Consider the following 71,024-nt stretch of genomic DNA (forward strand, 5'->3'; position numbering starts at 1 on the left):
AGAGTGCACTGGCACCAGTGGGGATGCAGTGCAGTGGGTCCAGAGAGTGCACTGGCACCACTAGTTATGCAGTGCAGAGACTCTAGAGAGTGCACTGGCACCAGTGGGGATGCAGTGCAGTGAGTCCAGAGAGTGCACTGGCACCAGTGGAGATGCACTGCAGTGAGTCCAGAGAGTGCACTGGCACCACTGGGGATGCAGTGCAGTGAGTCCAGAGAGTGCACTGGCACCACTGGGGATGCAGAGCAGTGACTCCAGAGAGTGCACTGGCACCACTGGGGATGAAGTGAAGTGAGTCCAGAGAATGCACTGACACCAGTGGGGATGCAGTGCAGTGGGTAAAGAGAGTGCACTGGCACCACTGGGGATGCACTGCAGTGAGTCCAGAGAGTGCACTGGCCCCACTGGGGATGCAGTGCAGTGAGTCCAGAGAGTGCACTGGCCCCAGTGGGGATGCAGTGCAGTGAGTCCAGAGAGTGCACTGGCACCACTGGGGATGCAGTGCTGTGGGTCCAGAGAGTGCACTGGCACCACTTGGGATGCACTGCAGTGAGTCCAGAGAGTGCACTGGCACCACTGGGGATGCAGTGCAGTGACTCCAGAGAGTGCACTGGCACCACTGGGGATGCAGTGCAGTGAGTCCAGAGAGTGCACTGGCACCAGAGGGGATGCAGTGCAGTGAGTCCAGAGAGTGCACCGGCACCACTGGGGATGCAGTGCAGTGAGTCCAGAGAGTGCACTGGCACCACTGGTGATGCAGTGCAGTGAGTCCAGAGAGTGCACTGGCACCAGTGGTGATGCAGTGCAGTGAGTCCAGACAGTGCACTAGCACAACTGGGGATGCAGTGCAGTGAGTCCAGAGAGTGCACTGGCACCAGTGGGGATGCAGTGCAGTGAGTCCAGAGAGTGCACTGGCATCACTGGGGATGCAGTGCAGTGAGTCCAGAGAGAGCACTGGCAACAGAGAGGATACTGTGCAGTGAGTCCGGGGAGTGCACTGGCACCACTGGGGAAGCAGTGCAGTGAGTCCAGAGCGTTCACTGGAAGCACTGGGGAAGCAGTGCAGTGACTCCAAATTGTGCACTGGCACCACTGGGGATGCAGTGCAGTGAGTCCAGAGAGTGCACTGGCACCACTGGGGATGCACTGCAGTGAGTCCAGAGAGTGCACTGGCACCACTGGGGATGCAGTGCAGTGAGTCCAGAGAGTGCACTGGCACCACTGGGGATGCACTGCAGTGAGTCCAGAGAGTGCACTGGCACCAGTGGGGATGCAGTGCAGTGAGTCCAGAGAGTGCACTGGCACCAGTGGAGATGCACTGCAGTGAGTCCACAGAGTGCACTGGCACCACTGGTGATGCAGTGCAGTGAGTCCAGAGAGTGCACTGGCACCACTGGGGATGCAGTGCAGTGAGTCCAGAGAGTGCACTGGCACCACTGGGGATGCAGAGCAGTGACTCCAGAGAGTGCACTGGCACCACTGGGGATGCAGTGCTGTGAGTCCAGAGAGTGCACTGGCACCACTGGGGATGCAGTGCAGTGAGTCCAGAGAGTGCACTGGCACCATTGGTGATGCACTGCTGTGAGTCCACAGTGTGCACTGGCACCACTTGGGATGCAGTTCAGTGACTCCAGAGAGTGCACTGGCACCAGTGGTGATGCAGTGCAGTGGGTCCAGAGAGTGCACTGGCCCCAGTGGGGATGCAGTGCAGTGAGTCCAGAGAGTGCACTGGCACCACTGGGGATGCAGTGAAGTGACTCCAGAGAGTGCACTGGCCCCCTGGGGATGCAGTGCAGTGACTCCAGAGAGTGCACTGGCACCACTGGGGATGCAGTGCAGTGAGTCCAGAGAGTGCACTGGCACCACTGCGGATGCACTTCAGTGACTCCAGAGAGTGCACTGGCACCACTGGGGATGCAGTGCAGTGAGTCCAGAGAGTGCACTGGCACCACTGGGGATGCAGTGCAGTGAGTCCAGATTGTGCACTGGCACCACTGGTGATGCAGTGCAGTGAGTCCAGAGAGTGCACTGGCACCACTGTGGATGCACTTCAGTGACTCCAGAGAGTGCACTGGCCCCACTGGGGATGCAGTGCAGTGAGTCCAGAGAGTGCACTGGCACCACTGGGGATGCAGTGCAGTGAGTCCAGAGAGTGCACTGGCACCACTGGGGATGCAGTGCAGTGGGTCCAGAGAGTGCACTGGCACCACTGGGGATGCAGTACAGTGAGTCCAGAGAGTGCGCTGGCACCACTGGGGATGCACTGCAGTGAGTCCAGAGAGTGCACTGGCACCACTGGGGATGCAGTGCAGTGAGTCCAGAGAGTGCACTGGCATCACTGGGGATGCAGTGCAGTGAGTCCAGAGAGAGCACTGGCAACAGAGAGGATACAGTGCAGTGAGTCCGGGGAGTGCACTGGCACCACTGGGGAAGCAGTGCAGTGAGTCCAGAGCGTTCACTGGAAGCACTGGGGAAGCAGTGCAGTGACTCCAAATTGTGCACTGGCACCACTGGGGATGCAGTGCAGTGAGTCCAGAGAGTGCACTGGCACCACTGGGGATGCACTGCAGTGAGTCCAGAGAGTGCACTGGCACCACTGGGGATGCAGTGCAGTGAGTCCAGAGAGTGCACTGGCACCACTGGGGATGCACTGCAGTGAGTCCAGAGAGTGCACTGGCACCAGTTGGGATGCAGTGCAGTGAGTCCGGAGAGTGCACTGGCACCAGTGGAGATGCACTGCAGTGAGTCCACAGAGTGCACTGGCACCACTGGGGATGCAGTGCAGTGAGTCCAGAGAGTGCACTGGCACCACTGGGGATGCAGTGCAGTGAGTCCAGAGAGTGCACTGGCACCACTGGGGATGCAGAGCAGTGACTCCAGAGAGTGCACTGGCACCACTGGGGATGCAGTGCTGTGAGTCCAGAGAGTGCACTGGCACCACTGGGGATGCAGTGCAGTGAGTCCAGAGAGTGCACTGGCACCACTGGTGATGCACTGCTGTGAGTCCACAGTGTGCACTGGCACCACTTGGGATGCAGTTCAGTGACTCCAGAGAGTGCACTGGAACCAGTGGTGATGCAGTGCAGTGGGTCCAGAGAGTGCACTGGCTCCAGTGGGGATGCAGTGCAGTGAGTCCAGAGAGTGCACTGGCACCACTGGGGATGCAGTGAAGTGACTCCAGAGAGTGCACTGGCCCCCTGGGGATGCAGTGCAGTGACTCCAGAGAGTGCACTGGCACCACTGGGGATGCAGTGCAGTGAGTCCAGAGAGTGCACTGGCACCACTGCGGATGCACTTCAGTGACTCCAGAGAGTGCACTGGCCCCACTGGGGATGCAGTGCAGTGAGTCCAGAGAGTGCACTGGCACCACTGGGGATGCAGTGCAGTGAGTCCAGATTGTGCACTGGCACCACTGGTGATGCAGTGCAGTGAGTCCAGAGAGTGCACTGGCACCACTGTGGATGCACTTCAGTGACTCCAGAGAGTGCACTGGCCCCACTGGGGATGCAGTGCAGTGAGTCCAGAGAGTGCACTGGCACCACTGGGGATGCAGTGCAGTGAGTCCAGAGAGTGCACTGGCACCACTGGGGATGCAGTGCAGTGGGTCCAGAGAGTGCACTGGCACCACTGGGGATGCAGTACAGTGAGTCCAGAGAGTGCGCTGGCACCACTGGGGATGCACTGCAGTGAGTCCAGAGAGTGCACTGGCACCACTGGGGATGCAGTGCAGTGGGTCCAGAGAGTGCACTGGCCCCACAGGGGATGCAGTGCAGTGAGTCCAGAGAGTGCACTGGCACCAGTGGGGATGCACTGCAGTGAGTCCAGAGAGTGCACTGGCACCAGTGGGGATGCAGTGCAGTGGGTCCAGAGAGTGCACTGGCACCACTAGTTATGCAGTGCAGAGACTCTAGAGAGTGCACTGGCACCAGTGGGGATGCAGTGCAGTGAGTCCAGAGAGTGCACTGGCACCAGTGGAGATGCACTGCAGTGAGTCCACAGAGTGCACTGGCACCACTGGGGATGCAGTGCAGTGAGTCCAGAGAGTGCACTGGCACCACTGGGGATGCAGAGCAGTGAGTCCAGAGAGTGCACTGGCACCACTGGGGATGAAGTGAAGTGAGTCCAGAGAATGCACTGACACCAGTGGGGATGCACTGCAGTGAGTCCAGAGAGTGCACTGGCACCACTGGGGATGCAGTGCAGTGAGTCCAGAGAGTGCACTGGCAACACTGGGGATGCAGTGCAGTGAGTCCAGGGAGTGCACTGGCACCACTGGGGAAGCAGTGCAGTGAGTCCAGAGCGTTCACTGGCACCACTGGGGATGCAGTGCAGTGACTCCAGATTGTGCACTGGCACCACTGGTGATGCAGTGCAGTGAGTCCAGAGAGTGCACTGGCACCACTGCGGATGCACTTCAGTGACTCCAGAGAGTGCACTGGCCCCACTGGGGATGCAGTGCAGTGAGTCCAGAGAGTGCACTGGCACCACTGGGGATGCAGTGCAGTGAGTCCAGAGAGTGCACTGGCACCACTGGGGATGCAGTGCAGTGGGTCCAGAGAGTGCACTGGCACCACTGGGGATGCAGTACAGTGAGTCCAGAGAGTGCACTGGCACCACTGGGGATGCAGTGCAGTGAGTCCAGAGAGTGCACTGGCACCACTGGGGATTCACTGCAGTGAGTCCAGAGAGTGCACTGGCACTACTGGGGATGCAGTGCAGTGACAACAGAGAGTGCACTGGCACCACTGGGGATGCAGTGCAGTGAGTCCAGAGAGTGCACTGGCACCACTGGGGATGCAGTGCAGTGGGTCCAGAGAGTGCACTGGCACCACTGCGGATGCAGTGCAGTGAGTCCAGAGAGTGCACTGGCACCACTGGGGATGCAGTGCAGTGACTCTAGAGAGTGCACTGGCACCACTGGGGATGCAGTGCTGTGGGTCCAGAGAGTGCACTGGCACCACTGGGGATGCACTGCAGTGAGTCCAGAGAGTGCACTGGCACCACTGGGGATGCAGTGCAGTGGGTCCAGAGAGTGCACTGGCCCCACTGGGGATGCAGTGCATTGAGTCCAGAGAGTGCACTGGCACCAGTGGGTATGCAGTGCAGTGAGTCCAGAGAGTGCACTGGCACCAGTGGGGATGCAGTGCAGTGGGTCCAGAGAGTGCACTGGCACCACTAGTTATGCAGTGCAGAGACTCCAGAGAGTGCACTGGCACCAGTGGGGATGCAGTGCAGTGAGTCCGGAGAGTGCACTGGCACCAGTGGAGATGCACTGCAGTGAGTCCAGAGAGTGCACTGGCACCACTGGGGATGCAGTGCAGTGAGTCCAGAGAGTGCACTGGCACCACTGGGGATGCAGAGCAGTGAGTCCAGAGAGTGCACTGGCACCACTGGGGATGAAGTGCAGTGAGTCCAGAGAATGCACTGACACCAATGGGGATGCAGTGCAGTGGGTCCAGAGAGTGCACTGGCACCACTGGGGATGCACTGCAGTGAGTCCAGAGAGTGCACTGGCACCACTGGGGATGCAGTGCAGTGAGTCCAGAGAGTGCACTGGCACCAGTGGGGATGCAGTGCAGTGAGTCCAGAGAGTGCACTCGCACCAGTGGGGATGTAGTGCAGTGAGTCCAGACATTGCACTGGCACCAGTGAGGATGCAGTGCAGTGAGTCCAGAGAGTGCACTGGCACCACTGGAGATGCAGTGCAGTGAGTCCAGAGAGTGCACTGGCACCACTGGGGATGCAGTGCAGTGAGTCCAGAGAGTGCACTGGCACCACTGGGGATGCAGTGCAGTGAGTCCAGAGAGTGCACTGGCACCACTGGGGATGCAGTGCAGTGAGTCCAGAGAGTGCACTGGCACCACTGGGGATGCAGTGCAGTGGGTCCAGAGAGTGCACTGGCACCACTGGGGATGCACTGCAGTGAGTCCAGAGAGTGCACTGGCACTACTGGGGATGCAGTGCAGTGACACCAGAGAGTGCACTGGCACCACTGGGGATGCAGTGCAGTGAGTCCAGAGAGTGCACTGGCACCACTGGGGATGCAGTGCAGTGAGTCCAGAGAGTGCACTGGCACCACTGGGGATGCAGTGCAGTGAGTCCAGAGAGTGCACTGGCACCAGTGGGGATGCAGTGCAGTGAGTCCAGAGAGTGCACTGGCACCAGTGGGGATGCAGTGCAGTGAGTCCAGAGAGTGCACTGGCACCACTGGGGATGCAGTGCAGTGAGTCCAGAGAGTGCACTGGCACCACTGGGGATGCAGTGCAGTGAGTCCAGAGAGTGCACTGGCACCACTGGGGATGCAGTGCAGTGAGTCCAGAGAGTGCACTGGCACCACTGGGGATGCAGTGCAGTGAGTCCAGAGAGTGCACTGGCACCACTGGGGATGCAGTGCAGTGAGTCCAGAGAGTGCACTGGCACCACTGGGGATGCACTGCAGTGAGTCCAGAGAGTGCACTGGCACCACTGGGGATGCAGTGCAGTGACACCAGAGAGTGCACTGGCACCACTGGGGATGCAGTGCAGTGAGTCCAGAGAGTGCACTGGCACCACTGGGGATGCAGTGCAGTGAGTCCAGAGAGTGCACTGGCACCACTGGGGATGCAGAGCAGTGACTCCAGAGAGTGCACTGGCACCAGAGGGGATGCAGTGCAGTGAGTCCAGAGAGTGCACTGGCACCAGTGGGGATGCAGTGCAGTGAGTCCAGAGAGTGCACTGGCACCACTGGGGATGCACTGCAGTGAGTCCAGAGAGTGCACTGGCACCACTGGGGATGCAGTGCAGTGAGTCCAGAGAGTGCACTGGCACCACTGGGGATGCAGTGCAGTGAGTCCAGAGAGTGCACTGGCACCAGTCTGGGGATGCAGTGCAGTGAGTCCAGAGAGTGCACTGGCACCACTGGGGATGCAGTGCAGTGAGTCCAGAGAGTGCACTGGCACCACTGGGGATGCAGTGCAGTGAGTCCAGAGAGTGCACTGGCACCACTGGGGATGCAGTGCAGTGAGTCCAGAGAGTGCACTGGCACCACTGGGGATGCAGTGCAGTGAGTCCAGAGAGTGCACTGGCACCACTGGGGATGCAGTGCAGTGAGTCCAGAGAGTGCACTGGCAGCACTGGGGATGCAGTGCAGTGAGTCCAGAGAGTGCACTGGCACCACTGGGGATGCAGTGCAGTGAGTCCAGAGAGTGCACTGGCACCACTGGGGATGCAGTGCAGTGAGTCCAGAGAGTGCACTGGCACCACTGGGGATGCAGTGCAGTGAGTCCAGAGAGTGCACTGGCACCAGTGGGGATGCAGTGCAGTGAGTCCAGAGAGTGCACTGGCACCACTGGGGATGCAGTGCAGTGAGTCCAGAGAGTGCACTGGCACCAGTGGGGATGCAGTGCAGTGAGTCCAGAGAGTGCACTGGCACCAGTGGGGATGCACTGCAGTGAGTCCAGAGAGTGCACTGGCACCACTGGGGATGCAGTGCAGTGAGTCCAGAGAGTGCACTGGCACCACTGGGGATGCAGTGCAGTGAGTCCAGAGAGTGCACTGGCACCACTGGGGATGCAGTGCAGTGAGTCCAGAGAGTGCACTGGCACCACTGGGGATGCAGTGCAGTGAGTCCAGAGAGTGCACTGGCACCACTGGGGATGCAGTGCAGTGAGTCCAGAGAGTGCACTGGCACCACTGGGGATGCAGTGCAGTGAGTCCAGAGAGTGCACTGGCACCACTGGGGATGCAGTGCAGTGAGTCCAGAGAGTGCACTGGCACCACTGGGGATGCAGTGCAGTGAGTCCAGAGAGTGCACTGGCACCAGTGGGGATGCAGTGCAGTGAGTCCAGAGAGTGCACTGGCACCACTGGGGATGCAGTGCAGTGAGTCCAGAGAGTGCACTGGCACCACTGGGGATGCAGTGCAGTGAGTCCAGAGAGTGCACTGGCACCACTGGGGATGCAGTGCAGTGAGTCCAGAGAGTGCACTGGCACCACTGGGGATGCAGTGCAGTGAGTCCAGAGAGTGCACTGGCACCACTGGGGATGCAGTGCAGTGAGTCCAGAGAGTGCACTGGCACCACTGGGGATGCAGTGCAGTGAGTCCAGAGAGTGCACTGGCACCACTGGGGATGCAGTGCAGTGAGTCCAGAGAGTGCACTGGCACCACTGGGGATGCAGTGCAGTGAGTCCAGAGAGTGCACTGGCACCACTGGGGATGCAGTGCAGTGAGTCCAGAGAGTGCACTGGCACCACTGGGGATGCAGTGCAGTGAGTCCAGAGAGTGCACTGGCACCACTGGGGATGCAGTGCAGTGAGTCCAGAGAGTGCACTGGCACCACTGGGGATGCAGTGCAGTGAGTCCAGAGAGTGCACTGGCACCACTGGGGATGCAGTGCAGTGAGTCCAGAGAGTGCACTGGCACCAGTGGGGATGCAGTGCAGTGAGTCCAGAGAGTGCACTGGCACCACTGGGGATGCAGTGCAGTGAGTCCAGAGAGTGCACTGGCACCAGTGGGGATGCAGTGCAGTGAGTCCAGAGAGTGCACTGGCACCAGTGGGGATGCAGTGCAGTGAGTCCAGAGAGTGCACTGGCACCACTGGGGATGCAGTGCAGTGAGTCCAGAGAGTGCACTGGCACCACTGGGGATGCAGTGCAGTGAGTCCAGAGAGTGCACTGGCACCACTGGGGATGCAGTGCAGTGAGTCCAGAGAGTGCACTGGCACCAGTGGGGATGCAGTGCAGTGAGTCCAGAGAGTGCACTGGCACCACTGGGGATGCAGTGCAGTGAGTCCAGAGAGTGCACTGGCACCACTGGGGATGCAGTGCAGTGAGTCCAGAGAGTGCACTGGCACCACTGGGGATGCAGTGCAGTGAGTCCAGAGAGTGCACTGGCACCACTGGGGATGCAGTGCAGTGAGTCCAGAGAGTGCACTGGCACCACTGGGGATGCAGTGCAGTGAGTCCAGAGAGTGCACTGGCACCACTGGGGATGCAGTGCAGTGAGTCCAGAGAGTGCACTGGCACCACTGGGGATGCAGTGCAGTGAGTCCAGAGAGTGCACTGGCACCACTGGGGATGCAGTGCAGTGAGTCCAGAGAGTGCACTGGCACCACTGGGGATGCAGTGCAGTGAGTCCAGAGAGTGCACTGGCACCACTGGGGATGCAGTGCAGTGAGTCCAGAGAGTGCACTGGCACCACTGGGGATGCAGTGCAGTGAGTCCAGAGAGTGCACTGGCACCACTGGGGATGCAGTGCAGTGAGTCCAGAGAGTGCACTGGCACCACTGGGGATGCAGTGCAGTGAGTCCAGAGAGTGCACTGGCACCACTGGGGATGCAGTGCAGTGAGTCCAGAGAGTGCACTGGCACCAGAGGGGATGCAGTGCAGTGAGTCCAGAGAGTGCACTGGCACCACTGGGGATGCAGTGCAGTGAGTCCAGAGAGTGCACTGGCACCACTGGGGATGCAGTGCAGTGAGTCCAGAGAGTGCACTGGCACCACTGGGGATGCAGTGCAGTGAGTCCAGAGAGTGCACTGGCACCACTGGGGATGCAGTGCAGTGAGTCCAGAGAGTGCACTGGCACCACTGGGGATGCAGTGCAGTGAGTCCAGAGAGTGCACTGGCACCACTGGGGATGCAGTGCAGTGAGTCCAGAGAGTGCACTGGCACCAGTGGGGATGCAGTGCAGTGAGTCCAGAGAGTGCACTGGCACCAGTGGGGATGCAGTGCAGTGAGTCCAGAGAGTGCACTGGCACCACTGGGGATGCAGTGCAGTGAGTCCAGAGAGTGCACTGGCACCACTGGGGATGCAGTGCAGTGAGTCCAGAGAGTGCACTGGCACCACTGGGGATGCAGTGCAGTGAGTCCAGAGAGTGCACTGGCACCACTGGGGATGCAGTGCAGTGAGTCCAGAGAGTGCACTGGCACCACTGGGGATGCAGTGCAGTGAGTCCAGAGAGTGCACTGGCACCACTGGGGATGCACTGCAGTGAGTCCAGAGAGTGCACTGGCACCACTGGGGATGCAGTGCAGTGAGTCCAGAGAGTGCACTGGCACCACTGGGGATGCAGTGCAGTGAGTCCAGAGAGTGCACTGGCACCACTGGGGATGCAGTGCAGTGAGTCCAGAGAGTGCACTGGCACCACTGGGGATGCAGTGCAGTGAGTCCAGAGAGTGCACTGGCACCACTGGGGATGCAGTGCAGTGAGTCCAGAGAGTGCACTGGCACCAGTGGGGATGCAGTGCAGTGAGTCCAGAGAGTGCACTGGCACCACTGGGGATGCAGTGCAGTGAGTCCAGAGAGTGCACTGGCACCACTGGGGATGCAGTGCAGTGAGTCCAGAGAGTGCACTGGCACCACTGGGGATGCAGTGCAGTGAGTCCAGAGAGTGCACTGGCACCACTGGGGATGCAGTGCAGTGAGTCCAGAGAGTGCACTGGCACCACTGGGGATGCAGTGCAGTGAGTCCAGAGAGTGCACTGGCACCACTGGGGATGCAGTGCAGTGAGTCCAGAGAGTGCACTGGCACCACTGGGGATGCAGTGCAGTGAGTCCAGAGAGTGCACTGGCACCACTGGGGATGCAGTGCAGTGAGTCCAGAGAGTGCACTGGCACCACTGGGGATGCAGTGCAGTGAGTCCAGAGAGTGCACTGGCACCACTGGGGATGCAGTGCAGTGAGTCCAGAGAGTGCACTGGCACCACTGGGGATGCAGTGCAGTGAGTCCAGAGAGTGCACTGGCACCACTGGGGATGCAGTGCAGTGAGTCCAGAGAGTGCACTGGCACCACTGGGGATGCAGTGCAGTGAGTCCAGAGAGTGCACTGGCACCACTGGGGATGCAGTGCAGTGAGTCCAGAGAGTGCACTGGCACCACTGGGGATGCAGTGCAGTGAGTCCAGAGAGTGCACTGGCACCACTGGGGATGCAGTGCAGTGAGTCCAGAGAGTGCACTGGCACCACTGGGGATGCAGTGCAGTGAGTCCAGAGAGTGCACTGGCACCACTGGGGATGCAGTGCAGTGAGTCCAGAGAGTGCACTGGCACCACTGGGGATGCAGTGCAGTGAGTCCAGAGAGTGCACTGGCACCACTGGGGATGCAGTGCAGTGAGTCCAGAGAGTGCACTGGCACCACTGGGGATGCAGTGCAGTGAGTCCAGAGAGTGCACTGGCACCACTGGGGATGCAGTGCAGTGAGTCCAGAGAGTGCACTGGCACCACTGGGGATGCAGTGCAGTGAGTCCAGAGAGTGCACTGGCACCACTGGGGATGCAGTGCAGTGAGTCCAGAGAGTGCACTGGCACCACTGGGGATGCAGTGCAGTGAGTCCAGAGAGTGCACTGGCACCACTGGGGATGCAGTGCAGTGAGTCCAGAGAGTGCACTGGCACCACTGGGGATGCAGTGCAGTGAGTCCAGAGAGTGCACTGGCACCACTGGGGATGCAGTGCAGTGAGTCCAGAGAGTGCACTGGCACCACTGGGGATGCAGTGCAGTGAGTCCAGAGAGTGCACTGGCACCACTGGGGATGCAGTGCAGTGAGTCCAGAGAGTGCACTGGCACCACTGGGGATGCAGTGCAGTGAGTCCAGAGAGTGCACTGGCACCACTGGGGATGCAGTGCAGTGAGTCCAGAGAGTGCACTGGCACCACTGGGGATGCACTGCAGTGAGTCCAGAGAGTGCACTGGCACCACTGGGGATGCAGTGCAGTGAGTCCAGAGAGTGCACTGGCACCACTGGGGATGCAGTGCAGTGAGTCCAGAGAGTGCACTGGCACCACTGGGGATGCAGTGCAGTGAGTCCAGAGAGTGCACTGGCACCACTGGGGATGCAGTGCAGTGAGTCCAGAGAGTGCACTGGCACCACTGGGGATGCAGTGCAGTGAGTCCAGAGAGTGCACTGGCACCACTGGGGATGCAGTGCAGTGAGTCCAGAGAGTGCACTGGCACCACTGGGGATGCAGTGCAGTGAGTCCAGAGAGTGCACTGGCACCACTGGGGATGCAGTGCAGTGAGTCCAGAGAGTGCACTGGCACCACTGGGGATGCAGTGCAGTGAGTCCAGAGAGTGCACTGGCACCACTGGGGATGCAGTGCAGTGAGTCCAGAGAGTGCACTGGCACCACTGGGGATGCAGTGCAGTGAGTCCAGAGAGTGCACTGGCACCACTGGGGATGCAGTGCAGTGAGTCCAGAGAGTGCACTGGCACCACTGGGGATGCAGTGCAGTGAGTCCAGAGAGTGCACTGGCACCACTGGGGATGCAGTGCAGTGAGTCCAGAGAGTGCACTGGCACCACTGGGGATGCAGTGCAGTGAGTCCAGAGAGTGCACTGGCACCACTGGGGATGCAGTGCAGTGAGTCCAGAGAGTGCACTGGCACCACTGGGGATGCAGTGCAGTGAGTCCAGAGAGTGCACTGGCACCACTGGGGATGCAGTGCAGTGAGTCCAGAGAGTGCACTGGCACCACTGGGGATGCAGTGCAGTGAGTCCAGAGAGTGCACTGGCACCACTGGGGATGCAGTGCAGTGAGTCCAGAGAGTGCACTGGCACCACTGGGGATGCAGTGCAGTGAGTCCAGAGAGTGCACTGGCACCACTGGGGATGCAGTGCAGTGAGTCCAGAGAGTGCACTGGCACCACTGGGGATGCAGTGCAGTGAGTCCAGAGAGTGCACTGGCACCACTGGGGATGCAGTGCAGTGAGTCCAGAGAGTGCACTGGCACCACTGGGGATGCAGTGCAGTGAGTCCAGAGAGTGCACTGGCACCAGTGGGGATGCAGTGCAGTGAGTCCAGAGAGTGCACTGGCACCACTGGGGATGCAGTGCAGTGAGTCCAGAGAGTGCACTGGCACCACTGGGGATGCAGTGCAGTGAGTCCAGAGAGTGCACTGGCACCACTGGGGATGCAGTGCAGTGAGTCCAGAGAGTGCACTGGCACCACTGGGGATGCAGTGCAGTGAGTCCAGAGAGTGCACTGGCACCACTGGGGATGCAGTGCAGTGAGTCCAGAGAGTGCACTGGCACCACTGGGGATGCAGTGCAGTGAGTCCAGAGAGTGCACTGGCACCACTGGGGATGCAGTGCAGTGAGTCCAGAGAGTGCACTGGCACCACTGGGGATGCAGTGCAGTGAGTCCAGAGAGTGCACTGGCACCACTGGGGATGCAGTGCAGTGAGTCCAGAGAGTGCACTGGCACCACTGGGGATGCAGTGCAGTGAGTCCAGAGAGTGCACTGGCACCACTGGGGATGCAGTGCAGTGAGTCCAGAGAGTGCACTGGCACCACTGGGGATGCAGTGCAGTGAGTCCAGAGAGTGCACTGGCACCACTGGGGATGCAGTGCAGTGAGTCCAGAGAGTGCACTGGCACCACTGGGGATGCAGTGCAGTGAGTCCAGAGAGTGCACTGGCACCACTGGGGATGCAGTGCAGTGAGTCCAGAGAGTGCACTGGCACCACTGGGGATGCAGTGCAGTGAGTCCAGAGAGTGCACTGGCACCACTGGGGATGCAGTGCAGTGAGTCCAGAGAGTGCACTGGCACCACTGGGGATGCAGTGCAGTGAGTCCAGAGAGTGCACTGGCACCACTGGGGATGCAGTGCAGTGAGTCCAGAGAGTGCACTGGCACCACTGGGGATGCAGTGCAGTGAGTCCAGAGAGTGCACTGGCACCACTGGGGATGCAGTGCAGTGAGTCCAGAGAGTGCACTGGCACCACTGGGGATGCAGTGCAGTGAGTCCAGAGAGTGCACTGGCACCACTGGGGATGCAGTGCAGTGAGTCCAGAGAGTGCACTGGCACCACTGGGGATGCAGTGCAGTGAGTCCAGAGAGTGCACTGGCACCACTGGGGATGCAGTGCAGTGAGTCCAGAGAGTGCACTGGCACCACTGGGGATGCAGTGCAGTGAGTCCAGAGAGTGCACTGGCACCACTGGGGATGCAGTGCAGTGAGTCCAGAGAGTGCACTGGCACCACTGGGGATGCAGTGCAGTGAGTCCAGAGAGTGCACTGGCACCACTGGGGATGCAGTGCAGTGAGTCCAGAGAGTGCACTGGCACCACTGGGGATGCAGTGCAGTGAGTCCAGAGAGTGCACTGGCACCACTGGGGATGCAGTGCAGTGAGTCCAGAGAGTGCACTGGCACCACTGGGGATGCAGTGCAGTGAGTCCAGAGAGTGCACTGGCACCACTGGGGATGCAGTGCAGTGAGTCCAGAGAGTGCACTGGCACCACTGGGGATGCAGTGCAGTGAGTCCAGAGAGTGCACTGGCACCACTGGGGATGCAGTGCAGTGAGTCCAGAGAGTGCACTGGCACCACTGGGGATGCAGTGCAGTGAGTCCAGAGAGTGCACTGGCACCAGTGGGGATGCAGTGCAGTGAGTCCAGAGAGTGCACTGGCACCACTGGGGATGCAGTGCAGTGAGTCCAGAGAGTGCACTGGCACCACTGGGGATGCAGTGCAGTGAGTCCAGAGAGTGCACTGGCACCACTGGGGATGCAGTGCAGTGAGTCCAGAGAGTGCACTGGCACCACTGGGGATGCAGTGCAGTGAGTCCAGAGAGTGCACTGGCACCACTGGGGATGCAGTGCAGTGAGTCCAGAGAGTGCACTGGCACCACTGGGGATGCAGTGCAGTGAGTCCAGAGAGTGCACTGGCACCACTGGGGATGCAGTGCAGTGAGTCCAGAGAGTGCACTGGCACCACTGGGGATGCAGTGCAGTGAGTCCAGAGAGTGCACTGGCACCACTGGGGATGCAGTGCAGTGAGTCCAGAGAGTGCACTGGCACCACTGGGGATGCAGTGCAGTGAGTCCAGAGAGTGCACTGGCACCACTGGGGATGCAGTGCAGTGAGTCCAGAGAGTGCACTGGCACCACTGGGGATGCAGTGCAGTGAGTCCAGAGAGTGCACTGGCACCACTGGGGATGCAGTGCAGTGAGTCCAGAGAGTGCACTGGCACCACTGGGGATGCAGTGCAGTGAGTCCAGAGAGTGCACTGGCACCACTGGGGATGCAGTGCAGTGAGTCCAGAGAGTGCACTGGCACCACTGGGGATGCAGTGCAGTGAGTCCAGAGAGTGCACTGGCACCACTGGGGATGCAGTGCAGTGAGTCCAGAGAGTGCACTGGCACCACTGGGGATGCAGTGCAGTGAGTCCAGAGAGTGCACTGGCACCACTGGGGATGCAGTGCAGTGAGTCCAGAGAGTGCACTGGCACCACTGGGGATGCAGTGCAGTGAGTCCAGAGAGTGCACTGGCACCAGTGGGGATGCAGTGCAGTGAGTCCAGAGAGTGCACTGGCACCACTGGGGATGCAGTGCAGTGAGTCCAGAGAGTGCACTGGCACCACTGGGGATGCAGTGCAGTGAGTCCAGAGAGTGCACTGGCACCAGTGGGGATGCAGTGCAGTGAGTCCAGAGAGTGCACTGGCACCAGTGGGGATGCAGTGCAGTGAGTCCAGAGAGTGCACTGGCACCACTGGGGATGCAGTGCAGTGAGTCCAGAGAGTGCACTGGCACCACTGGGGATGCAGTGCAGTGAGTCCAGAGAGTGCACTGGCACCACTGGGGATGCAGTGCAGTGAGTCCAGAGAGTGCACTGGCACCACTGGGGATGCAGTGCAGTGAGTCCAGAGAGTGCACTGGCACCACTGGGGATGCAGTGCAGTGAGTCCAGAGAGTGCACTGGCACCACTGGGGATGCAGTGCAGTGAGTCCAGAGAGTGCACTGGCACCACTGGGGATGCAGTGCAGTGAGTCCAGAGAGTGCACTGGCACCACTGGGGATGCAGTGCAGTGAGTCCAGAGAGTGCACTGGCACCACTGGGGATGCAGTGCAGTGAGTCCAGAGAGTGCACTGGCACCACTGGGGATGCAGTGCAGTGAGTCCAGAGAGTGCACTGGCACCACTGGGGATGCAGTGCAGTGAGTCCAGAGAGTGCACTGGCACCACTGGGGATGCAGTGCAGTGAGTCCAGAGAGTGCACTGGCACCACTGGGGATGCAGTGCAGTGAGTCCAGAGAGTGCACTGGCACCACTGGGGATGCAGTGCAGTGAGTCCAGAGAGTGCACTGGCACCACTGGGGATGCAGTGCAGTGAGTCCAGAGAGTGCACTGGCACCACTGGGGATGCAGTGCAGTGAGTCCAGAGAGTGCACTGGCACCACTGGGGATGCAGTGCAGTGAGTCCAGAGAGTGCACTGGCACCACTGGGGATGCAGTGCAGTGAGTCCAGAGAGTGCACTGGCACCACTGGGGATGCAGTGCAGTGAGTCCAGAGAGTGCACTGGCACCACTGGGGATGCAGTGCAGTGAGTCCAGAGAGTGCACTGGCACCACTGGGGATGCAGTGCAGTGAGTCCAGAGAGTGCACTGGCACCACTGGGGATGCAGTGCAGTGAGTCCAGAGAGTGCACTGGCACCACTGGGGATGCAGTGCAGTGAGTCCAGAGAGTGCACTGGCACCACTGGGGATGCAGTGCAGTGAGTCCAGAGAGTGCACTGGCACCACTGGGGATGCAGTGCAGTGAGTCCAGAGAGTGCACTGGCACCACTGGGGATGCAGTGCAGTGAGTCCAGAGAGTGCACTGGCACCACTGGGGATGCAGTGCAGTGAGTCCAGAGAGTGCACTGGCACCACTGGGGATGCAGTGCAGTGAGTCCAGAGAGTGCACTGGCACCAGTGGGGATGCAGTGCAGTGAGTCCAGAGAGTGCACTGGCACCACTGGGGATGCAGTGCAGTGAGTCCAGAGAGTGCACTGGCACCACTGGGGATGCAGTGCAGTGAGTCCAGAGAGTGCACTGGCACCACTGGGGATGCAGTGCAGTGAGTCCAGAGAGTGCACTGGCACCACTGGGGATGCAGTGCAGTGAGTCCAGAGAGTGCACTGGCACCACTGGGGATGCAGTGCAGTGAGTCCAGAGAGTGCACTGGCACCACTGGGGATGCAGTGCAGTGAGTCCAGAGAGTGCACTGGCACCACTGGGGATGCAGTGCAGTGAGTCCAGAGAGTGCACTGGCACCACTGGGGATGCAGTGCAGTGAGTCCAGAGAGTGCACTGGCACCACTGGGGATGCAGTGCAGTGAGTCCAGAGAGTGCACTGGCACCACTGGGGATGCAGTGCAGTGAGTCCAGAGAGTGCACTGGCACCACTGGGGATGCAGTGCAGTGAGTCCAGAGAGTGCACTGGCACCACTGGGGATGCAGTGCAGTGAGTCCAGAGAGTGCACTGGCACCACTGGGGATGCAGTGCAGTGAGTCCAGAGAGTGCACTGGCACCACTGGGGATGCAGTGCAGTGAGTCCAGAGAGTGCACTGGCACCACTGGGGATGCAGTGCAGTGAGTCCAGAGAGTGCACTGGCACCACTGGGGATGCAGTGCAGTGAGTCCAGAGAGTGCACTGGCACCACTGGGGATGCAGTGCAGTGAGTCCAGAGAGTGCACTGGCACCACTGGGGATGCAGTGCAGTGAGTCCAGAGAGTGCACTGGCACCACTGGGGATGCAGTGCAGTGAGTCCAGAGAGTGCACTGGCACCACTGGGGATGCAGTGCAGTGAGTCCAGAGAGTGCACTGGCACCACTGGGGATGCAGTGCAGTGAGTCCAGAGAGTGCACTGGCACCACTGGGGATGCAGTGCAGTGAGTCCAGAGAGTGCACTGGCACCACTGGGGATGCAGTGCAGTGACTCCAGAGAGTGCACTGGCACCACTGGGGATGCAGTGCAGTGAGTCCAGAGAGTGCACTGGCACCACTGGGGATGCAGTGCAGTGAGTCCAGAGAGTGCACTGGCACCACTGGGGATGCAGTGCAGTGAGTCCAGAGAGTGCACTGGCACCACTGGGGATGCAGTGCAGTGAGTCCAGAGAGTGCACTGGCACCACTGGGGATGCAGTGCAGTGAGTCCAGAGAGTGCACTGGCACCAGTGGGGATGCAGTGCAGTGAGTCCAGAGAGTGCACTGGCACCACTGGGGATGCAGTGCAGTGAGTCCAGAGAGTGCACTGGCACCACTGGGGATGCAGTGCAGTGAGTCCAGAGAGTGCACTGGCACCACTGGGGATGCAGTGCAGTGAGTCCAGAGAGTGCACTGGCACCACTGGGGATGCAGTGCAGTGAGTCCAGAGAGTGCACTGGCACCACTGGGGATGCAGTGCAGTGAGTCCAGAGAGTGCACTGGCACCACTGGGGATGCAGTGCAGTGAGTCCAGAGAGTGCACTGGCACCACTGGGGATGCAGTGCAGTGAGTCCAGAGAGTGCACTGGCACCACTGGGGATGCAGTGCAGTGAGTCCAGAGAGTGCACTGGCACCACTGGGGATGCAGTGCAGTGAGTCCAGAGAGTGCACTGGCACCACTGGGGATGCAGTGCAGTGAGTCCAGAGAGTGCACTGGCACCACTGGGGATGCAGTGCAGTGAGTCCAGAGAGTGCACTGGCACCACTGGGGATGCAGTGCAGTGAGTCCAGAGAGTGCACTGGCACCACTGGGGATGCAGTGCAGTGAGTCCAGAGAGTGCACTGGCACCACTGGGGATGCAGTGCAGTGAGTCCAGAGAGTGCACTGGCACCACTGGGGATGCAGTGCAGTGAGTCCAGAGAGTGCACTGGCACCACTGGGGATGCAGTGCAGTGAGTCCAGAGAGTGCACTGGCACCACTGGGGATGCAGTGCAGTGAGTCCAGAGAGTGCACTGGCACCACTGGGGATGCAGTGCAGTGAGTCCAGAGAGTGCACTGGCACCACTGGGGATGCAGTGCAGTGAGTCCAGAGAGTGCACTGGCACCACTGGGGATGCAGTGCAGTGAGTCCAGAGAGTGCACTGGCACCAGTGGGGATGCAGTGCAGTGAGTCCAGAGAGTGCACTGGCACCAGTGGGGATGCAGTGCAGTGAGTCCAGAGAGTGCACTGGCACCACTGGGGATGCAGTGCAGTGAGTCCAGAGAGTGCACTGGCACCACTGGGGATGCAGTGCAGTGAGTCCAGAGAGTGCACTGGCACCACTGGGGATGCACTGCAGTGACTCCAGGGAGTGCTCTGGACAACTGGGGATGCACTGCAGTGAGTCCAGAGAGTGCACTGGCACCACTGGGGATGCAGTGCAGTGAGTCCAGAGAGTGCACTGGCACCACTGGGGATGCACTGCAGTGAGTCCAGAGAGTGCACTGGCACCACTGGGGATGCAGTGCAGTGAGTCCAGAGAGTGCACTGGCACCACTGGGGATGCAGTCCAGTGAATCCAGAGAGTGCACTGGCACCAGTGGGGATGCACTGCAGTGAGACCAGAGAGTGCACTGGCACCACTGGGGATGCAGTGCAGTGAGTCCAGAGAGTGCACTGGCACCACTGGGGATGCAGTGCAGTGAGTCCAGAGAGTGCACTGGCACCACTGGGGATGCAGTGCAGTGAGTCCAGAGAGTGCACTGGCACCACTGGGGATGCAGTGCAGTGAGTCCAGAGAGTGCACTGGCACCACTGGGGATGCAGTGCAGTGAGTCCAGAGAGTGCACTGGCACCACTGGGGATGCAGTGCAGTGAGTCCAGAGAGTGCACTGGCACCACTGGGGATGCAGTGCAGTGAGTCCAGAGAGTGCACTGGCACCACTGGGGATGCAGTGCAGTGAGTCCAGAGAGTGCACTGGCACCACTGGGGATGCAGTGCAGTGAGTCCAGAGAGTGCACTGGCACCACTGGGGATGCAGTGCAGTGAGTCCAGAGAGTGCACTGGCACCACTGGGGATGCAGTGCAGTGAGTCCAGAGAGTGCACTGGCACCAGTGGGGATGCAGTGCAGTGAGTCCAGAGAGTGCACTGGCACCAGTGGGGATGCAGTGCAGTGAGTCCAGAGAGTGCACTGGCACCACTGGGGATGCAGTGCAGTGAGTCCAGAGAGTGCACTGGCACCAGTGGGGATGCAGTGCAGTGGGTCCAGAGAGTGCACTGGCACCACTGGGGATGCAGTGCAGTGAGTCCAGAGAGTGCACTGGCACCACTGGGGATGCAGTGCAGTGACTCCAGGGAGTGCACTGGCACCAGAGGGGATGCAGTGCAGTGGGTCCAGAGAGTGCACTGGCACCAGTGGGGTGCAGTGCAGTGAGTCCAGAGAGTGCACTGGCACCACTGGGGATGCAGTGCTGTGAGTCCAGAGAGTGCACTGGCACCACTGGGGATGCAGTGCAGTGACTCCAGAGAGTGCACTGGCACCAGTGGGGATGCAGTGCAGTGAGTCCATAGAGTGCACTGGCACCAGTGGTGAAGCAGTGCAGTGAGTCCAGAGAGAGCACTGCCACCAGTGGGGATGCAGTGCAGTGAGTCCCGAGATTGCACTGGCACCACTGGGGAAGCAGTGCAGTGAGTCCAGAGCGTGCACTGGAAGCAGTGGGGAAGCAGTGCAGTGACTCCAGAGTGTGCACTGGCACCACTGGGGAAGCAGTGCAGTGAGTCCAGAGAGTGCACTGGCACCACTGGGGATGCAGTGCAGTGAGTCCAGAGAGTGCACTGGCACCACTGGGGATGCAGTGCAGTGAGTCCAGAGAGTGCACTGGCACCACTGGGGATGCAGTGCAGTGAGTCCAGAGAGTGCACTGGCACCAGTGGGGATGCAGTGCAGTGAGTCCAGAGAGTGCACTGGCACCACTGGGGATGCAGTGCAGTGAGTCCAGAGAGTGCACTGGCACCACTGGGGATGCAGTGCAGTGAGTCCAGAGAGTGCACTGGCACCACTGGGGATGCAGTGCAGTGAGTCCAGAGAGTGCACTGGCACCAGTGGGGATGCAGTGCAGTGAGTCCAGAGAGTGCACTGGCACCACTGGGGATGCAGTGCAGTGAGTCCAGAGAGTGCACTGGCACCACTGGGGATGCAGTGCAGTGAGTCCAGAGAGTGCACTGGCACCACTGGGGATGCAGTGCAGTGAGTCCAGAGAGTGCACTGGCACCACTGGGGATGCAGTGCAGTGAGTCCAGAGAGTGCACTGGCACCACTGGGGATGCAGTGCAGTGAGTCCAGAGAGTGCACTGGCACCACTGGGGATGCAGTGCAGTGAGTCCAGAGAGTGCACTGGCACCACTGGGGATGCAGTGCAGTGAGTCCAGAGAGTGCACTGGCACCACTGGGGATGCAGTGCAGTGAGTCCAGAGAGTGCACTGGCACCACTGGGGATGCAGTGCAGTGAGTCCAGAGAGTGCACTGGCACCACTGGGGATGCAGTGCAGTGAGTCCAGAGAGTGCACTGGCACCACTGGGGATGCAGTGCAGTGAGTCCAGAGAGTGCACTGGCACCACTGGGGATGCAGTGCAGTGAGTCCAGAGAGTGCACTGGCACCACTGGGGATGCAGTGCAGTGAGTCCAGAGAGTGCACTGGCACCACTGGGGATGCAGTGCAGTGAGTCCAGAGAGTGCACTGGCACCACTGGGGATGCAGTGCAGTGAGTCCAGAGAGTGCACTGGCACCACTGGGGATGCAGTGCAGTGAGTCCAGAGAGTGCACTGGCACCACTGGGGATGCAGTGCAGTGAGTCCAGAGAGTGCACTGGCACCACTGGGGATGCAGTGCAGTGAGTCCAGAGAGTGCACTGGCACCACTGGGGATGCAGTGCAGTGAGTCCAGAGAGTGCACTGGCACCACTGGGGATGCAGTGCAGTGAGTCCAGAGAGTGCACTGGCACCACTGGGGATGCAGTGCAGTGAGTCCAGAGAGTGCACTGGCACCACTGGGGATGCAGTGCAGTGAGTCCAGAGAGTGCACTGGCACCACTGGGGATGCAGTGCAGTGAGTCCAGAGAGTGCACTGGCACCACTGGGGATGCAGTGCAGTGAGTCCAGAGAGTGCACTGGCACCACTGGGGATGCAGTGCAGTGAGTCCAGAGAGTGCACTGGCACCACTGGGGATGCAGTGCAGTGAGTCCAGAGAGTGCACTGGCACCACTGGGGATGCAGTGCAGTGAGTCCAGAGAGTGCACTGGCACCACTGGGGATGCAGTGCAGTGAGTCCAGAGAGTGCACTGGCACCACTGGGGATGCAGTGCAGTGAGTCCAGAGAGTGCACTGGCACCACTGGGGATGCAGTGCAGTGAGTCCAGAGAGTGCACTGGCACCACTGGGGATGCAGTGCAGTGAGTCCAGAGAGTGCACTGGCACCACTGGGGATGCAGTGCAGTGAGTCCAGAGAGTGCACTGGCACCACTGGGGATGCAGTGCAGTGAGTCCAGAGAGTGCACTGGCACCACTGGGGATGCAGTGCAGTGAGTCCAGAGAGTGCACTGGCACCACTGGGGATGCTGGGGATGCAGTGCAGTGAGTCCAGAGAGTGCACTGGCACCACTGGGGATGCAGTGCAGTGAGTCCAGAGAGTGCACTGGCACCAGTGGGGATGCAGTGCAGTGAGTCCAGAGAGTGCACTGGCACCACTGGGGATGCAGTGCAGTGAGTCCAGAGAGTGCACTGGCACCACTGGGGATGCAGTGCAGTGAGTCCAGAGAGTGCACTGGCACCACTGGGGATGCAGTGCAGTGAGTCCAGAGAGTGCACTGGCACCACTGGGGATGCAGTGCAGTGAGTCCAGAGAGTGCACTGGCACCACTGGGGATGCAGTGCAGTGAGTCCAGAGAGTGCACTGGCACCACTGGGGATGCAGTGCAGTGAGTCCAGAGAGTGCACTGGCACCACTGGGGATGCAGTGCAGTGAGTCCAGAGAGTGCACTGGCACCACTGGGGATGCAGTGCAGTGAGTCCAGAGAGTGCACTGGCACCACTGGGGATGCAGTGCAGTGAGTCCAGAGAGTGCACTGGCACCACTGGGGATGCAGTGCAGTGAGTCCAGAGAGTGCACTGGCACCACTGGGGATGCAGTGCAGTGAGTCCAGAGAGTGCACTGGCACCACTGGGGATGCAGTGCAGTGAGTCCAGAGAGTGCACTGGCACCACTGGGGATGCAGTGCAGTGAGTCCAGAGAGTGCACTGGCACCACTGGGGATGCAGTGCAGTGAGTCCAGAGAGTGCACTGGCACCACTGGGGATGCAGTGCAGTGAGTCCAGAGAGTGCACTGGCACCACTGGGGATGCAGTGCAGTGAGTCCAGAGAGTGCACTGGCACCACTGGGGATGCAGTGCAGTGAGTCCAGAGAGTGCACTGGCACCACTGGGGATGCAGTGCAGTGAGTCCAGAGAGTGCACTGGCACCACTGGGGATGCAGTGCAGTGAGTCCAGAGAGTGCACTGGCACCACTGGGGATGCAGTGCAGTGAGTCCAGAGAGTGCACTGGCACCACTGGGGATGCAGTGCAGTGAGTCCAGAGAGTGCACTGGCACCACTGGGGATGCAGTGCAGTGAGTCCAGAGAGTGCACTGGCACCACTGGGGATGCAGTGCAGTGAGTCCAGAGAGTGCACTGGCACCACTGGGGATGCAGTGCAGTGAGTCCAGAGAGTGCACTGGCACCACTGGGGATGCAGTGCAGTGAGTCCAGAGAGTGCACTGGCACCACTGGGGATGCAGTGCAGTGAGTCCAGAGAGTGCACTGGCACCACTGGGGATGCAGTGCAGTGAGTCCAGAGAGTGCACTGGCACCACTGGGGATGCAGTGCAGTGAGTCCAGAGAGTGCACTGGCACCACTGGGGATGCAGTGCAGTGAGTCCAGAGAGTGCACTGGCACCACTGGGGATGCAGTGCAGTGACTCCAGAGAGTGCACTGGCACCACTGGGGATGCAGTGCAGTGAGTCCAGAGAGTGCACTGGCACCACTGGGGATGCAGTGCAGTGAGTCCAGAGAGTGCACTGGCACCACTGGGGATGCAGTGCAGTGAGTCCAGAGAGTGCACTGGCACCACTGGGGATGCAGTGCAGTGAGTCCAGAGAGTGCACTGGCACCACTGGGGATGCAGTGCAGTGAGTCCAGAGAGTGCACTGGCACCACTGGGGATGCAGTGCAGTGAGTCCAGAGAGTGCACTGGCACCACTGGGGATGCAGTGCAGTGAGTCCAGAGAGTGCACTGGCACCACTGGGGATGCAGTGCAGTGAGTCCAGAGAGTGCACTGGCACCACTGGGGATGCAGTGCAGTGAGTCCAGAGAGTGCACTGGCACCACTGGGGATGCAGTGCAGTGAGTCCAGAGAGTGCACTGGCACCACTGGGGATGCAGTGCAGTGAGTCCAGAGAGTGCACTGGCACCACTGGGGATGCAGTGCAGTGAGTCCAGAGAGTGCACTGGCACCACTGGGGATGCAGTGCAGTGAGTCCAGAGAGTGCACTGGCACCACTGGGGATGCAGTGCAGTGAGTCCAGAGAGTGCACTGGCACCACTGGGGATGCAGTGCAGTGAGTCCAGAGAGTGCACTGGCACCACTGGGGATGCAGTGCAGTGAGTCCAGAGAGTGCACTGGCACCACTGGGGATGCAGTGCAGTGAGTCCAGAGAGTGCACTGGCACCACTGGGGATGCAGTGCAGTGAGTCCAGAGAGTGCACTGGCACCACTGGGGATGCAGTGCAGTGAGTCCAGAGAGTGCACTGGCACCACTGGGGATGCAGTGCAGTGAGTCCAGAGAGTGCACTGGCACCACTGGGGATGCAGTGCAGTGAGTCCAGAGAGTGCACTGGCACCACTGGGGATGCAGTGCAGTGAGTCCAGAGAGTGCACTGGCACCACTGGGGATGCAGTGCAGTGAGTCCAGAGAGTGCACTGGCACCACTGGGGATGCAGTGCAGTGAGTCCAGAGAGTGCACTGGCACCACTGGGGATGCAGTGCAGTGAGTCCAGAGAGTGCACTGGCACCACTGGGGATGCAGTGCAGTGAGTCCAGAGAGTGCACTGGCACCACTGGGGATGCAGTGCAGTGAGTCCAGAGAGTGCACTGGCACCACTGGGGATGCAGTGCAGTGAGTCCAGAGAGTGCACTGGCACCACTGGGGATGCAGTGCAGTGAGTCCAGAGAGTGCACTGGCACCACTGGGGATGCAGTGCAGTGAGTCCAGAGAGTGCACTGGCACCACTGGGGATGCAGTGCAGTGAGTCCAGAGAGTGCACTGGCACCACTGGGGATGCAGTGCAGTGAGTCCAGAGAGTGCACTGGCACCACTGGGGATGCAGTGCAGTGAGTCCAGAGAGTGCACTGGCACCACTGGGGATGCAGTGCAGTGAGTCCAGAGAGTGCACTGGCACCACTGGGGATGCAGTGCAGTGAGTCCAGAGAGTGCACTGGCACCACTGGGGATGCAGTGCAGTGAGTCCAGAGAGTGCACTGGCACCACTGGGGATGCAGTGCAGTGAGTCCAGAGAGTGCACTGGCACCACTGGGGATGCAGTGCAGTGAGTCCAGAGAGTGCACTGGCACCACTGGGGATGCAGTGCAGTGAGTCCAGAGAGTGCACTGGCACCACTGGGGATGCAGTGCAGTGAGTCCAGAGAGTGCACTGGCACCACTGGGGATGCAGTGCAGTGAGTCCAGAGAGTGCACTGGCACCACTGGGGATGCAGTGCAGTGAGTCCAGAGAGTGCACTGGCACCACTGGGGATGCAGTGCAGTGAGTCCAGAGAGTGCACTGGCACCACTGGGGATGCAGTGCAGTGAGTCCAGAGAGTGCACTGGCACCACTGGGGATGCAGTGCAGTGAGTCCAGAGAGTGCACTGGCACCACTGGGGATGCAGTGCAGTGAGTCCAGAGAGTGCACTGGCACCACTGGGGATGCAGTGCAGTGAGTCCAGAGAGTGCACTGGCACCACTGGGGATGCAGTGCAGTGAGTCCAGAGAGTGCACTGGCACCACTGGGGATGCAGTGCAGTGAGTCCAGAGAGTGCACTGGCACCACTGGGGATGCAGTGCAGTGAGTCCAGAGAGTGCACTGGCACCACTGGGGATGCAGTGCAGTGAGTCCAGAGAGTGCACTGGCACCACTGGGGATGCAGTGCAGTGAGTCCAGAGAGTGCACTGGCACCACTGGGGATGCAGTGCAGTGAGTCCAGAGAGTGCACTGGCACCACTGGGGATGCAGTGCAGTGAGTCCAGAGAGTGCACTGGCACCACTGGGGATGCAGTGCAGTGAGTCCAGAGAGTGCACTGGCACCACTGGGGATGCAGTGCAGTGAGTCCAGAGAGTGCACTGGCACCACTGGGGATGCAGTGCAGTGAGTCCAGAGAGTGCACTGGCACCACTGGGGATGCAGTGCAGTGAGTCCAGAGAGTGCACTGGCACCACTGGGGATGCAGTGCAGTGAGTCCAGAGAGTGCACTGGCACCACTGGGGATGCAGTGCAGTGAGTCCAGAGAGTGCACTGGCACCACTGGGGATGCAGTGCAGTGAGTCCAGAGAGTGCACTGGCACCACTGGGGATGCAGTGCAGTGAGTCCAGAGAGTGCACTGGCACCACTGGGGATGCAGTGCAGTGAGTCCAGAGAGTGCACTGGCACCACTGGGGATGCAGTGCAGTGAGTCCAGAGAGTGCACTGGCACCACTGGGGATGCAGTGCAGTGAGTCCAGAGAGTGCACTGGCACCACTGGGGATGCAGTGCAGTGAGTCCAGAGAGTGCACTGGCACCACTGGGGATGCAGTGCAGTGAGTCCAGAGAGTGCACTGGCACCACTGGGGATGCAGTGCAGTGAGTCCAGAGAGTGCACTGGCACCACTGGGGATGCAGTGCAGTGAGTCCAGAGAGTGCACTGGCACCACTGGGGATGCAGTGCAGTGAGTCCAGAGAGTGCACTGGCACCACTGGGGATGCAGTGCAGTGAGTCCAGAGAGTGCACTGGCACCAGTGGGGATGCAGTGCAGTGAGTCCAGAGAGTGCACTGGCACCACTGGGGATGCAGTGCAGTGAGTCCAGAGAGTGCACTGGCACCACTGGGGATGCAGTGCAGTGAGTCCAGAGAGTGCACTGGCACCACTGGGGATGCAGTGCAGTGAGTCCAGAGAGTGCACTGGCACCACTGGGGATGCAGTGCAGTGAGTCCAGAGAGTGCACTGGCACCACTGGGGATGCAGTGCAGTGAGTCCAGAGAGTGCACTGGCACCACTGGGGATGCAGTGCAGTGAGTCCAGAGAGTGCACTGGCACCACTGGGGATGCAGTGCAGTGAGTCCAGAGAGTGCACTGGCACCACTGGGGATGCAGTGCAGTGAGTCCAGAGAGTGCACTGGCACCACTGGGGATGCAGTGCAGTGAGTCCAGAGAGTGCACTGGCACCACTGGGGATGCAGTGCAGTGAGTCCAGAGAGTGCACTGGCACCACTGGGGATGCAGTGCAGTGAGTCCAGAGAGTGCACTGGCACCACTGGGGATGCAGTGCAGTGAGTCCAGAGAGTGCACTGGCACCACTGGGGATGCAGTGCAGTGAGTCCAGAGAGTGCACTGGCACCACTGGGGATGCAGTGCAGTGAGTCCAGAGAGTGCACTGGCACCACTGGGGATGCAGTGCAGTGAGTCCAGAGAGTGCACTGGCACCACTGGGGATGCAGTGCAGTGAGTCCAGAGAGTGCACTGGCACCACTGGGGATGCAGTGCAGTGAGTCCAGAGAGTGCACTGGCACCACTGGGGATGCAGTGCAGTGAGTCCAGAGAGTGCACTGGCACCACTGGGGATGCAGTGCAGTGAGTCCAGAGAGTGCACTGGCACCACTGGGGATGCAGTGCAGTGAGTCCAGAGAGTGCACTGGCACCACTGGGGATGCAGTGCAGTGAGTCCAGAGAGTGCACTGGCACCACTGGGGATGCAGTGCAGTGAGTCCAGAGAGTGCACTGGCACCACTGGGGATGCAGTGCAGTGAGTCCAGAGAGTGCACTGGCACCACTGGGGATGCAGTGCAGTGAGTCCAGAGAGTGCACTGGCACCACTGGGGATGCAGTGCAGTGAGTCCAGAGAGTGCACTGGCACCACTGGGGATGCAGTGCAGTGAGTCCAGAGAGTGCACTGGCACCACTGGGGATGCAGTGCAGTGAGTCCAGAGAGTGCACTGGCACCACTGGGGATGCAGTGCAGTGAGTCCAGAGAGTGCACTGGCACCACTGGGGATGCAGTGCAGTGAGTCCAGAGAGTGCACTGGCACCACTGGGGATGCAGTGCAGTGAGTCCAGAGAGTGCACTGGCACCACTGGGGATGCAGTGCAGTGAGTCCAGAGAGTGCACTGGCACCACTGGGGATGCAGTGCAGTGAGTCCAGAGAGTGCACTGGCACCACTGGGGATGCAGTGCAGTGAGTCCAGAGAGTGCACTGGCACCACTGGGGATGCAGTGCAGTGAGTCCAGAGAGTGCACTGGCACCACTGGGGATGCAGTGCAGTGAGTCCAGAGAGTGCACTGGCACCACTGGGGATGCAGTGCAGTGAGTCCAGAGAGTGCACTGGCACCACTGGGGATGCAGTGCAGTGAGTCCAGAGAGTGCACTGGCACCACTGGGGATGCAGTGCAGTGAGTCCAGAGAGTGCACTGGCACCACTGGGGATGCAGTGCAGTGAGTCCAGAGAGTGCACTGGCACCACTGGGGATGCAGTGCAGTGAGTCCAGAGAGTGCACTGGCACCACTGGGGATGCAGTGCAGTGAGTCCAGAGAGTGCACTGGCACCACTGGGGATGCAGTGCAGTGAGTCCAGAGAGTGCACTGGCACCACTGGGGATGCAGTGCAGTGAGTCCAGAGAGTGCACTGGCACCACTGGGGATGCAGTGCAGTGAGTCCAGAGAGTGCACTGGCACCACTGGGGATGCAGTGCAGTGAGTCCAGAGAGTGCACTGGCACCACTGGGGATGCAGTGCAGTGAGTCCAGAGAGTGCACTGGCACCACTGGGGATGCAGTGCAGTGAGTCCAGAGAGTGCACTGGCACCACTGGGGATGCAGTGCAGTGAGTCCAGAGAGTGCACTGGCACCACTGGGGATGCAGTGCAGTGAGTCCAGAGAGTGCACTGGCACCACTGGGGATGCAGTGCAGTGAGTCCAGAGAGTGCACTGGCACCACTGGGGATGCAGTGCAGTGAGTCCAGAGAGTGCACTGGCACCACTGGGGATGCAGTGCAGTGAGTCCAGAGAGTGCACTGGCACCACTGGGGATGCAGTGCAGTGAGTCCAGAGAGTGCACTGGCACCACTGGGGATGCAGTGCAGTGAGTCCAGAGAGTGCACTGGCACCACTGGGGATGCAGTGCAGTGAGTCCAGAGAGTGCACTGGCACCACTGGGGATGCAGTGCAGTGAGTCCAGAGAGTGCACTGGCACCACTGGGGATGCAGTGCAGTGAGTCCAGAGAGTGCACTGGCACCACTGGGGATGCAGTGCAGTGAGTCCAGAGAGTGCACTGGCACCACTGGGGATGCAGTGCAGTGAGTCCAGAGAGTGCACTGGCACCACTGGGGATGCAGTGCAGTGAGTCCAGAGAGTGCACTGGCACCACTGGGGATGCAGTGCAGTGAGTCCAGAGAGTGCACTGGCACCACTGGGGATGCAGTGCAGTGAGTCCAGAGAGTGCACTGGCACCACTGGGGATGCAGTGCAGTGAGTCCAGAGAGTGCACTGGCACCACTGGGGATGCAGTGCAGTGAGTCCAGAGAGTGCACTGGCACCAGTGGGGATGCAGTGCAGTGAGTCCAGAGAGTGCACTGGCACCACTGGGGATGCAGTGCAGTGAGTCCAGAGAGTGCACTGGCACCACTGGGGATGCAGTGCAGTGAGTCCAGAGAGTGCACTGGCACCAGTGGGGATGCAGTGCAGTGAGTCCAGAGAGTGCACTGGCACCACTGGGGATGCAGTGCAGTGAGTCCAGAGAGTGCACTGGCACCACTGGGGATGCAGTGCAGTGACTCCAGAGAGTGCACTGGCACCAGAGGGGATGCAGTGCAGTGGGTCCAGAGAGTGCACTGGCACCAGTGGGGTGCAGTGCAGTGAGTCCAGAGAGTGCACTGGCACCACTGGGGATGCAGTGCAGTGAGTCCAGAGAGTGCACTGGCACCACTGGGGATGCAGTGCAGTGACTCCAGAGAGTGCACTGGCACCAGTGGAGATGCAGTGCAGTGAGTCCATAGAGTGCACTGGCACCAGTGGGGATGCAGTGCAGTGAGTCCAGAGAGTGCACTGCCACCAGTGGGGATGCAGTGCAGTGAGTCCCGAGATTGCACTGGCACCACTGGGGAAGCAGTGCAGTGAGTCCAGAGAGTGCACTGGAAGCAGTGGGGATGCAGTGCAGTGACTCCAGAGAGTGCACTGGCACCACTGGGGATGCAGTGCAGTGAGTCCAGAGAGTGCACTGGCACCACTGGGGATGCAGTGCAGTGAGTCCAGAGAGTGCACTGGCACCACTGGGGATGCAGTGCAGTGAGTCCAGAGAGTGCACTGGCACCACTGGGGATGCAGTGCAGTGAGTCCAGAGAGTGCACTGGCACCAGTGGGGATGCAGTGCAGTGAGTCCAGAGAGTGCACTGGCACCACTGGGGATGCAGTGCAGTGAGGTCCAGAGAGTGCACTGGCACCACTGGGGATGCAGTGCAGTGAGTCCAGAGAGTGCACTGGCACCACTGGGGATGCAGTGCAGTGAGTCCAGAGAGTGCACTGGCACCAGTGGGGATGCAGTGCAGTGAGTCCAGAGAGTGCACTGGCACCACTGGGGATGCAGTGCAGTGAGTCCAGAGAGTGCACTGGCACCACTGGGGATGCAGTGCAGTGAGTCCAGAGAGTGCACTGGCACCACTGGGGATGCAGTGCAGTGAGTCCAGAGAGTGCACTGGCACCACTGGGGATGCAGTGCAGTGAGTCCAGAGAGTGCACTGGCACCACTGGGGATGCAGTGCAGTGAGTCCAGAGAGTGCACTGGCACCACTGGGGATGCAGTGCAGTGAGTCCAGAGAGTGCACTGGCACCACTGGGGATGCAGTGCAGTGAGTCCAGAGAGTGCACTGGCACCACTGGGGATGCAGTGCAGTGAGTCCAGAGAGTGCACTGGCACCACTGGGGATGCAGTGCAGTGAGTCCAGAGAGTGCACTGGCACCACTGGGGATGCAGTGCAGTGAGTCCAGAGAGTGCACTGGCACCACTGGGGATGCAGTGCAGTGAGTCCAGAGAGTGCACTGGCACCACTGGGGATGCAGTGCAGTGAGTCCAGAGAGTGCACTGGCACCACTGGGGATGCAGTGCAGTGAGTCCAGAGAGTGCACTGGCACCACTGGGGATGCAGTGCAGTGAGTCCAGAGAGTGCACTGGCACCACTGGGGATGCAGTGCAGTGAGTCCAGAGAGTGCACTGGCACCACTGGGGATGCAGTGCAGTGAGTCCAGAGAGTGCACTGGCACCACTGGGGATGCAGTGCAGTGAGTCCAGAGAGTGCACTGGCACCACTGGGGATGCAGTGCAGTGAGTCCAGAGAGTGCACTGGCACCAGAGGGGATGCAGTGCAGTGAGTCCAGAGAGTGCACTGGCACCACTGGGGATGCAGTGCAGTGAGTCCAGAGAGTGCACTGGCACCACTGGGGATGCAGTGCAGTGAGTCCAGAGAGTGCACTGGCACCAGTGGGGATGCAGTGCAGTGAGTCCAGAGAGTGCACTGGCACCACTGGGGATGCAGTGCAGTGAGTCCAGAGAGTGCACTGGCACCAGTGGGGATGCAGTGCAGTGAGTCCAGAGAGTGCACTGGCACCAGTGGGGATGCAGTGCAGTGAGTCCAGAGAGTGCACTGGCACCACTGGGGATGCAGTGCAGTGAGTCCAGAGAGTGCACTGGCACCAGTGGGGATGCAGTGCAGTGAGTCCAGAGAGTGCACTGGCACCACTGGGGATGCAGTGCAGTGAGTCCAGAGAGTGCACTGGCACCACTGGGGATGCAGTGCAGTGAGTCCAGAGAGTGCACTGGCACCACTGGGGATGCAGTGCAGTGGGTCCAGAGAGTGCACTGGCACCACTGGGGATGCACTGCAGTGAGTCCAGAGAGTGCACTGGCACTACTGGGGATGCAGTGCAGTGAGTCCAGAGAGTGCACTGGCACCACTGGGGATGCAGTGCAGTGAGTCCAGAGAGTGCACTGGCACCACTGGGGATGCAGTGCAGTGAGTCCAGAGAGTGCACTGGCACCACTGGGGATGCAGTGCAGTGACTCCAGAGAGTGCACTGGCACCAGAGGGGATGCAGTGCAGTGAGTCCAGAGAGTGCACTGGCACCAGTGGGGATGCAGTGCAGTGAGTCCAGAGAGTGCACTGGCACCACTGGGGATGCAGTGCAGTGAGTCCAGAGAGTGCACTGGCACCACTGGGGATGCAGTGCAGTGAGTCCAGAGAGTGCACTGGCACCAGTGGGGATGCACTGCAGTGAGTCCAGAGAGTGCACTGGCACCAGTGGGGATGCAGTGCAGTGAGTCCAGAGAGTGCACTGGCACCACTGGGGATGCAGTGCAGTGGGTCCAGAGAGTGCACTGGCACCACTGGGGATGCAGTGCAGTGAGTCCAGAGAGTGCACTGGCACCAGTGGGGATGCAGTGCAGTGAGTCCAGAGAGTGCACTGGCACCACTGGGGATGCAGTGCAGTGAGTCCAGAGAGTGCACTGGCACCACTGGGGATGCAGTGCAGTGAGTCCAGAGAGTGCACTGGCACCACTGGGGATGCAGTGCAGTGAGTCCAGAGAGTGCACTGGCACCACTGGGGATGCAGTGCAGTGAGTCCAGAGAGTGCACTGGCACCACTGGGGATGCAGTGCAGTGAGTCCAGAGAGTGCACTGGCACCACTGGGGATGCAGTGCAGTGAGTCCAGAGAGTGCACTGGCACCACTGGGGATGCAGTGCAGTGAGTCCAGAGAGTGCACTGGCACCACTGGGGATGCAGTGCAGTGAGTCCAGAGAGTGCACTGGCACCACTGGGGATGCAGTGCAGTGAGTCCAGAGAGTGCACTGGCACCACTGGGGATGCAGTGCAGTGAGTCCAGAGAGTGCACTGGCACCACTGGGGATGCAGTGCAGTGAGTCCAGAGAGTGCACTGGCACCACTGGGGATGCAGTGCAGTGAGTCCAGAGAGTGCACTGGCACCACTGGGGATGCAGTGCAGTGAGTCCAGAGAGTGCACTGGCACCACTGGGGATGCAGTGCAGTGAGTCCAGAGAGTGCACTGGCACCAGTGGGGATGCAGTGCAGTGAGTCCAGAGAGTGCACTGGCACCACTGGGGATGCAGTGCAGTGAGTCCAGAGAGTGCACTGGCACCACTGGGGATGCAGTGCAGTGAGTCCAGAGAGTGCACTGGCACCACTGGGGATGCAGTGCAGTGAGTCCAGAGAGTGCACTGGCACCACTGGGGATGCAGTGCAGTGAGTCCAGAGAGTGCACTGGCACCACTGGGGATGCAGTGCAGTGAGTCCAGAGAGTGCACTGGCACCACTGGGGATGCAGTGCAGTGAGTCCAGAGAGTGCACTGGCACCACTGGGGATGCAGTGCAGTGAGTCCAGAGAGTGCACTGGCACCACTGGGGATGCAGTGCAGTGAGTCCAGAGAGTGCACTGGCACCACTGGGGATGCAGTGCAGTGAGTCCAGAGAGTGCACTGGCACCACTGGGGATGCAGTGCAGTGAGTCCAGAGAGTGCACTGGCACCACTGGGGATGCAGTGCAGTGAGTCCAGAGAGTGCACTGGCACCAGTGGGGATGCAGTGCAGTGAGTCCAGAGAGTGCACTGGCACCACTGGGGATGCAGTGCAGTGAGTCCAGAGAGTGCACTGGCACCACTGGGGATGCAGTGCAGTGAGTCCAGAGAGTGCACTGGCACCACTGGGGATGCAGTGCAGTGAGTCCAGAGAGTGCACTGGCACCACTGGGGATGCAGTGCAGTGAGTCCAGAGAGTGCACTGGCACCACTGGGGATGCAGTGCAGTGAGTCCAGAGAGTGCACTGGCACCACTGGGGATGCAGTGCAGTGAGTCCAGAGAGTGCACTGGCACCACTGGGGATGCAGTGCAGTGAGTCCAGAGAGTGCACTGGCACCACTGGGGATGCAGTGCAGTGAGTCCAGAGAGTGCACTGGCACCACTGGGGATGCAGTGCAGTGAGTCCAGAGAGTGCACTGGCACCACTGGGGATGCAGTGCAGTGAGTCCAGAGAGTGCACTGGCACCACTGGGGATGCAGTGCAGTGAGTCCAGAGAGTGCACTGGCACCACTGGGGATGCAGTGCAGTGAGTCCAGAGAGTGCACTGGCACCACTGGGGATGCAGTGCAGTGAGTCCAGAGAGTGCACTGGCACCAGTGGGGATGCAGTGCAGTGAGTCCAGAGAGTGCACTGGCACCACTGGGGATGCAGTGCAGTGAGTCCAGAGAGTGCACTGGCACCACTGGGGATGCAGTGCAGTGAGTCCAGAGAGTGCACTGGCACCACTGGGGATGCAGTGCAGTGAGTCCAGAGAGTGCACTGGCACCACTGGGGATGCAGTGCAGTGAGTCCAGAGAGTGCACTGGCACCACTGGGGATGCAGTGCAGTGAGTCCAGAGAGTGCACTGGCACCACTGGGGATGCAGTGCAGTGAGTCCAGAGAGTGCACTGGCACCACTGGGGATGCAGTGCAGTGAGTCCAGAGAGTGCACTGGCACCACTGGGGATGCAGTGCAGTGAGTCCAGAGAGTGCACTGGCACCACTGGGGATGCAGTGCAGTGAGTCCAGAGAGTGCACTGGCACCACTGGGGATGCAGTGCAGTGAGTCCAGAGAGTGCACTGGCACCACTGGGGATGCAGTGCAGTGAGTCCAGAGAGTGCACTGGCACCACTGGGGATGCAGTGCAGTGAGTCCAGAGAGTGCACTGGCACCACTGGGGATGCAGTGCAGTGAGTCCAGAGAGTGCACTGGCACCACTGGGGATGCAGTGCAGTGAGTCCAGAGAGTGCACTGGCACCACTGGGGATGCAGTGCAGTGAGTCCAGAGAGTGCACTGGCACCACTGGGGATGCAGTGCAGTGAGTCCAGAGAGTGCACTGGCACCACTGGGGATGCAGTGCAGTGAGTCCAGAGAGTGCACTGGCACCACTGGGGATGCAGTGCAGTGAGTCCAGAGAGTGCACTGGCACCACTGGGGATGCAGTGCAGTGAGTCCAGAGAGTGCACTGGCACCACTGGGGATGCAGTGCAGTGAGTCCAGAGAGTGCACTGGCACCACTGGGGATGCAGTGCAGTGAGTCCAGAGAGTGCACTGGCACCACTGGGGATGCAGTGCAGTGAGTCCAGAGAGTGCACTGGCACCACTGGGGATGCAGTGCAGTGAGTCCAGAGAGTGCACTGGCACCACTGGGGATGCAGTGCAGTGAGTCCAGAGAGTGCACTGGCACCACTGGGGATGCAGTGCAGTGAGTCCAGAGAGTGCACTGGCACCACTGGGGATGCAGTGCAGTGAGTCCAGAGAGTGCACTGGCACCACTGGGGATGCAGTGCAGTGAGTCCAGAGAGTGCACTGGCACCACTGGGGATGCAGTGCAGTGAGTCCAGAGAGTGCACTGGCACCACTGGGGATGCAGTGCAGTGAGTCCAGAGAGTGCACTGGCACCACTGGGGATGCAGTGCAGTGAGTCCAGAGAGTGCACTGGCACCACTGGGGATGCAGTGCAGTGAGTCCAGAGAGTGCACTGGCACCACTGGGGATGCAGTGCAGTGAGTCCAGAGAGTGCACTGGCACCACTGGGGATGCAGTGCAGTGAGTCCAGAGAGTGCACTGGCACCACTGGGGATGCAGTGCAGTGAGTCCAGAGAGTGCACTGGCACCACTGGGGATGCAGTGCAGTGAGTCCAGAGAGTGCACTGGCACCACTGGGGATGCAGTGCAGTGAGTCCAGAGAGTGCACTGGCACCACTGGGGATGCAGTGCAGTGAGTCCAGAGAGTGCACTGGCACCACTGGGGATGCAGTGCAGTGAGTCCAGAGAGTGCACTGGCACCACTGGGGATGCAGTGCAGTGAGTCCAGAGAGTGCACTGGCACCACTGGGGATGCAGTGCAGTGAGTCCAGAGAGTGCACTGGCACCACTGGGGATGCAGTGCAGTGAGTCCAGAGAGTGCACTGGCACCACTGGGGATGCAGTGCAGTGAGTCCAGAGAGTGCACTGGCACCACTGGGGATGCAGTGCAGTGAGTCCAGAGAGTGCACTGGCACCACTGGGGATGCAGTGCAGTGAGTCCAGAGAGTGCACTGGCACCACTGGGGATGCAGTGCAGTGAGTCCAGAGAGTGCACTGGCACCACTGGGGATGCAGTGCAGTGAGTCCAGAGAGTGCACTGGCACCACTGGGGATGCAGTGCAGTGAGTCCAGAGAGTGCACTGGCACCACTGGGGATGCAGTGCAGTGAGTCCAGAGAGTGCACTGGCACCACTGGGGATGCAGTGCAGTGAGTCCAGAGAGTGCACTGGCACCACTGGGGATGCAGTGCAGTGAGTCCAGAGAGTGCACTGGCACCACTGGGGATGCAGTGCAGTGAGTCCAGAGAGTGCACTGGCACCACTGGGGATGCAGTGCAGTGAGTCCAGAGAGTGCACTGGCACCACTGGGGATGCAGTGCAGTGAGTCCAGAGAGTGCACTGGCACCACTGGGGATGCAGTGCAGTGAGTCCAGAGAGTGCACTGGCACCACTGGGGATGCAGTGCAGTGAGTCCAGAGAGTGCACTGGCACCACTGGGGATGCAGTGCAGTGAGTCCAGAGAGTGCACTGGCACCACTGGGGATGCAGTGCAGTGAGTCCAGAGAGTGCACTGGCACCACTGGGGATGCAGTGCAGTGAGTCCAGAGAGTGCACTGGCACCACTGGGGATGCAGTGCAGTGAGTCCAGAGAGTGCACTGGCACCAGTGGGGATGCAGTGCAGTGAGTCCAGAGAGTGCACTGGCACCACTGGGGATGCAGTGCAGTGAGTCCAGAGAGTGCACTGGCACCACTGGGGATGCAGTGCAGTGAGTCCAGAGAGTGCACTGGCACCACTGGGGATGCAGTGCAGTGAGTCCAGAGAGTGCACTGGCACCACTGGGGATGCAGTGCAGTGAGTCCAGAGAGTGCACTGGCACCACTGGGGATGCAGTGCAGTGAGTCCAGAGAGTGCACTGGCACCAGAGGGGATGCAGTGCAGTGAGTCCAGAGAGTGCACTGGCACCACTGGGGATGCAGTGCAGTGAGTCCAGAGAGTGCACTGGCACCACTGGGGATGCAGTGCAGTGAGTCCAGAGAGTGCACTGGCACCACTGGGGATGCAGTGCAGTGAGTCCAGAGAGTGCACTGGCACCACTGGGGATGCAGTGCAGTGAGTCCAGAGAGTGCACTGGCACCACTGGGGATGCAGTGCAGTGAGTCCAGAGAGTGCACTGGCACCACTGGGGATGCAGTGCAGTGAGTCCAGAGAGTGCACTGGCACCACTGGGGATGCAGTGCAGTGAGTCCAGAGAGTGCACTGGCACCACTGGGGATGCAGTGCAGTGAGTCCAGAGAGTGCACTGGCACCACTGGGGATGCAGTGCAGTGAGTCCAGAGAGTGCACTGGCACCACTGGGGATGCAGTGCAGTGAGTCCAGAGAGTGCACTGGCACCACTGGGGATGCAGTGCAGTGAGTCCAGAGAGTGCACTGGCACCACTGGGGATGCAGTGCAGTGAGTCCAGAGAGTGCACTGGCACCACTGGGGATGCAGTGCAGTGAGTCCAGAGAGTGCACTGGCACCACTGGGGATGCAGTGCAGTGAGTCCAGAGAGTGCACTGGCACCACTGGGGATGCAGTGCAGTGAGTCCAGAGAGTGCACTGGCACCACTGGGGATGCAGTGCAGTGAGTCCAGAGAGTGCACTGGCACCACTGGGGATGCAGTGCAGTGAGTCCAGAGAGTGCACTGGCACCACTGGGGATGCAGTGCAGTGAGTCCAGAGAGTGCACTGGCACCACTGGGGATGCAGTGCAGTGAGTCCAGAGAGTGCACTGGCACCACTGGGGATGCAGTGCAGTGAGTCCAGAGAGTGCACTGGCACCACTGGGGATGCAGTGCAGTGAGTCCAGAGAGTGCACTGGCACCACTGGGGATGCAGTGCAGTGAGTCCAGAGAGTGCACTGGCACCACTGGGGATGCAGTGCAGTGAGTCCAGAGAGTGCACTGGCACCACTGGGGATGCAGTGCAGTGAGTCCAGAGAGTGCACTGGCACCACTGGGGATGCAGTGCAGTGAGTCCAGAGAGTGCACTGGCACCACTGGGGATGCAGTGCAGTGAGTCCAGAGAGTGCACTGGCACCACTGGGGATGCAGTGCAGTGAGTCCAGAGAGTGCACTGGCACCACTGGGGATGCAGTGCAGTGAGTCCAGAGAGTGCACTGGCACCACTGGGGATGCAGTGCAGTGAGTCCAGAGAGTGCACTGGCACCACTGGGGATGCAGTGCAGTGAGTCCAGAGAGTGCACTGGCACCACTGGGGATGCAGTGCAGTGAGTCCAGAGAGTGCACTGGCACCACTGGGGATGCAGTGCAGTGAGTCCAGAGAGTGCACTGGCACCACTGGGGATGCAGTGCAGTGAGTCCAGAGAGTGCACTGGCACCACTGGGGATGCAGTGCAGTGAGTCCAGAGAGTGCACTGGCACCACTGGGGATGCAGTGCAGTGAGTCCAGAGAGTGCACTGGCACCACTGGGGATGCAGTGCAGTGAGTCCAGAGAGTGCACTGGCACCACTGGGGATGCAGTGCAGTGAGTCCAGAGAGTGCACTGGCACCACTGGGGATGCAGTGCAGTGAGTCCAGAGAGTGCACTGGCACCACTGGGGATGCAGTGCAGTGAGTCCAGAGAGTGCACTGGCACCACTGGGGATGCAGTGCAGTGAGTCCAGAGAGTGCACTGGCACCACTGGGGATGCAGTGCAGTGAGTCCAGAGAGTGCACTGGCACCACTGGGGATGCAGTGCAGTGAGTCCAGAGAGTGCACTGGCACCACTGGGGATGCAGTGCAGTGAGTCCAGAGAGTGCACTGGCACCACTGGGGATGCAGTGCAGTGAGTCCAGAGAGTGCACTGGCACCACTGGGGATGCAGTGCAGTGAGTCCAGAGAGTGCACTGGCACCAGTGGGGATGCAGTGCAGTGAGTCCAGAGAGTGCACTGGCACCACTGGGGATGCAGTGCAGTGAGTCCAGAGAGTGCACTGGCACCACTGGGGATGCAGTGCAGTGAGTCCAGAGAGTGCACTGGCACCACTGGGGATGCAGTGCAGTGAGTCCAGAGAGTGCACTGGCACCACTGGGGATGCAGTGCAGTGAGTCCAGAGAGTGCACTGGCACCACTGGGGATGCAGTGCAGTGAGTCCAGAGAGTGCACTGGCACCACTGGGGATGCAGTGCAGTGAGTCCAGAGAGTGCACTGGCACCACTGGGGATGCAGTGCAGTGAGTCCAGAGAGTGCACTGGCACCACTGGGGATGCAGTGCAGTGAGTCCAGAGAGTGCACTGGCACCACTGGGGATGCAGTGCAGTGAGTCCAGAGAGTGCACTGGCACCACTGGGGATGCAGTGCAGTGAGTCCAGAGAGTGCACTGGCACCACTGGGGATGCAGTGCAGTGAGTCCAGAGAGTGCACTGGCACCACTGGGGATGCAGTGCAGTGAGTCCAGAGAGTGCACTGGCACCACTGGGGATGCAGTGCAGTGAGTCCAGAGAGTGCACTGGCACCACTGGGGATGCAGTGCAGTGAGTCCAGAGAGTGCACTGGCACCACTGGGGATGCAGTGCAGTGAGTCCAGAGAGTGCACTGGCACCACTGGGGATGCAGTGCAGTGAGTCCAGAGAGTGCACTGGCACCACTGGGGATGCAGTGCAGTGAGTCCAGAGAGTGCACTGGCACCACTGGGGATGCAGTGCAGTGAGTCCAGAGAGTGCACTGGCACCACTGGGGATGCAGTGCAGTGAGTCCAGAGAGTGCACTGGCACCACTGGGGATGCAGTGCAGTGAGTCCAGAGAGTGCACTGGCACCACTGGGGATGCAGTGCAGTGAGTCCAGAGAGTGCACTGGCACCACTGGGGATGCAGTGCAGTGAGTCCAGAGAGTGCACTGGCACCACTGGGGATGCAGTGCAGTGAGTCCAGAGAGTGCACTGGCACCACTGGGGATGCAGTGCAGTGAGTCCAGAGAGTGCACTGGCACCACTGGGGATGCAGTGCAGTGAGTCCAGAGAGTGCACTGGCACCACTGGGGATGCAGTGCAGTGAGTCCAGAGAGTGCACTGGCACCACTGGGGATGCAGTGCAGTGAGTCCAGAGAGTGCACTGGCACCACTGGGGATGCAGTGCAGTGAGTCCAGAGAGTGCACTGGCACCACTGGGGATGCAGTGCAGTGAGTCCAGAGAGTGCACTGGCACCACTGGGGATGCAGTGCAGTGAGTCCAGAGAGTGCACTGGCACCACTGGGGATGCAGTGCAGTGAGTCCAGAGAGTGCACTGGCACCACTGGGGATGCAGTGCAGTGAGTCCAGAGAGTGCACTGGCACCACTGGGGATGCAGTGCAGTGAGTCCAGAGAGTGCACTGGCACCACTGGGGATGCAGTGCAGTGAGTCCAGAGAGTGCACTGGCACCACTGGGGATGCAGTGCAGTGAGTCCAGAGAGTGCACTGGCACCACTGGGGATGCAGTGCAGTGAGTCCAGAGAGTGCACTGGCACCACTGGGGATGCAGTGCAGTGAGTCCAGAGAGTGCACTGGCACCACTGGGGATGCAGTGCAGTGAGTCCAGAGAGTGCACTGGCACCACTGGGGATGCAGTGCAGTGAGTCCAGAGAGTGCACTGGCACCACTGGGGATGCAGTGCAGTGAGTCCAGAGAGTGCACTGGCACCACTGGGGATGCAGTGCAGTGAGTCCAGAGAGTGCACTGGCACCACTGGGGATGCAGTGCAGTGAGTCCAGAGAGTGCACTGGCACCACTGGGGATGCAGTGCAGTGAGTCCAGAGAGTGCACTGGCACCACTGGGGATGCAGTGCAGTGAGTCCAGAGAGTGCACTGGCACCACTGGGGATGCAGTGCAGTGAGTCCAGAGAGTGCACTGGCACCACTGGGGATGCAGTGCAGTGAGTCCAGAGAGTGCACTGGCACCACTGGGGATGCAGTGCAGTGAGTCCAGAGAGTGCACTGGCACCACTGGGGATGCAGTGCAGTGAGTCCAGAGAGTGCACTGGCACCACTGGGGATGCAGTGCAGTGAGTCCAGAGAGTGCACTGGCACCACTGGGGATGCAGTGCAGTGAGTCCAGAGAGTGCACTGGCACCACTGGGGATGCAGTGCAGTGAGTCCAGAGAGTGCACTGGCACCACTGGGGATGCAGTGCAGTGAGTCCAGAGAGTGCACTGGCACCACTGGGGATGCAGTGCAGTGAGTCCAGAGAGTGCACTGGCACCACTGGGGATGCAGTGCAGTGAGTCCAGAGAGTGCACTGGCACCACTGGGGATGCAGTGCAGTGAGTCCAGAGAGTGCACTGGCACCACTGGGGATGCAGTGCAGTGAGTCCAGAGAGTGCACTGGCACCACTGGGGATGCAGTGCAGTGAGTCCAGAGAGTGCACTGGCACCACTGGGGATGCAGTGCAGTGAGTCCAGAGAGTGCACTGGCACCACTGGGGATGCAGTGCAGTGAGTCCAGAGAGTGCACTGGCACCACTGGGGATGCAGTGCAGTGAGTCCAGAGAGTGCACTGGCACCACTGGGGATGCAGTGCAGTGAGTCCAGAGAGTGCACTGGCACCACTGGGGATGCAGTGCAGTGAGTCCAGAGAGTGCACTGGCACCACTGGGGATGCAGTGCAGTGAGTCCAGAGAGTGCACTGGCACCACTGGGGATGCAGTGCAGTGAGTCCAGAGAGTGCACTGGCACCACTGGGGATGCAGTGCAGTGAGTCCAGAGAGTGCACTGGCACCACTGGGGATGCAGTGCAGTGAGTCCAGAGAGTGCACTGGCACCACTGGGGATGCAGTGCAGTGAGTCCAGAGAGTGCACTGGCACCACTGGGGATGCAGTGCAGTGAGTCCAGAGAGTGCACTGGCACCACTGGGGATGCAGTGCAGTGAGTCCAGAGAGTGCACTGGCACCACTGGGGATGCAGTGCAGTGAGTCCAGAGAGTGCACTGGCACCACTGGGGATGCAGTGCAGTGAGTCCAGAGAGTGCACTGGCACCACTGGGGATGCAGTGCAGTGAGTCCAGAGAGTGCACTGGCACCACTGGGGATGCAGTGCAGTGAGTCCAGAGAGTGCACTGGCACCACTGGGGATGCAGTGCAGTGAGTCCAGAGAGTGCACTGGCACCACTGGGGATGCAGTGCAGTGAGTCCAGAGAGTGCACTGGCACCACTGGGGATGCAGTGCAGTGAGTCCAGAGAGTGCACTGGCACCACTGGGGATGCAGTGCAGTGAGTCCAGAGAGTGCACTGGCACCACTGGGGATGCAGTGCAGTGAGTCCAGAGAGTGCACTGGCACCACTGGGGATGCAGTGCAGTGAGTCCAGAGAGTGCACTGGCACCACTGGGGATGCAGTGCAGTGAGTCCAGAGAGTGCACTGGCACCACTGGGGATGCAGTGCAGTGAGTCCAGAGAGTGCACTGGCACCACTGGGGATGCAGTGCAGTGAGTCCAGAGAGTGCACTGGCACCACTGGGGATGCAGTGCAGTGAGTCCAGAGAGTGCACTGGCACCACTGGGGATGCAGTGCAGTGAGTCCAGAGAGTGCACTGGCACCACTGGGGATGCAGTGCAGTGAGTCCAGAGAGTGCACTGGCACCACTGGGGATGCAGTGCAGTGAGTCCAGAGAGTGCACTGGCACCACTGGGGATGCAGTGCAGTGAGTCCAGAGAGTGCACTGGCACCACTGGGGATGCAGTGCAGTGAGTCCAGAGAGTGCACTGGCACCACTGGGGATGCAGTGCAGTGAGTCCAGAGAGTGCACTGGCACCACTGGGGATGCAGTGCAGTGAGTCCAGAGAGTGCACTGGCACCACTGGGGATGCAGTGCAGTGAGTCCAGAGAGTGCACTGGCACCACTGGGGATGCAGTGCAGTGAGTCCAGAGAGTGCACTGGCACCACTGGGGATGCAGTGCAGTGAGTCCAGAGAGTGCACTGGCACCACTGGGGATGCAGTGCAGTGAGTCCAGAGAGTGCACTGGCACCACTGGGGATGCAGTGCAGTGAGTCCAGAGAGTGCACTGGCACCACTGGGGATGCAGTGCAGTGAGTCCAGAGAGTGCACTGGCACCACTGGGGATGCAGTGCAGTGAGTCCAGAGAGTGCACTGGCACCACTGGGGATGCAGTGCAGTGAGTCCAGAGAGTGCACTGGCACCACTGGGGATGCAGTGCAGTGAGTCCAGAGAGTGCACTGGCACCACTGGGGATGCAGTGCAGTGAGTCCAGAGAGTGCACTGGCACCACTGGGGATGCAGTGCAGTGAGTCCAGAGAGTGCACTGGCACCACTGGGGATGCAGTGCAGTGAGTCCAGAGAGTGCACTGGCACCACTGGGGATGCAGTGCAGTGAGTCCAGAGAGTGCACTGGCACCACTGGGGATGCAGTGCAGTGAGTCCAGAGAGTGCACTGGCACCACTGGGGATGCAGTGCAGTGAGTCCAGAGAGTGCACTGGCACCACTGGGGATGCAGTGCAGTGAGTCCAGAGAGTGCACTGGCACCACTGGGGATGCAGTGCAGTGAGTCCAGAGAGTGCACTGGCACCACTGGGGATGCAGTGCAGTGAGTCCAGAGAGTGCACTGGCACCACTGGGGATGCAGTGCAGTGAGTCCAGAGAGTGCACTGGCACCACTGGGGATGCAGTGCAGTGAGTCCAGAGAGTGCACTGGCACCACTGGGGATGCAGTGCAGTGAGTCCAGAGAGTGCACTGGCACCACTGGGGATGCAGTGCAGTGAGTCCAGAGAGTGCACTGGCACCACTGGGGATGCAGTGCAGTGAGTCCAGAGAGTGCACTGGCACCACTGGGGATGCAGTGCAGTGAGTCCAGAGAGTGCACTGGCACCACTGGGGATGCAGTGCAGTGAGTCCAGAGAGTGCACTGGCACCACTGGGGATGCAGTGCAGTGAGTCCAGAGAGTGCACTGGCACCACTGGGGATGCAGTGCAGTGAGTCCAGAGAGTGCACTGGCACCACTGGGGATGCAGTGCAGTGAGTCCAGAGAGTGCACTGGCACCACTGGGGATGCAGTGCAGTGAGTCCAGAGAGTGCACTGGCACCACTGGGGATGCAGTGCAGTGAGTCCAGAGAGTGCACTGGCACCACTGGGGATGCAGTGCAGTGAGTCCAGAGAGTGCACTGGCACCACTGGGGATGCAGTGCAGTGAGTCCAGAGAGTGCACTGGCACCACTGGGGATGCAGTGCAGTGAGTCCAGAGAGTGCACTGGCACCACTGGGGATGCAGTGCAGTGAGTCCAGAGAGTGCACTGGCACCACTGGGGATGCAGTGCAGTGAGTCCAGAGAGTGCACTGGCACCACTGGGGATGCAGTGCAGTGAGTCCAGAGAGTGCACTGGCACCACTGGGGATGCAGTGCAGTGAGTCCAGAGAGTGCACTGGCACCACTGGGGATGCAGTGCAGTGAGTCCAGAGAGTGCACTGGCACCACTGGGGATGCAGTGCAGTGAGTCCAGAGAGTGCACTGGCACCACTGGGGATGCAGTGCAGTGAGTCCAGAGAGTGCACTGGCACCACTGGGGATGCAGTGCAGTGAGTCCAGAGAGTGCACTGGCACCACTGGGGATGCAGTGCAGTGAGTCCAGAGAGTGCACTGGCACCACTGGGGATGCAGTGCAGTGAGTCCAGAGAGTGCACTGGCACCACTGGGGATGCAGTGCAGTGAGTCCAGAGAGTGCACTGGCACCACTGGGGATGCAGTGCAGTGAGTCCAGAGAGTGCACTGGCACCACTGGGGATGCAGTGCAGTGAGTCCAGAGAGTGCACTGGCACCACTGGGGATGCAGTGCAGTGAGTCCAGAGAGTGCACTGGCACCACTGGGGATGCAGTGCAGTGAGTCCAGAGAGTGCACTGGCACCACTGGGGATGCAGTGCAGTGAGTCCAGAGAGTGCACTGGCACCACTGGGGATGCAGTGCAGTGAGTCCAGAGAGTGCACTGGCACCACTGGGGATGCAGTGCAGTGAGTCCAGAGAGTGCACTGGCACCACTGGGGATGCAGTGCAGTGAGTCCAGAGAGTGCACTGGCACCACTGGGGATGCAGTGCAGTGAGTCCAGAGAGTGCACTGGCACCACTGGGGATGCAGTGCAGTGACTCCAGAGAGTGCACTGGCACCACTGGGGATGCAGTGCAGTGAGTCCAGAGAGTGCACTGGCACCACTGGGGATGCAGTGCAGTGAGTCCAGAGAGTGCACTGGCACCACTGGGGATGCAGTGCAGTGAGTCCAGAGAGTGCACTGGCACCACTGGGGATGCAGTGCAGTGAGTCCAGAGAGTGCACTGGCACCACTGGGGATGCAGTGCAGTGAGTCCAGAGAGTGCACTGGCACCACTGGGGATGCAGTGCAGTGAGTCCAGAGAGTGCACTGGCACCACTGGGGATGCAGTGCAGTGAGTCCAGAGAGTGCACTGGCACCACTGGGGATGCAGTGCAGTGAGTCCAGAGAGTGCACTGGCACCACTGGGGATGCAGTGCAGTGAGTCCAGAGAGTGCACTGGCACCACTGGGGATGCAGTGCAGTGAGTCCAGAGAGTGCACTGGCACCACTGGGGATGCAGTGCAGTGAGTCCAGAGAGTGCACTGGCACCACTGGGGATGCAGTGCAGTGAGTCCAGAGAGTGCACTGGCACCACTGGGGATGCAGTGCAGTGAGTCCAGAGAGTGCACTGGCACCACTGGGGATGCAGTGCAGTGAGTCCAGAGAGTGCACTGGCACCACTGGGGATGCAGTGCAGTGAGTCCAGAGAGTGCACTGGCACCACTGGGGATGCAGTGCAGTGAGTCCAGAGAGTGCACTGGCACCACTGGGGATGCAGTGCAGTGAGTCCAGAGAGTGCACTGGCACCACTGGGGATGCAGTGCAGTGAGTCCAGAGAGTGCACTGGCACCACTGGGGATGCAGTGCAGTGAGTCCAGAGAGTGCACTGGCACCACTGGGGATGCAGTGCAGTGAGTCCAGAGAGTGCACTGGCACCACTGGGGATGCAGTGCAGTGAGTCCAGAGAGTGCACTGGCACCACTGGGGATGCAGTGCAGTGAGTCCAGAGAGTGCACTGGCACCACTGGGGATGCAGTGCAGTGAGTCCAGAGAGTGCACTGGCACCACTGGGGATGCAGTGCAGTGAGTCCAGAGAGTGCACTGGCACCACTGGGGATGCAGTGCAGTGAGTCCAGAGAGTGCACTGGCACCACTGGGGATGCAGTGCAGTGAGTCCAGAGAGTGCACTGGCACCACTGGGGATGCAGTGCAGTGAGTCCAGAGAGTGCACTGGCACCACTGGGGATGCAGTGCAGTGAGTCCAGAGAGTGCACTGGCACCACTGGGGATGCAGTGCAGTGAGTCCAGAGAGTGCACTGGCACCACTGGGGATGCAGTGCAGTGAGTCCAGAGAGTGCACTGGCACCACTGGGGATGCAGTGCAGTGAGTCCAGAGAGTGCACTGGCACCACTGGGGATGCAGTGCAGTGAGTCCAGAGAGTGCACTGGCACCACTGGGGATGCAGTGCAGTGAGTCCAGAGAGTGCACTGGCACCACTGGGGATGCAGTGCAGTGAGTCCAGAGAGTGCACTGGCACCACTGGGGATGCAGTGCAGTGAGTCCAGAGAGTGCACTGGCACCACTGGGGATGCAGTGCAGTGAGTCCAGAGAGTGCACTGGCACCACTGGGGATGCAGTGCAGTGAGTCCAGAGAGTGCACTGGCACCACTGGGGATGCAGTGCAGTGAGTCCAGAGAGTGCACTGGCACCACTGGGGATGCAGTGCAGTGAGTCCAGAGAGTGCACTGGCACCACTGGGGATGCAGTGCAGTGAGTCCAGAGAGTGCACTGGCACCACTGGGGATGCAGTGCAGTGAGTCCAGAGAGTGCACTGGCACCACTGGGGATGCAGTGCAGTGAGTCCAGAGAGTGCACTGGCACCACTGGGGATGCAGTGCAGTGAGTCCAGAGAGTGCACTGGCACCACTGGGGATGCAGTGCAGTGAGTCCAGAGAGTGCACTGGCACCACTGGGGATGCAGTGCAGTGAGTCCAGAGAGTGCACTGGCACCACTGGGGATGCAGTGCAGTGAGTCCAGAGAGTGCACTGGCACCACTGGGGATGCAGTGCAGTGAGTCCAGAGAGTGCACTGGCACCACTGGGGATGCAGTGCAGTGAGTCCAGAGAGTGCACTGGCACCACTGGGGATGCAGTGCAGTGAGTCCAGAGAGTGCACTGGCACCACTGGGGATGCAGTGCAGTGAGTCCAGAGAGTGCACTGGCACCACTGGGGATGCAGTGCAGTGAGTCCAGAGAGTGCACTGGCACCACTGGGGATGCAGTGCAGTGAGTCCAGAGAGTGCACTGGCACCACTGGGGATGCAGTGCAGTGAGTCCAGAGAGTGCACTGGCACCACTGGGGATGCAGTGCAGTGAGTCCAGAGAGTGCACTGGCACCACTGGGGATGCAGTGCAGTGAGTCCAGAGAGTGCACTGGCACCACTGGGGATGCAGTGCAGTGAGTCCAGAGAGTGCACTGGCACCACTGGGGATGCAGTGCAGTGAGTCCAGAGAGTGCACTGGCACCACTGGGGATGCAGTGCAGTGAGTCCAGAGAGTGCACTGGCACCACTGGGGATGCAGTGCAGTGAGTCCAGAGAGTGCACTGGCACCACTGGGGATGCAGTGCAGTGAGTCCAGAGAGTGCACTGGCACCACTGGGGATGCAGTGCAGTGAGTCCAGAGAGTGCACTGGCACCACTGGGGATGCAGTGCAGTGAGTCCAGAGAGTGCACTGGCACCACTGGGGATGCAGTGCAGTGAGTCCAGAGAGTGCACTGGCACCACTGGGGATGCAGTGCAGTGAGTCCAGAGAGTGCACTGGCACCACTGGGGATGCAGTGCAGTGAGTCCAGAGAGTGCACTGGCACCAGTGGGGATGCAGTGCAGTGAGTCCAGAGAGTGCACTGGCACCACTGGGGATGCAGTGCAGTGAGTCCAGAGAGTGCACTGGCACCACTGGGGATGCAGTGCAGTGAGTCCAGAGAGTGCACTGGCACCACTGGGGATGCAGTGCAGTGAGTCCAGAGAGTGCACTGGCACCACTGGGGATGCAGTGCAGTGAGTCCAGAGAGTGCACTGGCACCACTGGGGATGCAGTGCAGTGAGTCCAGAGAGTGCACTGGCACCACTGGGGATGCAGTGCAGTGAGTCCAGAGAGTGCACTGGCACCACTGGGGATGCAGTGCAGTGAGTCCAGAGAGTGCACTGGCACCACTGGGGATGCAGTGCAGTGAGTCCAGAGAGTGCACTGGCACCACTGGGGATGCAGTGCAGTGAGTCCAGAGAGTGCACTGGCACCACTGGGGATGCAGTGCAGTGAGTCCAGAGAGTGCACTGGCACCACTGGGGATGCAGTGCAGTGAGTCCAGAGAGTGCACTGGCACCACTGGGGATGCAGTGCAGTGAGTCCAGAGAGTGCACTGGCACCACTGGGGATGCAGTGCAGTGAGTCCAGAGAGTGCACTGGCACCACTGGGGATGCAGTGCAGTGAGTCCAGAGAGTGCACTGGCACCACTGGGGATGCAGTGCAGTGAGTCCAGAGAGTGCACTGGCACCACTGGGGATGCAGTGCAGTGAGTCCAGAGAGTGCACTGGCACCAGTGGGGATGCAGTGCAGTGAGTCCAGAGAGTGCACTGGCACCACTGGGGATGCAGTGCAGTGAGTCCAGAGAGTGCACTGGCACCACTGGGGATGCAGTGCAGTGAGTCCAGAGAGTGCACTGGCACCACTGGGGATGCAGTGCAGTGAGTCCAGAGAGTGCACTGGCACCACTGGGGATGCAGTGCAGTGAGTCCAGAGAGTGCACTGGCACCACTGGGGATGCAGTGCAGTGAGTCCAGAGAGTGCACTGGCACCACTGGGGATGCAGTGCAGTGAGTCCAGAGAGTGCACTGGCACCACTGGGGATGCAGTGCAGTGAGTCCAGAGAGTGCACTGGCACCACTGGGGATGCAGTGCAGTGAGTCCAGAGAGTGCACTGGCACCACTGGGGATGCAGTGCAGTGAGTCCAGAGAGTGCACTGGCACCACTGGGGATGCAGTGCAGTGAGTGCCTGCACTGGCACCACTGGGGATGCAGTGCAGTGAGTCCAGAGAGTGCACTGGCACCACTGGGGATGCAGTGCAGTGAGTCCAGAGAGTGCACTGGCACCACTGGGGATGCAGTGCAGTGAGTCCAGAGAGTGCACTGGCACCACTGGGGATGCAGTGCAGTGAGTCCAGAGAGTGCACTGGCACCACTGGGGATGCAGTGCAGTGAGTCCAGAGAGTGCACTGGCACCACTGGGGATGCAGTGCAGTGAGTCCAGAGAGTGCACTGGCACCACTGGGGATGCAGTGCAGTGAGTCCAGAGAGTGCACTGGCACCACTGGGGATGCAGTGCAGTGAGTCCAGAGAGTGCACTGGCACCACTGGGGATGCAGTGCAGTGAGTCCAGAGAGTGCACTGGCACCACTGGGGATGCAGTGCAGTGAGTCCAGAGAGTGCACTGGCACCACTGGGGATGCAGTGCAGTGAGTCCAGAGAGTGCACTGGCACCACTGGGGATGCAGTGCAGTGAGTCCAGAGAGTGCACTGGCACCACTGGGGATGCAGTGCAGTGAGTCCAGAGAGTGCACTGGCACCACTGGGGATGCTGGGGATGCAGTGCAGTGAGTCCAGAGAGTGCACTGGCACCACTGGGGATGCAGTGCAGTGAGTCCAGAGAGTGCACTGGCACCACTGGGGATGCAGTGCAGTGAGTCCAGAGAGTGCACTGGCACCACTGGGGATGCAGTGCAGTGAGTCCAGAGAGTGCACTGGCACCACTGGGGATGCAGTGCAGTGAGTCCAGAGAGTGCACTGGCACCACTGGGGATGCAGTGCAGTGAGTCCAGAGAGTGCACTGGCACCACTGGGGATGCAGTGCAGTGAGTCCAGAGAGTGCACTGGCACCACTGGGGATGCAGTGCAGTGAGTCCAGAGAGTGCACTGGCACCACTGGGGATGCAGTGCAGTGAGTCCAGAGAGTGCACTGGCACCACTGGGGATGCAGTGCAGTGAGTCCAGAGAGTGCACTGGCACCACTGGGGATGCAGTGCAGTGAGTCCAGAGAGTGCACTGGCACCACTGGGGATGCAGTGCAGTGAGTCCAGAGAGTGCACTGGCACCACTGGGGATGCAGTGCAGTGAGTCCAGAGAGTGCACTGGCACCACTGGGGATGCAGTGCAGTGAGTCCAGAGAGTGCACTGGCACCACTGGGGATGCAGTGCAGTGAGTCCAGAGAGTGCACTGGCACCACTGGGGATGCAGTGCAGTGAGTCCAGAGAGTGCACTGGCACCACTGGGGATGCAGTGCAGTGAGTCCAGAGAGTGCACTGGCACCACTGGGGATGCAGTGCAGTGAGTCCAGAGAGTGCACTGGCACCACTGGGGATGCAGTGCAGTGAGTCCAGAGAGTGCACTGGCACCACTGGGGATGCAGTGCAGTGAGTCCAGAGAGTGCACTGGCACCACTGGGGATGCAGTGCAGTGAGTCCAGAGAGTGCACTGGCACCACTGGGGATGCAGTGCAGTGAGTCCAGAGAGTGCACTGGCAGCACTGGGGATGCAGTGCAGTGAGTCCAGAGAGTGCACTGGCACCACTGGGGATGCAGTGCAGTGAGTCCAGAGAGTGCACTGGCACCACTGGGGATGCAGTGCAGTGAGTCCAGAGAGTGCACTGGCACCACTGGGGATGCAGTGCAGTGAGTCCAGAGAGTGCACTGGCACCACTGGGGATGCAGTGCAGTGAGTCCAGAGAGTGCACTGGCACCACTGGGGATGCAGTGCAGTGAGTCCAGAGAGTGCACTGGCACCACTGGGGATGCAGTGCAGTGAGTCCAGAGAGTGCACTGGCACCACTGGGGATGCAGTGCAGTGAGTCCAGAGAGTGCACTGGCACCACTGGGGATGCAGTGCAGTGAGTCCAGAGAGTGCACTGGCACCACTGGGGATGCAGTGCAGTGAGTCCAGAGAGTGCACTGGCACCACTGGGGATGCAGTGCAGTGAGTCCAGAGAGTGCACTGGCACCACTGGGGATGCAGTGCAGTGAGTCCAGAGAGTGCACTGGCACCACTGGGGATGCAGTGCAGTGAGTCCAGAGAGTGCACTGGCACCACTGGGGATGCAGTGCAGTGAGTCCAGAGAGTGCACTGGCACCACTGGGGATGCAGTGCAGTGAGTCCAGAGAGTGCACTGGCACCACTGGGGATGCAGTGCAGTGAGTCCAGAGAGTGCACTGGCACCACTGGGGGGATGCAGTGCAGTGAGTCCAGAGAGTGCACTGGCACCAGTGGGGATGCAGTGCAGTGAGTCCAGAGAGTGCACTGGCACCACTGGGGATGCAGTGCAGTGAGTCCAGAGAGTGCACTGGCACCACTGGGGATGCAGTGCAGTGAGTCCAGAGAGTGCACTGGCACCAGTGGGATGCAGTGCAGTGAGTCCAGAGAGTGCACTGGCACCACTGGGGATGCAGTGCAGTGAGTCCAGAGAGTGCACTGGCACCACTGGGGATGCAGTGCAGTGAGTCCAGAGAGTGCACTGGCACCACTGGGGATGCAGTGCAGTGAGTCCAGAGAGTGCACTGGCACCAGTGGGGATGCAGTGCAGTGAGTCCAGAGAGTGCACTGGCACCACTGGGGATGCAGTGCAGTGAGTCCAGAGAGTGCACTGGCACCACTGGGGATGCAGTGCAGTGAGTCCAGAGAGTGCACTGGCACCACTGGGGATGCAGTGCAGTGAGTCCAGAGAGTGCACTGGCACCACTGGGGATGCAGTGCAGTGAGTCCAGAGAGTGCACTGGCACCACTGGGGATGCAGTGCAGTGAGTCCAGAGAGTGCACTGGCACCACTGGGGATGCAGTGCAGTGAGTCCAGAGAGTGCACTGGCACCACTGGGGATGCAGTGCAGTGAGTCCAGAGAGTGCACTGGCACCACTGGGGATGCAGTGCAGTGAGTCCAGAGAGTGCACTGGCACCACTGGGGATGCAGTGCAGTGAGTCCAGAGAGTGCACTGGCACCACTGGGGATGCAGTGCAGTGAGTCCAGAGAGTGCACTGGCACCACTGGGGATGCAGTGCAGTGAGTCCAGAGAGTGCACTGGCACCACTGGGGATGCAGTGCAGTGAGTCCAGAGAGTGCACTGGCACCACTGGGGATGCAGTGCAGTGAGTCCAGAGAGTGCACTGGCACCACTGGGGATGCAGTGCAGTGAGTCCAGAGAGTGCACTGGCACCACTGGGGATGCAGTGCAGTGAGTCCAGAGAGTGCACTGGCACCACTGGGGATGCAGTGCAGTGAGTCCAGAGAGTGCACTGGCACCACTGGGGATGCAGTGCAGTGAGTCCAGAGAGTGCACTGGCACCACTGGGGATGCAGTGCAGTGAGTCCAGAGAGTGCACTGGCACCACTGGGGATGCAGTGCAGTGAGTCCAGAGAGTGCACTGGCACCACTGGGGATGCAGTGCAGTGAGTCCAGAGAGTGCACTGGCACCACTGGGGATGCAGTGCAGTGAGTCCAGAGAGTGCACTGGCACCACTGGGGATGCAGTGCAGTGAGTCCAGAGAGTGCACTGGCACCACTGGGGATGCAGTGCAGTGAGTCCAGAGAGTGCACTGGCACCACTGGGGATGCAGTGCAGTGAGTCCAGAGAGTGCACTGGCACCACTGGGGATGCAGTGCAGTGAGTCCAGAGAGTGCACTGGCACCACTGGGGATGCAGTGCAGTGAGTCCAGAGAGTGCACTGGCACCACTGGGGATGCAGTGCAGTGAGTCCAGAGAGTGCACTGGCACCACTGGGGATGCAGTGCAGTGAGTCCAGAGAGTGCACTGGCACCACTGGGGATGCAGTGCAGTGAGTCCAGAGAGTGCACTGGCACCACTGGGGATGCAGTGCAGTGAGTCCAGAGAGTGCACTGGCACCACTGGGGATGCAGTGCAGTGAGTCCAGAGAGTGCACTGGCACCACTGGGGATGCAGTGCAGTGAGTCCAGAGAGTGCACTGGCACCACTGGGGATGCAGTGCAGTGAGTCCAGAGAGTGCACTGGCACCAGTGGGGATGCAGTGCAGTGAGTCCAGAGAGTGCACTGGCACCAGTGGGGATGCAGTGCAGTGAGTCCAGAGAGTGCACTGGCACCACTGGGGATGCAGTGCAGTGAGTCCAGAGAGTGCACTGGCACCACTGGGGATGCAGTGCAGTGAGTCCAGAGAGTGCACTGGCACCAGTGGGGATGCAGTGCAGTGAGTCCAGAGAGTGCACTGGCACCACTGGGGATGCAGTGCAGTGAGTCCAGAGAGTGCACTGGCACCACTGGGGATGCAGTGCAGTGAGTCCAGAGAGTGCACTGGCACCACTGGGGATGCAGTGCAGTGAGTCCAGAGAGTGCACTGGCACCAGTGGGGATGCAGTGCAGTGAGTCCAGAGAGTGCACTGGCACCAGTGGGGATGCAGTGCAGTGAGTCCAGAGAGTGCACTGGCACCACTGGGGATGCAGTGCAGTGAGTCCAGAGAGTGCACTGGCACCACTGGGGATGCAGTGCAGTGAGTCCAGAGAGTGCACTGGCACCACTGGGGATGCAGTGCAGTGAGTCCAGAGAGTGCACTGGCACCACTGGGGATGCAGTGCAGTGAGTCCAGAGAGTGCACTGGCACCACTGGGGATGCAGTGCAGTGAGTCCAGAGAGTGCACTGGCACCACTGGGGATGCAGTGCAGTGAGTCCAGAGAGTGCACTGGCACCACTGGGGATGCAGTGCAGTGAGTCCAGAGAGTGCACTGGCACCACTGGGGATGCAGTGCAGTGAGTCCAGAGAGTGCACTGGCACCACTGGGGATGCAGTGCAGTGAGTCCAGAGAGTGCACTGGCACCACTGGGGATGCAGTGCAGTGAGTCCAGAGAGTGCACTGGCACCACTGGGGATGCAGTGCAGTGAGTCCAGAGAGTGCACTGGCACCACTGGGGATGCAGTGCAGTGAGTCCAGAGAGTGCACTGGCACCACTGGGGATGCAGTGCAGTGAGTCCAGAGAGTGCACTGGCACCACTGGGGATGCAGTGCAGTGAGTCCAGAGAGTGCACTGGCACCACTGGGGATGCAGTGCAGTGAGTCCAGAGAGTGCACTGGCACCACTGGGGATGCAGTGCAGTGAGTCCAGAGAGTGCACTGGCACCACTGGGGATGCAGTGCAGTGAGTCCAGAGAGTGCACTGGCACCACTGGGGATGCAGTGCAGTGAGTCCAGAGAGTGCACTGGCACCACTGGGGATGCAGTGCAGTGAGTCCAGAGAGTGCACTGGCACCACTGGGGATGCAGTGCAGTGAGTCCAGAGAGTGCACTGGCACCACTGGGGATGCAGTGCAGTGAGTCCAGAGAGTGCACTGGCACCACTGGGGATGCAGTGCAGTGAGTCCAGAGAGTGCACTGGCACCACTGGGGATGCAGTGCAGTGAGTCCAGAGAGTGCACTGGCACCACTGGGGATGCAGTGCAGTGAGTCCAGAGAGTGCACTGGCACCACTGGGGATGCAGTGCAGTGAGTCCAGAGAGTGCACTGGCACCAGTGGGGATGCAGTGCAGTGAGTCCAGAGAGTGCACTGGCACCACTGGGGATGCAGTGCAGTGAGTCCAGAGAGTGCACTGGCACCAGAGGGGATGCAGTGCAGTGAGTCCAGAGAGTGCACTGGCACCACTGGGGATGCAGTGCAGTGAGTCCAGAGAGTGCACTGGCACCACTGGGGATGCAGTGCAGTGAGTCCAGAGAGTGCACTGGCACCACTGGGGATGCAGTGCAGTGAGTCCAGAGAGTGCACTGGCAGCACTGGGGATGCAGTGCAGTGAGTCCAGACAGTGCACTGGCACCACTGGGGATGCAGTGCAGCGAGTCCAGAGAGTGCACTAGCACCACTGGAGATGCAGTGCAGTGAGTCCAGAGAGTGCACTGGCACCAGTGGGGATGCAGTGCAGTGAGTCCAGAGAGTGCACTGGCACCACTGGGGATGCAGTGCAGTGAGTCCAGAGAGTGCACTGGCAGCACTGGGGATGCAGTGCATTGAGTCCAGAGCGTGCACTGGCACCACTGGGGAAGCAGTGCAGTGACTCCAGAGTGTGCACTGGCACCACTGGGGATGCAGTGCAGTGAGTCCAGAGAGTGCACTGGCACCACTGGGATGCAGTGCAGTGAGTCCAGAGAGTGCACTGGCACCACTGGTGATGCAGTGCAGTGAGTCCAGAGAGTGCACTGGCACCACTGGGGATGCAGTGCAGTGAGTCCAGAGAGTGCACTGGCACCACTGGGGATGCAGTGCAGTGAGTCCAGAGAGTGCACTGGCACCACTGGGGATGCAGTGCAGTGGGTCCAGAGAGTGCACTGGCACCAGTGGGGATGCAGTGCAGTGAGTCCAGAGAGTGCACTGGCACCAGCGGGGATGCAGTGCAGTGAGTCCAGAGAGTGCACTGGCACCAGTCGGGATGCAGTGCAGTGAATCCAGAGAGTGCACTGGCACCACTGGGGATGCAGTGCAGTGAGTCCAGAGAGTGCACTGGCACCACTGGGGATGCAGTGCAGTGAGTCCAGAGAGTGCACTGGCACCAGTGGGGATGCAGTGCAGTGAGTCCAGAGAGTGCACTGGCACCACTGGGGATGCAGTGCAGTGAGTCCAGAGAGTGCACTGGCACCACTGGGGATGCAGAGCAGTGACTCCAGAGAGTGCACTGGCACCACTGGGGATGCACTGCAGTGAGTCCAGAGAGTGCACTGGCAGCAGTGGGGATGCAGTGCAGTGAGTCCAGAGAGTGCACTGGCACCACTGGGAATGCAGTGCAGTGAGTCCAGAGAGTGCACTGGCACCAGTGGGATGCAGTGCAGTGACTCCAGAGAGTGCACTGGCACCACTGGGGATGCAGTGCAGTGACTCCAGAGAGTGCACTGGCACCACTGGGGATGCAGTGCAGTGAGTCCAGAGAGTGCACTGGCACCACTGGGGATGCAGTGCAGTGAGTCCAGAGAGTGCACTGGCACCAGTGGGGATGCAGTGCAGTGAGTCCAGAGAGTGCACTGGCACCAGAGGGGATGCAGTGCAGTGGGTCCAGAGAGTGCACTGGCACCAGAGGGGATGCAGTGCAGTGAGTCCAGAGAGTGCACCGGCACCAGTAGGGATGCAGTGCAGTGAGTCCAGAGAGTGCACTGGCACCAGTGGGGATGCAGTGCAGTGAGTCCATAGAGTGCACAGGCACCAGTGGGGATGCAGTGCAGTGAGTCCAGAGAGTGCACTGGCAGCACTGGGGATGCAGTGCAGTGAGTCCAGAGAGTGCACTGGCACCAGTGGTGATGCAGTGCAGTGAGTCCAGAGAGTGCACCGGCACCACTGGGGATGCAGTGCAGTGAGTCCAGAGAGTGCACTGGCACCACTGGGGATGCAGTGCAGTGAGTCCAGAGAGTGCACTGGCACCACTGGGGATGCAGTGCAGTGAGTCCAGAGAGTGCACTGGCACCACTGGTGATGCAGTGCAGTGAGTCCAGGGAGTGCACTGGCACCACTGGGGAAGCAGTGCAGTGAGTCCAGAGAGTTCACTGGCACCACTGGGGATGCAGTGCAGTGACTCCAGATTGTGCACTGGCACCACTGGGGATGCAGTGCAGTGAGTCCAGAGAGTGCACTGGCACCACTGGGGATGCAGTGCAGTGAGTCCAGAGAGTGCACTGGCACCACTGGGGATGCAGTGCAGTGAGTCCAGAGAGTGCACTGGCACCAGTGGGGATGCAGTGCAGTGAGTCCAGAGAGTGCACTGGCACCACTGGGGATGCAGTGCAGTGAGTCCAGAGAGTGCACTGGCACCACTGGGGATGCAGTGCAGTGAGTCCAGAGAGTGCACTGGCACCACTGGGGATGCAGTGCAGTGAGTCCAGAGAGTGCACTGGCACCACTGGGGATGCAGTGCAGTGAGTCCAGAGAGTGCACTGGCACCACTGGGGATGCAGTGCAGTGAGTCCAGAGAGTGCACTGGCACCACTGGGGATGCAGTGCAGTGAGTCCAGAGAGTGCACTGGCACCACTGGGGATGCAGTGCAGTGAGTCCAGAGAGTGCACTGGCACCACTGGGGATGCAGTGCAGTGAGTCCAGAGAGTGCACTGGCACCACTGGGGATGCAGTGCAGTGAGTCCAGAGAGTGCACTGGCACCACTGGGGATGCAGTGCAGTGAGTCCAGAGAGTGCACTGGCACCACTGGGGATGCAGTGCAGTGAGTCCAGAGAGTGCACTGGCACCACTGGGGATGCAGTGCAGTGAGTCCAGAGAGTGCACTGGCACCACTGGGGATGCAGTGCAGTGAGTCCAGAGAGTGCACTGGCACCACTGGGGATGCAGTGCAGTGAGTCCAGAGAGTGCACTGGCACCACTGGGGATGCAGTGCAGTGAGTCCAGAGAGTGCACTGGCACCACTGGGGATGCAGTGCAGTGAGTCCAGAGAGTGCACTGGCACCACTGGGGATGCAGTGCAGTGAGTCCAGAGAGTGCACTGGCACCAGTGGGGATGCAGTGCAGTGAGTCCAGAGAGTGCACTGGCACCACTGGGGATGCAGTGCAGTGAGTCCAGAGAGTGCACTGGCACCACTGGGGATGCAGTGCAGTGAGTCCAGAGAGTGCACTGGCACCACTGGGGATGCAGTGCAGTGAGTCCAGAGAGTGCACTGGCACCACTGGGGATGCAGTGCAGTGAGTCCAGAGAGTGCACTGGCACCACTGGGGATGCAGTGCAGTGAGTCCAGAGAGTGCACTGGCACCACTGGGGATGCAGTGCAGTGAGTCCAGAGAGTGCACTGGCACCACTGGGGATGCAGTGCAGTGAGTCCAGAGAGTGCACTGGCACCACTGGGGATGCAGTGCAGTGAGTCCAGAGAGTGCACTGGCACCACTGGGGATGCAGTGCAGTGAGTCCAGAGAGTGCACTGGCACCACTGGGGATGCAGTGCAGTGAGTCCAGAGAGTGCACTGGCACCACTGGGGATGCAGTGCAGTGAGTCCAGAGAGTGCACTGGCACCACTGGGGATGCAGTGCAGTGAGTCCAGAGAGTGCACTGGCACCACTGGGGATGCAGTGCAGTGAGTCCAGAGAGTGCACTGGCACCACTGGGGATGCAGTGCAGTGAGTCCAGAGAGTGCACTGGCACCACTGGGGATGCAGTGCAGTGAGTCCAGAGAGTGCACTGGCACCACTGGGGATGCAGTGCAGTGAGTCCAGAGAGTGCACTGGCACCACTGGGGATGCAGTGCAGTGAGTCCAGAGAGTGCACTGGCACCACTGGGGATGCAGTGCAGTGAGTCCAGAGAGTGCACTGGCACCAGTGGGGATGCAGTGCAGTGAGTCCAGAGAGTGCACTGGCACCACTGGGGATGCAGTGCAGTGAGTCCAGAGAGTGCACTGGCACCACTGGGGATGCAGTGCAGTGAGTCCAGAGAGTGCACTGGCACCACTGGGGATGCAGTGCAGTGAGTCCAGAGAGTGCACTGGCACCACTGGGGATGCAGTGCAGTGAGTCCAGAGAGTGCACTGGCACCACTGGGGATGCAGTGCAGTGAGTCCAGAGAGTGCACTGGCACCACTGGGGATGCAGTGCAGTGAGTCCAGAGAGTGCACTGGCACCACTGGGGATGCAGTGCAGTGAGTCCAGAGAGTGCACTGGCACCACTGGGGATGCAGTGCAGTGAGTCCAGAGAGTGCACTGGCACCACTGGGGATGCAGTGCAGTGAGTCCAGAGAGTGCACTGGCACCACTGGGGATGCAGTGCAGTGAGTCCAGAGAGTGCACTGGCACCAGTGGGGATGCAGTGCAGTGAGTCCAGAGAGTGCACTGGCACCAGTGGGGATGCAGTGCAGTGAGTCCAGAGAGTGCACTGGCACCACTGGGGATGCAGTGCAGTGAGTCCAGAGAGTGCACTGGCACCACTGGGGATGCAGTGCAGTGAGTCCAGAGAGTGCACTGGCACCACTGGGGATGCAGTGCAGTGAGTCCAGAGAGTGCACTGGCACCAGTGGGGATGCAGTGCAGTGAGTCCAGAGAGTGCACTGGCACCACTGGGGATGCAGTGCAGTGAGTCCAGAGAGTGCACTGGCACCACTGGGGATGCAGTGCAGTGAGTCCAGAGAGTGCACTGGCACCACTGGGGATGCAGTGCAGTGAGTCCAGAGAGTGCACTGGCACCACTGGGGATGCAGTGCAGTGAGTCCAGAGAGTGCACTGGCACCACTGGGGATGCAGTGCAGTGAGTCCAGAGAGTGCACTGGCACCACTGGGGATGCAGTGCAGTGAGTCCAGAGAGTGCACTGGCACCACTGGGGATGCAGTGCAGTGAGTCCAGAGAGTGCACTGGCACCACTGGGGATGCAGTGCAGTGAGTCCAGAGAGTGCACTGGCACCACTGGGGATGCAGTGCAGTGAGTCCAGAGAGTGCACTGGCACCACTGGGGATGCAGTGCAGTGAGTCCAGAGAGTGCACTGGCACCACTGGGGATGCAGTGCAGTGAGTCCAGAGAGTGCACTGGCACCACTGGGGATGCAGTGCAGTGAGTCCAGAGAGTGCACTGGCACCACTGGGGATGCAGTGCAGTGAGTCCAGAGAGTGCACTGGCACCACTGGGGATGCAGTGCAGTGAGTCCAGAGAGTGCACTGGCACCACTGGGGATGCAGTGCAGTGAGTCCAGAGAGTGCACTGGCACCACTGGGGATGCAGTGCAGTGAGTCCAGAGAGTGCACTGGCACCACTGGGGATGCAGTGCAGTGAGTCCAGAGAGTGCACTGGCACCACTGGGGATGCAGTGCAGTGAGTCCAGAGAGTGCACTGGCACCACTGGGGATGCAGTGCAGTGAGTCCAGAGAGTGCACTGGCACCACTGGGGATGCAGTGCAGTGAGTCCAGAGAGTGCACTGGCACCACTGGGGATGCAGTGCAGTGAGTCCAGAGAGTGCACTGGCACCACTGGGGATGCAGTGCAGTGAGTCCAGAGAGTGCACTGGCACCACTGGGGATGCAGTGCAGTGAGTCCAGAGAGTGCACTGGCACCACTGGGGATGCAGTGCAGTGAGTCCAGAGAGTGCACTGGCACCACTGGGGATGCAGTGCAGTGAGTCCAGAGAGTGCACTGGCACCACTGGGGATGCAGTGCAGTGAGTCCAGAGAGTGCACTGGCACCACTGGGGATGCAGTGCAGTGAGTCCAGAGAGTGCACTGGCACCACTGGGGATGCAGTGCAGTGAGTCCAGAGAGTGCACTGGCACCACTGGGGATGCAGTGCAGTGAGTCCAGAGAGTGCACTGGCACCACTGGGGATGCAGTGCAGTGAGTCCAGAGAGTGCACTGGCACCACTGGGGATGCAGTGCAGTGAGTCCAGAGAGTGCACTGGCACCACTGGGGATGCAGTGCAGTGAGTCCAGAGAGTGCACTGGCACCACTGGGGATGCAGTGCAGTGAGTCCAGAGAGTGCACTGGCACCAGTGGGGATGCAGTGCAGTGAGTCCAGAGAGTGCACTGGCACCACTGGGGATGCAGTGCAGTGAGTCCAGAGAGTGCACTGGCACCACTGGGGATGCAGTGCAGTGAGTCCAGAGAGTGCACTGGCACCACTGGGGATGCAGTGCAGTGAGTCCAGAGAGTGCACTGGCACCACTGGGGATGCAGTGCAGTGAGTCCAGAGAGTGCACTGGCACCACTGGGGATGCAGTGCAGTGAGTCCAGAGAGTGCACTGGCACCACTGGGGATGCAGTGCAGTGAGTCCAGAGAGTGCACTGGCACCACTGGGGATGCAGTGCAGTGAGTCCAGAGAGTGCACTGGCACCACTGGGGATGCAGTGCAGTGAGTCCAGAGAGTGCACTGGCACCACTGGGGATGCAGTGCAGTGAGTCCAGAGAGTGCACTGGCACCACTGGGGATGCAGTGCAGTGAGTCCAGAGAGTGCACTGGCACCACTGGGGATGCAGTGCAGTGAGTCCAGAGAGTGCACTGGCACCACTGGGGATGCAGTGCAGTGAGTCCAGAGAGTGCACTGGCACCACTGGGGATGCAGTGCAGTGAGTCCAGAGAGTGCACTGGCACCACTGGGGATGCAGTGCAGTGAGTCCAGAGAGTGCACTGGCACCACTGGGGATGCAGTGCAGTGAGTCCAGAGAGTGCACTGGCACCACTGGGGATGCAGTGCAGTGAGTCCAGAGAGTGCACTGGCACCACTGGGGATGCAGTGCAGTGAGTCCAGAGAGTGCACTGGCACCAGTGGGGATGCAGTGCAGTGAGTCCAGAGAGTGCACTGGCACCACTGGGGATGCAGTGCAGTGAGTCCAGAGAGTGCACTGGCACCACTGGGGATGCAGTGCAGTGAGTCCAGAGAGTGCACTGGCACCACTGGGGATGCAGTGCAGTGAGTCCAGAGAGTGCACTGGCACCACTGGGGATGCAGTGCAGTGAGTCCAGAGAGTGCACTGGCACCACTGGGGATGCAGTGCAGTGAGTCCAGAGAGTGCACTGGCACCACTGGGGATGCAGTGCAGTGAGTCCAGAGAGTGCACTGGCACCAGTGGGGATGCAGTGCAGTGAGTCCAGAGAGTGCACTGGCACCAGTGGGGATGCAGTGCAGTGAGTCCAGAGAGTGCACTGGCACCACTGGGGATGCAGTGCAGTGAGTCCAGAGAGTGCACTGGCACCACTGGGGATGCAGTGCAGTGAGTCCAGAGAGTGCACTGGCACCACTGGGGATGCAGTGCAGTGAGTCCAGAGAGTGCACTGGCACCACTGGGGATGCAGTGCAGTGAGTCCAGAGAGTGCACTGGCACCACTGGGGATGCAGTGCAGTGAGTCCAGAGAGTGCACTGGCACCACTGGGGATGCAGTGCAGTGAGTCCAGAGAGTGCACTGGCACCACTGGGGATGCAGTGCAGTGAGTCCAGAGAGTGCACTGGCACCAGTGGGGATGCAGTGCAGTGAGTCCAGAGAGTGCACTGGCACACTGGGGATGCAGTGCAGTGAGTCCAGAGAGTGCACTGGCACCACTGGGGATGCAGTGCAGTGAGTCCAGAGAGTGCACTGGCACCACTGGGGATGCAGTGCAGTGAGTCCAGAGAGTGCACTGGCACCACTGGGGATGCAGTGCAGTGAGTCCAGAGAGTGCACTGGCACCACTGGGGATGCAGTGCAGTGAGTCCAGAGAGTGCACTGGCACCACTGGGGATGCAGTGCAGTGAGTCCAGAGAGTGCACTGGCACCACTGGGGATGCAGTGCAGTGAGTCCAGAGAGTGCACTGGCACCACTGGGGATGCAGTGCAGTGAGTCCAGAGAGTGCACTGGCACCACTGGGGATGCAGTGCAGTGAGTCCAGAGAGTGCACTGGCACCACTGGGGATGCAGTGCAGTGAGTCCAGAGAGTGCACTGGCACCACTGGGGATGCAGTGCAGTGAGTCCAGAGAGTGCACTGGCACCACTGGGGATGCAGTGCAGTGAGTCCAGAGAGTGCACTGGCACCACTGGGGATGCAGTGCAGTGAGTCCAGAGAGTGCACTGGCACCACTGGGGATGCAGTGCAGTGAGTCCAGAGAGTGCACTGGCACCACTGGGGATGCAGTGCAGTGAGTCCAGAGAGTGCACTGGCACCACTGGGGATGCAGTGCAGTGAGTCCAGAGAGTGCACTGGCACCACTGGGGATGCAGTGCAGTGAGTCCAGAGAGTGCACTGGCACCACTGGGGATGCAGTGCAGTGAGTCCAGAGAGTGCACTGGCACCACTGGGGATGCAGTGCAGTGAGTCCAGAGAGTGCACTGGCACCACTGGGGATGCAGTGCAGTGAGTCCAGAGAGTGCACTGGCACCACTGGGGATGCAGTGCAGTGAGTCCAGAGAGTGCACTGGCACCACTGGGGATGCAGTGCAGTGAGTCCAGAGAGTGCACTGGCACCACTGGGGATGCAGTGCAGTGAGTCCAGAGAGTGCACTGGCACCACTGGGGATGCAGTGCAGTGAGTCCAGAGAGTGCACTGGCACCACTGGGGATGCAGTGCAGTGAGTCCAGAGAGTGCACTGGCACCACTGGGGATGCAGTGCAGTGAGTCCAGAGAGTGCACTGGCACCACTGGGGATGCAGTGCAGTGAGTCCAGAGAGTGCACTGGCACCAGTGGGGATGCAGTGCAGTGAGTCCAGAGAGTGCACTGGCACCAGTGGGGATGCAGTGCAGTGAGTCCAGAGAGTGCACTGGCACCACTGGGGATGCAGTGCAGTGAGTCCAGAGAGTGCACTGGCACCACTGGGGATGCAGTGCAGTGAGTCCAGAGAGTGCACTGGCACCACTGGGGATGCAGTGCAGTGAGTCCAGAGAGTGCACTGGCACCAGTGGGGATGCAGTGCAGTGAGTCCAGAGAGTGCACTGGCACCACTGGGGATGCAGTGCAGTGAGTCCAGAGAGTGCACTGGCACCAGTGGGGATGCAGTGCAGTGAGTCCAGAGAGTGCACTGGCACCAGTGGGGATGCAGTGCAGTGAGTCCAGAGAGTGCACTGGCACCACTGGGGATGCAGTGCAGTGAGTCCAGAGAGTGCACTGGCACCACTGGGGATGCAGTGCAGTGAGTCCAGAGAGTGCACTGGCACCACTGGGGATGCAGTGCAGTGAGTCCAGAGAGTGCACTGGCACCACTGGGGATGCAGTGCAGTGAGTCCAGAGAGTGCACTGGCACCACTGGGGATGCAGTGCAGTGAGTCCAGAGAGTGCACTGGCACCAGTGGGGATGCAGCGCAGTGAGTCCAGAGAGTGCACTGGCACCACTGGGGATGCAGTGCAGTGAGTCCAGAGAGTGCACTGGCACCACTGGGGATGCAGTGCAGTGAGTCCAGAGAGTGCACTGGCACCACTGGGGATGCAGTGCAGTGAGTCCAGAGAGTGCACTGGCACCACTGGGGATGCAGTGCAGTGAGTCCAGAGAGTGCACTGGCACCACTGGGGATGCAGTGCAGTGAGTCCAGAGAGTGCACTGGCAGCACTGGGGATGCAGTGCAGTGAGTCCAGAGAGTGCACTGGCACCACTGGGGATGCAGTGCAGTGAGTCCAGAGAGTGCACTGGCACCAGTGGGGATGCAGTGCAGTGAGTCCAGAGAGTGCACTGGCACCAGTGGGGATGCAGTGCAGTGAGTCCAGAGAGTGCACTGGCACCACTGGGGATGCAGTGCAGTGAGTCCAGAGAGTGCACTGGCACCACTGGGGATGCAGTGCAGTGAGTCCAGAGAGTGCACTGGCACCACTGGGGATGCAGTGCAGTGGGTCCAGAGAGTGCACTGGCACCAGTGGGGATGCAGTGCAGTGAGTCCAGAGAGTGCACTGGCAGCACTGGGGATGCAGTGCAGTGAGTCCAGAGAGTGCACTGGCACCACTGGGGATGCACTGCAGTGACTCCAGAGAGTGCACTGGCACCACTGGGGATGCAGTGCAGTGAGTCCAGAGAGTGCACTGGCACCACTGGGGATGCAGTGCAGTGAGTCCAGAGAGTGCACTGGCACCACTGGGGATGCAGTGCAGTGAGTCCAGAGAGTGCACTGGCACCACTGGGGATGCAGTGCAGTGAGTCCAGAGAGTGCACTGGCACCACTGGGGATGCAGTGCAGTGAGTCCAGAGAGTGCACTGGCACCAGTCGGGATGCAGTGCAGTGAGTCCAGAGAGTGCACTGGCACCACTGGGGATGCAGTGCAGTGAGTCCAGAGAGTGCACTGGCACCACTGTGGATGCACTGCAGTGACTCCAGAGAGTGCACTGGCACCAGTGGGGATGCAGTGCAGTGAGTCCAGAGAGTGCACTGGCAGCACTGGGGATGCAGTGCAGTGAGTCCAGAGAGTGCACTGGCACCAGTGGGGATGCAGTGCAGTGAGTCCAGAGAGTGCACTGGCACCACTGGGGATGCAGTGCAGTGACTCCAGAGAGTGCACTGGCACCACTGGGGATGCACTGCAGTGACTCCAGAGAGTGCACTGGCACCACTGGGGATGCAGTGCAGTGAGTCCAGAGAGTGCACTGGCACCACTGGGGATGCAGTGCAGTGAGTCCAGAGAGTGCACTGGCACCACTGGGGATGCACTGCAGTGAGTCCAGAGAGTGCACTGGCACCACTGGGGATGCAGTGCAGTGACTCCAGAGAGTGCACTGGCAGCACTGGGGATGCAGTGCAGTGAGTCCAGAGAGTGCACTGGCACCACTGGGATGCACTGCAGTGAGTCCAGAGAGTGCACTGGCACCACTGGGGATGCAGTGCAGTGAGTCCAGAGAGTGCACTGGCACCACTGGGGATGCAGTGCAGTGAGTCCAGAGAGTGCACTGGCACCACTGGGGATGCAGTGCAGTGAGTCCAGAGAGTGCACTGGCACCACTGGGGATGCAGTGCAGTGAGTCCAGAGAGTGCACTGGCACCACTGGGGATGCAGTGCAGTGAGTCCAGAGAGTGCACTGGCACCACTGGGGATGCAGTGCAGTGAGTCCAGAGAGTGCACTGGCACCATTAGGGATGCAGTGCAGTGAGTCCAGAGAGTGCACTGGCACCAGTGGGGATGCAGTGCAGTGGGTCCAGAGAGTGCACTGGCACCCCTGGGATGCAGTGCAGTGAGTCCAGAGAGTGCACTGGCACCACTGGGGATGCACTGCAGTGACTCCAGGGAGTGCTCTGCACCACTGGGGATGCAGTGCAGTGAGACTAGAGAGTGCACAGGCACCATGGGGATGCAGTGCAGTGAGTCCAGAGAGTGCACTGGCACCACTGGGGATGCAGTGCAGTGAGTCCAGAGAGTGCACTGGCAGCACTGGGGATGCAGTGCAGTGAGTCCAGAGAGTGCACTGGCACCACTGGGGATGCAGTGCAGTGAGTCCGAGAGTGTACTGGCACCAGTGGGGATGCAGTGCAGTGAGTCCAGAGAGTGCACAGTCACCAGTGGTGAAGCAGTGCAGTGAGTCCAGAGAGAGCACTGCCACCAGTGGGGATGCAGTGCAGTGAGTCCAGAGAGTGCACTGGCACCACTGGGGATGCAGTGCAGTGAGTCCAGAGAGTGCACTGGCAGCACTGGGGATGCAGTGCAGTGAGTCCAGAGAGTTCACGTGCACTGGTGGGGATGCAGTGCAGTGGGTCCAGAGAGTGCATTGGCACCAGTCGGGATTCAATGCAGTGAGTCCAGAGAGTGCACTGGCAGCACTGGGGATGCAGTGCAGTGAGTCCAGAGAGTGCACTGGCACCACTGGGGATGTACTTCAGTGACTCCAGAGAGTGCACTGGCACCACTGGGGATGCAGTGCAGTGAGTCCAGGGAGTGCACTGGCCCCACTGGGGATGCACTGCAGTGAGTCCAGAGAGTGCACTGGCACCACTGGGGATGCAGTGCAGTGGGTCCAGAGAGTGCACTGGCACCACTGGGGATGCAGTGCAGTGAGTCCAGAGAGTGCACTGGCACCACTGGGGATGCACTGCAGTGAGTCCAGAGAGTGCACTGGCACCAGTCGGGATTCAGTGCAGTGAGTCCAGAGAGTCCACTGGCACCACCGGGGATGCAGTGCAGTGAGTCCAGAGAGTGCACTGGCACCACTGTGGATGTACTTCAGTGACTCCAGGGAGTGCACTGGCACCAGTGGGGATGCACTGCAGTGAGTCCAGAGCGTGCACTGGCAGCACTGGGGAAGCAGTGCAGTGGGTCCAGAGAGTGCACTGGCACCAGTGGGGATGCAGTGCAGTGAGTCCAGAGAGTGCACTGGCACCACTGGGGATGCAGTGCAGTGACTCCAGAGAGTGCACTGGCACCACTGGGGATGCACTGCAGTGACTCCAGAGAGTGCACTGGCCCCACGGGGGATGCAGTGCAGTGAGTCCAGAGAGTGCACTGGCACCACTGGGGATGCAGTGCAGTGACTCCAGAGAGTGCACTGGCACCACTGGGGATGCACTGCAGTGAGTCCAGAGAGTGCACTGGCACCACTGGAAATGCAGTGCAGTGACTCCAGAGAGTGCACTGGCACCACTGGGGATGCAGTGCAGTGAGTCCTGAAAGTGCACTGGCACCTCTGGAGATGCACTGCAGTGAGTCCAGAGAGAGCACTGGCACCACTGGAAATGCAGTGCAGTGAGTCCAGAGAGTGCACTGGCAGCACTGGGGATGCAGTGCAGTGAGTCCAGAGAGTGCACTGGCACCACTGGGGATGCAGTGCAGTGAGTCCGGAGAGTGCACTGGCCCCACTGGGGATGCAGTGCAGTGAGTCCAGAGAGTGCACTGGCACCACTTGGGATGAAGTGCAGTGAGTCCAGAGAGTTCACTGGCACCTCTGGGGATGCAGTGCAGTCAGTCCAGAGAATGCACTGGCATTAGTGGGGATGCAGTGCAGTGGGTCCAGAGAGTGCACTGGCACCAGTGGGGATGCAGTGCAGTGAGTCCAGAGAGTGCACAGTCACCAGTGGTGAAGCAGTGCAGTGAGTCCAGAGAGAGCACTGCCACCACTGGGGATGCAGTGCAGTGAGTCCAGAGAGTGCACTGGCACCAGTGGTGAAGCAGTGCAATGAGTCCAGAGAGAGCACTGCCACCAGTGGGGATGCAGTGCAGTGAGTCCAGAGAATGCAGTGGCACCACTGGGGATGCAGTGCAGTGAGTCCAGAGAGTGCACTGGCACCACTGGGGATGCAGTGCAGTGAGTCCAGAGAGTGCACTGGCACCACTGGGGATGCACCCCGGTGAGTCCAGAGAGTGCACTGTCACCACTGGGAATGCAGTGCAGTGAGTCCAGAGAGTGCACTGGCACCACTGGTGATGCAGTGCAGTGAGTCCAGAGAGTGCACTGGCAGCACTGGTGATGCAGTGCAGTGAGTCCAGACAGTGCACTGGCACCAGTGGGGATGCAGTGCAGCGAGTCCAGAGAGTGCACTGGCACCACTGGAGATGTAGTGCAGTGAGTCCAGAGAGTGCACTGTCACCAGTGGGAATGCAGTGCAGTGAGTCCAGAGAGTGCACTGGCACCACTGGGGATGCAGTGCAGTGAGTCCAGAGAGAGCACTGGCACCACTGGAGATGCAGTGCAGTGAGTCCAGAGAGTGCACTGGCACCACTGGGGATGCAGTGCAGTGGGTCCAGAGAGTGCACTGGCACTACTGGGGATGCAGTGCAGTGAGTCCAGAGAGTGCACTGGCACCACTGGGGATGCAGTGCAGTGAGTCCAGAGAGTGCACTGGCACCACTGGGGATGCAGAGCCATGACTCCAGAGAGTGCACTGGCACCAGAGGGGATGCAGTGAAGTGGGTCCAGAGAGTGCACTGGCACCAGTGGGGATGCAGTGCAGTGAGTCCAGAGAGTGCACTGGCACCACTGGGGATGCAGTGCAGTGAGTCCAGAGAGTGCACTGGCACCACTGGGGATGCAGTCCAGTGAGTCCAGAGAGTGCACTGGCACCACTGGGGATGCAGTCCAGTGAGTCCAGAGAGTGCACTGGCACCAGTGGGGATGCAGTGCAGTGAGTCCAGAGAGTGCACTGGCACCACTGGGGATGCAGTGCCGTGGGTCCAGAGAGTGCACTGGCACCAGTGGGGATGCAGTGCAGTGAGTCCAGAGAGTGCACTGGCACCAGTGGGGATGCAGTGCAGTGAGTTCAGAGAGTGCACTGGCACCATTGCGGATGCAGTGCAGTGGGTCCAGAGAGTGCACTGGCACCACTGGGGATGAAGTGCAGTGACTCCAGAGAGCGCACTGGCACCACTGGGGATGCAGTGCAGTGAGTCCAGAGAGTGCACAGGCACCACTGGGGATGCAGTGCAGTGAGTTCAGAGAGTGCACTGGCACCATTAGGGATGCAGTGCAGTGAGTCCAGAGAATGCACTGGCACCAGTGGGGATGCAGTGCAGTGGGTCCAGAGAGTGCACTGGCACCCCTGAGGATGCAGTGTAGTGAGTCCAGAGAGTGCACTGGCACCACTGGGGATGCACTGCAGTGACTCCAGGGAGTGCTCTGCACCACTGGGGATGCTTGCAGTGAGACTAGAGAGTGCACAGGCACCACTGGGGATGCAGTGCAGTTAGTCCAGAGAGTGCACTGGCACCACTGGGGATGCAGTGCAGTGAGTCCAGAGAGTGCACTGGCAGCACTGGGGATGCAGTGCAGTGAGTCCAGAGAGTGCACTGGCACCACTGGGGATGCAGTGCAGTGAGTGCCGAGAGTGTACTGGCACCAGTGGGGATGCAGTGCAGTGAGTCCAAAGAGTGTGCACAGTCACCAGTGGTGAAGCAGTGCAGTGAGTCCAGAGAGAGCACTGCCACCACTGGGGATGCAGTGCAGTGAGTCCAGAGAGTGCACTGGCAGCACTGGGGATGCAGTGCAGTGAGTCCAGAGAGTTCACGTGCACCGGTGGGGATGCAGTGCAGTGGGTCCAGAGAGTGCATTGGCACCAGTCGGGATTCAATGCAGTGAGTCCAGAGTGTGCACTGGCAGCACTGGGGATGCAGTGCAGTGAGTCCAGAGAGTGCACTGGCACCACTGGGGATGTACTTCAGTGACTCCAGGGAGTACACTGGCACCACTGGGGATGCAGTGCAGTGAGTCCAGGGAGTGCACTGGCCCCACTGGGGATGCACTGCAGTGAGTCCAGAGAGTGCACTGGCACCACTGGGGATGCAGTGCAGTTGGTCCAGAGAGTGCACTGGAACCACTGGGGATGCAGTGCAGTGAGTCCAGAGAGTGCACTGGCACCACTGGGGATGCAGTGCAGTGAGTCCAGAGAGTGCACTGGCACCAGTCGGGATTCAGTGCAGTGAGTCCAGAGAGTTCACTGGCACCACCGGGGATGCAGTGCAGTGAGTCCAGAGAGTGCACTGGCACCACTGTGGATGTACTTCAGTGACTCCAGGGAGTGCACTGGCACCAGTGGGGATGCACTGCAGTGAGTCCAGAGCGTGCACTGGCAGCACTGGGGAAGCAGTGCAGTGGGTCCAGAGAGTGCACTGGCACCAGTGGGGATGCAGTGCAGTGAGTCCAGAGAGTGCACTGGCACCACTGGGGATGCAGTGCAGTGACTCCAGAGAGTGCACTGGCACCACTGGGGATGCACTGCAGTGACTCCAGAGAGTGCACTGGCCCCACGGGGGATGCAGTGCAGTGACTCCAGAGAGTGCACTGGCACCACTGGGGATGCAGTGCAGTGAGTCCAGAGAGTGCACTGGCACCACTGGGGATGCACTGCAGTGAGTCCAGAGAGTGCACTGGCACCACTGGAAATGCAGTGCAGTGACTCCAGAGAGTGCACTGGCACCACTGGGGATGCAGTGCAGTGAGTCCAGAGAGTGCACTGGCACCAGTGGGGATGCAGTGCAGTGAGTTCAGAGAGTGCACTGGCACCATTGCGGATGCAGTGCAGTGGGTCCAGAGAGTGCACTGGCACCACTGGGGATGAAGTGCAGTGAGTCCAGAGAGCGCACTGGCACCACTGGGGATGCAGTGCAGTGAGTCCAGAGAGTGCACAGGCACCACTGGGGATGCAGTGCAGTGAGTTCAGAGAGTGCACTGGCACCATTAGGGATGCAGTGCAGTGAGTCCAGAGAATGCACTGGCACCAGTGGGGATGCAGTGCAGTGGGTCCAGAGAGTGCACTGGCACCCCTGAGGATGCAGTGCAGTGAGTCCAGAGAGTGCACTGGCACCACTGGGGATGCACTGCAGTGACTCCAGGGAGTGCTCTGCACCACTGGGGATGCTTGCAGTGAGACTAGAGAGTGCACAGGCACCACTGGGGATGCAGTGCAGTTAGTCCAGAGAGTGCACTGGCACCACTGGGGATGCAGTGCAGTGAGTCCAGAGAGTGCACTGGCAGCACTGGGGATGCAG

Source organism: Anser cygnoides, chromosome 29 (genome assembly GCF_040182565.1).
Source record: "Anser cygnoides isolate HZ-2024a breed goose chromosome 29, Taihu_goose_T2T_genome, whole genome shotgun sequence".
Taxonomy (NCBI): domain Eukaryota; kingdom Metazoa; phylum Chordata; class Aves; order Anseriformes; family Anatidae; genus Anser; species Anser cygnoides.